The 72,089-nt window shown below is 43.2% G+C and overlaps 1 protein-coding gene across 1 annotated transcript; it reads right to left on the bottom strand.

Moving 5' to 3' along the window:
* Positions 1 to 35,668: 35,668 nt before the first annotated feature.
* prdm5 (PR domain containing 5) lies at positions 35,669 to 71,782 on the bottom strand. Its single transcript, XM_044043241.1, has 16 exons — positions 71,563 to 71,782; positions 69,776 to 69,859; positions 68,922 to 69,044; positions 66,620 to 66,788; positions 66,257 to 66,434; positions 65,653 to 65,745; positions 65,441 to 65,562; positions 64,781 to 64,860; positions 61,822 to 61,906; positions 61,564 to 61,721; positions 60,330 to 60,423; positions 58,031 to 58,191; positions 52,342 to 52,435; positions 42,417 to 42,502; positions 39,651 to 39,755; positions 35,669 to 36,519 (listed from the first exon to the last, which is right to left on the bottom strand). The coding sequence occupies exons 1-16, from the start codon at positions 71,653 to 71,655 to the stop codon at positions 36,355 to 36,357; spliced, it is 1,890 nt and encodes a 629-aa protein (XP_043899176.1). The 5' UTR covers positions 71,656 to 71,782; the 3' UTR covers positions 35,669 to 36,354.
* Positions 71,783 to 72,089: the final 307 nt, after the last annotated feature.

Here is a 72,089-nt window from a genome sequence, read left to right as displayed (position 1 = left end):
TCTGTGTATGTGTTCTTGTATTTACATTTTCTGTCTTAAACGCTGACCTTGTCAGGACCAGTAGTCCTCATGGAGACCAAAACCTGGTCCTAATGAGGCAGAACCCACAAAATAGAAGCTCTTTTCCGCACTGACTGGAGTTTACAGCGGAATCTCTGTGTCTCTGCCTCTGTCTGTGTCTCTCTGTGTCTCTGCCTCTCTGTGTCTCTGTCTCTCTGTCTCTGTGTTCCTGTCTCTGTCTGTGTCTGTCTGTGTCTCTCTCTGTCTCTCTGTGTCTGTATCTCTGTGTCTCTGTCTGTGTCTCTCTGCCTGCTCTGTGTCTGTCTCTCTGTAAGGTCTGTCTCCTCTGTCTCTGTCTCTGCTTCTCTGTCTGTGTCTCTGTGTCTCTGTATCTGTGTCTCTGACTCTGTCTCCCCTCTCTGTCTCTGTCTCTGCCTCTGCTTCTCTGTCTGTGTGTCTCTGTCTGTGTCTCTGTCTCTGTGTCATCTGTCTGTCTCTGACTGTGTGTCTCTATGTCTGTCTCTCTGTCTCTCTGTCTGTCTCTTGTGTCTCTGTCTCTGTGTTGTCTGTGTCCTGTGTCTCTGTCTGTCTCTCTGTCTGTCTGTGTTCCCTGCCCTCTGTCTGTCTCTGCCCTCTGTCTGTGTCTCTTGCCCTGTGTTGTCTGTCTCTACCTGTCTCTGTCTGTGTCTGTGTTGTCTGTCTCAGTCTGTGTCTCTGTCTGTCTGTGTCTCTGTGTTGTCTCTGTGTTGTCACCTCTTGTCTGTCTCTCGTCTGTGTCCTCTGCCTCTGTCTGTGTCTCTGTCTCTCAGTCTCTGTGTTGTCTGTCTCTATGTCTGTCTCTATTTCTGTGTCTCTGTCTGTGTCTCTGTCTCTCAGTCTCTGTGTTGTCTGTCTCTATGTTGTCTGTCTCTGTGTCAGTGTCTGTGTCTGTGTCTCTGTCTGTGTCTCTGTCTGTCTCTGTGTCTCTCTGATTCCAGGATGTTTTATTAGGTCAGCTGAAAGTGGAAAATTAGCACAATCCCCTCAGGCTGGGATTTATCCCACATCTCTTCCAATTATCTTCCTGAGCTCTCAGAGATAATTGTGTACAGAGACGGGAGCTGAATTCCGTCCGCCGTGAACTTCCTTGCAGAGAAATCCCAACGACGTCCCGTCTCGTCCCGTCTCGTCCCGGTTAATCCAGCTCTGAAGTGACTCGGCCCCCGGAGCCCGGGCTCCGTTAAGTACTGACATACAGCACTGAGAGTTAGGAGGAAAGTTTCTGTCACTGCTTTAATAACACGGACGGATTAACGACGTTATAATCCATACTATCTTCACAATCCTGTGTGTGTGTGTGTGTGTGTGTGTGTGTGTCTCAGTGATTCACAGCAGGGACAGTTGTGTTGTCAGATGAGATTAAAAGACTTGATAAATGTGCTGATCCATCTCATCTCCACACCTGAGCCATACATCGCACATTTGTTGCATATGATTCACATCAATCCACTCCTCCTCTTCTTCTTCCTCTTCCTCCTGCTCCTCTTCCTCCTCCTCTTCCTTCTCTTCCTCCTGCAGCTGGATGTTTCTTAGGATTCAGGACACAAATGTGTTTAAAGACAAAGACGTTGAACAATGACACAAAAACCCTGAGAAGACGTTTTTTATTAAATATGAGATCCAAAGTCATTACTCTCGTATCAGTCTTTTTAATGTTACTCTTACTAAAACTTACTAAACAAGGTCCTGTCCATGCTTTGATGTCTTTATTATTTACAGTATATATGTCTTTTAACTCATAAAATACTATATGATTATTTTTGTACGTGGTGTGACTGTTTCACTGATGACTGAACTCACCACAAGTGTTCATGGAAACACGGCGAGTGTCAAGTGCAGGCGGCTGCGTCACAGCTGCTCACGGTTTCCTCTGTAAGAGCTGTGGCTTTGGCAGGAGGAGGACGGGGAGGAGGAGGAGCTAAAACACAGACATCTTTTCTTACAAACTTTTCCTTTTTTGTATTCTGCGCTTAAACGCCCAAGTCGTGGCCTCATTTACACCAAAAGCAAGCTGTCGTCAGTGCTTCCCTCCTCTGGTCTGAGTCTGCAGCTGAAGGTCGCGGCGAGCGCTGAAACCCCGGGAATCCACCGTCATAAATAACCCACTGCTTAAAACTCACTGGACGACCACGACTATGTGACCGAGTGGAGTTTTCCACATTCCTCCTCCTCCTCCTCCTCCTCCTCCTCTGTATAAACTGAGTATATTCACCATGAACCGGTCAAGGTTTTCATTGCCAAACATAAAACATAGTAATGGCGTACCATTTTACTATACACTATATCACCCATGTAAACATTTTTAAGCAGAGAGAGAGAGGGAGAGAGAGGGAGAGAGGGCCTGAGTGTGTTTCTCATTGATTCACTGGTTTAAAGTTACAAAAAAATGTTTCCATGTGAGGATTAAACTCTCAGACTCAGTCCAGACGCACTTCTTCATGAAATGTTTTTTTTAAATATCATAAATCACATATTGTTTCTGATCTTAGTGATGGTACAGAGACGACTTCCTGTGACAATAAACAGACTTTTATTCTGAAATCGCAAGTGAGTTAAGCTGCTGTCATTTCTTTTAAATTAGAATTTTGAGTTTATGGTTCATTGAAACCTGAACGCGTGAAAAACAGATTTGAGAGTTAAGTCATATTTAACAGCTAAAAAAATCTACGTAAACTTAAGTCTACGATGTCTACGTCACATGTTCACGTCTTTATCTCAGTGTGAGACAGACTTCTTTAAACTACTCACTCTCCCACACCAAAGAAAACCTGGGAAAACCAGTGATTTTAACGTCACACACACACACACAGGAGTTGTTGATCCACTGCTGCCTCCATCACTAAGTTCAAATGTTTTTGTCATTTACAATAAAATTCCATTGCATTTATGATGCAAAAGACATCTGTTACAGAAAGAAAACATACAGAAATAACTCATATATTAACACACATGGGCCACATGTTTGAGACCTCTGATCAAAAACGTCACATTCCAGGTTTAAGTTTAGTCAAAGCCGAGAATCCCCAGTCTTTGAATTCAGCTAAAACACAGTGGATATATCGAGTGTCAGAGCTTGGGCTCATTCTGTCGAGAGGAAACAATGACAATGAGCTTTAATCTCCACTCAGTGTCACTGTGAACTCCAGCCTCACAGAGACACGCACCGCGCTCACTCCACCGCACAGACGCTATTCTTGTTTCCAGCAGCATGTAATTAACTTCCTGTCCTTCTCCACTCTCAAACATTGCTTAACATAAACGGAGGAGCGGCTCATTAATTAGTTCCAGTGTGCGACTGCGAGCCGCTGAGATGAACACGCTGGTGCAGAAAGATGCAGCAGAAATGAAAGTGGGAAATCACTGGTGAGGCCGTGTCACGTTATTATCGCTTCTTTTACGGCATCTGTTTAATGTTCCTGTGAAGCTCAAACACACTTTCTCCTCTTTAAACGTCATGATGTGAGAAAATGTGAAGAAGTCAGAGTGAAAACATCCCAGAGTCAATGTGATGTTTGATGTTAAGGTCAAGATTCCATTTGATCTTCAGTGGTATTTCAGTTCAGTGACTGTGGAAGTACTGAACCCAGACGTCCTAGACCTCAGAGCTTAGGATGGAGCGTCAAGAATCAAGAAGAATCAAGAAGAATCAAGAAGAATCAAGAAGATTCAAGACTCCCGGCTTAAAGGCACACAATAAAATAACAAAAAGGTAAGGTGGTGCCAAACTGTTAAGAGCTTTAAAAACTAACAATAAAATGTTAAAATCAATCCTAAAAACAATAGAAGGCCAGTGGAGGGAGGAGGGACACAGGTGAGTGCTTTTTCTCACGCCACGTTTTCACCTGTGACCTTCACGTCTTCACCTTTGACCTTCGCGTCTTCACCTGTGACCTTCATGTCTTCACCTTTGACCTCGCCTTCACCTGTGACCTTCACGCCTTCACCTGTGACCTTCACGCCTTCACCTGTGACCTTTGAGTCTTCCCCTTTGACCTTCACGCCTTCTTTGTGACCTACACTTCATCTGACCTTCACGCCTCACCTGTGACCTTTCACCTGAGACCTTCACGCCTTCACCTTTGACCTTCACGCCCTACCTGTGACCTTCGCTTCACCTGTGACCTTCACGTCTTCATCTGTGACCTTCACGTCTTCACCTTTGACCTTCGCCTTCATCTGACCTTCATTCACCTTTGACCTTCACGTCTTCACCTTTGACGTCTTCACCTTTGACCTTCGTGTCTTCACCTGATTGATGGAACAATATATGATACCCTGTTTTTAAGATGTTTGAAGTGAAGCATGGTACATATATATATATATATATATGTATATATATATATATATATATATATATATATATATATATATGCTGTTCCGCTGCTGCTGTTTCTGCTGCTGCTGCTGCTGCTGTTGTTTCTGCTGTTTCTGCTGCTGTTTCTACTGCTGCTTCTGCTGCTTCTGCTGCTGTTGTTTCTGTGGTTCCTTCATGACATTTCTGTAATTAAAGCCAAATGGTACATCCCTGGATTAGCCGCGCAGCTGCTGGCGTTTAATTCCATAGCATTAAAGTGTCCAGTTCAGCCGCTCGCTGTCACAGCTAACAAAGCGATTTGTCATCACAGAGATAAAAGAAACATTTATGGCTAATAAAGACATTTCACATGTTGTTTTATGGAGTTAAGACTTTTTCTGTAAAGGAAAAAAACAACAATACTCCACATATAAGGTTTCAAAAACAGTTACTTTGTACCGTCAACAAGAAAAAACACCTTACTCTAACATGGCTGCAAGAAAAACTGACTTTAGCCCCTAAACATGGATTAAACAAGGATTACCTCATACAATCTCTGTCAGCCTAAGTCTGTGATAACATAAAAATATGTTCACCACTTTGTTTTGTCAGTAGAGACTGAAGTTTGTAAACTACTCACGCTCCCACACCAAAGTCCACAGAGAAAATCATTGATTTTTTTGCCTCCAGCAGAGGAGGCAGCAGCTCCTCTGCTGCCTCGTGTGGTCACTTTGTGTCACTGAGGTCAATCTGAACAAAGGATTTCAAACACTGAAGTGACAAAATAAGACATTTGAACTTAGTGATGGAGGCAGCAGTGTGTGTGTGTGTGTTAAAATCACTGGTTTTCTCCATGGACTTTGGTGTGGGAGAGTGATTGATTACACAGTGTTAAACATATCTTAAAAGTCCAGTTTGTAAGGATTAGTGACATCTAATGATAAGACTGCAGATTGTATGTCGTGTAAATAAGTTTACTGTGTTGTGATTTTAAAAGTCTCTGTTCCATTTTAAAACAAATTCTGTGAGTTGTTTGGGAGAATTTTCTTATACATGATTTGCAGAATGCAGTAATTTACCACATCATCACATTTTAGCAGTTTCCATTTGACAAATAGGGGATTTGTTGGATCCAAAGATTTAACGCAGCATTAAGCTGCCAGTGTCTCAGTTAAAACCCCACAAACTATCCCTTTAAGTAATGAAACCCTGACACACACACACTGACATGTGTGTTACCTGATATTCTGCCCCGGTGTCACAGCTTCCTCTGCATGGACCTTTTCCTATTTTTTTCTCTGAAAACCTTGTGACCTTTTTGAACTGAGTGGTGATGTGTGATCTCGCCAGAGCGGGAGCATGAGCTTGTTTTTTGGACGGGTTTCCTCGTGTTTTGACTGCGCTCAATGAGCACCAACTGTGCAGCGAGTGAGCTCATACTGGGACTCATCAGTGAGCGTTATTAGGGCACAGAACGAGGAGAATAACTCAGAGAAACGCTTCACTTCTGCGCCGCCATTGTACTTTTATCCTTTTACAACTCTAAAGTCACATGTGCTCGTTTAAAAAGCGCCTGTTCAGCATGGAGGCGGTTGCATAACGCCGAGAGAAATCCCTTCCAAAACACTCACGACCATGTTACGCTGGAGAAACACTAGAATACAGAGGTTAGAGGACAAAAAAGCACATCACAGGAGGCCGCTCCCTCAGAATGACATACATTTGTTGTCATAAAACGAGCCGTAATATAATATAAAACTTTCCAGCCTCTTAAAACTGTCTCGTCTTTTCAAGGCTGTGGGCAATTATGTTCCACTGGGCGAATTTCTTCCACTTTTTTGGACGCAACTCTTGATTTTTTATGCCACAAGTGAAATGAAGCCAATTCCATTTCTGAAGAACTCCCTTTTGCTTTTCTTTTAATCCTTGTGTAACCAAAGGGTCCTTTTCTTTGGGTGATAATTGTGACTGTGTTGTTGTTTATGGCTTGAAATCTGGTAAATCTTTGGTAATTTTTGTGATGTTTTAAACAAAAGTTACATTCTTCACCTTAAGAACAAAAAACGCACCGATTGAATCCACTCTTGTATTCACACCTCTGTGTCATAAGAACATAAAATGACACATTCCATGTTATTATACTTTTATTCTGAGCTTGTTTATTATTCAGCATCACAATGAAGATATTATTTCTTGTAATCCAGTAGGCGGCAATGTTGTAATATACATGGCCAAAGGAAATATGGTAAAATATTTTTTTTTTTTTTATGATTTGGGCTGATGCTAGTTATAAAAATTAATATTATAATAATTATAATTAATTAATTATAATTGATTATATAAATTAGTTCTAATTAACAGTCAATATGAACAGGACATTTTTGGCGCTTAAGGTGCTGAGAGGAAGTAAAAGATGCTACACAAAAAATAATAATGCAAAAAAATGAACTCTGTTGGGAATCAGTGACAAATGCCAGAGGTTGTTATTGCACCAGAGGAAATGTCATCATCTTATAAATGGAATAATAGCATAGTTAGCATTTAAAAAAGTTACATTTAAAAACATTTATTTTTTTGTCATAATAAAGTTTGATGTTGTGTAAACAACTACCAAAATGAATAAATCTAATATCCCAAAGTGTATTAGTAGCAGTTTTAAGAGAGAGTACATTTTTTCCTCTAAGGTAAAGAATGTTACTTAATTAAATAAAATTGTTTCAACAGAATAAACGCCGCACACAGTCAAACTCTCAACTGTTTCTTGGAGACGAGAGAGCTGGAAACACTTCAGTTTGAATTCAGTGCAGTCGTTAAACTACTGTGATGTAATTATGAGACATTAAAGGAAGAGGGAGCTCACGCTGTCGCCGCTGGAGTCAAACAGTCACTACACATGAAGGTGATGTCAGGAGATGCACGAGCCACACACACACACACACACACACACACTGAGCTGCAAGGCCTAATGACATGAATGTTCACTAAGGCTACTTAATGCTGCACACATACACACACACACACACATAGCGTCACATTAACTTGCTCATCCTTCAGTCTGAGCGACGACATTAAAGGAAACAGGACTTTGATTCTGTACAAGTTAAGGGAAAGTTAAGGGTTTATTTAAGAAGTATGGTAGTGAGAGGCACGGACACTAAAGGCAGGTTCTACTTTAACTGTGTTTGTGCGTCTGTGCACAGAACACTAGGGTTCAAGTGACGTGAACCATGTCGTTTGCAAACGTCAGCTTCTATATGCACACGACTTGTCTCGCGTATATGAGGACGTCTTCCTGTGTGAAACCTCAGGTTCAGACTGGACCCAACAACACAAACGCCACCTCAGTTAAAGTCAAACGTTCAAACTCATTCTGTTAATGTTCAGCAGAGTTAAAGGATTTTTACCAGGAAACAAATCACGACAAATCACACTGTGCCCGACTGAGGGGTTTTATAGCAGGTGGTGATGATTAGCAGTCAGTGAGATGAGCAGCAGGTGTGCTGGTGGGAGGGGCAGGAAAGTGGGCCACGCCCACCCTGTAGCAGGTACAGACTATGGCCGTTACTCAATATCCATACTTGTGCGTGTTTGCGCGTACTCCCATACTTGTGAAACCATCATCAGTCTCAGTCCAAGTTCTGTTTCAGTTCTCAAGTCTGTGAACAGCGAGTATGGTTCTCAAACCCGGAAGTGTTCTTGCTCCGCCCATTTTACCAAGTATGCATCGGGTGGTGACTTGAACGTACTTGGGAAAACCATGTATCCCAGAATGCTTTTCGGTGGAACATATAAATCTGAAATAAATATTTTTCTGTGTCCCGGAACACAGTTTTAACATAATTTGAGGCGAGAAATATATATTTTAATATAATATGTACATAAATATATACTGTATATAAACATATATATATTCCACATGGTACTGTATATTTTAATAAAAATAAATGAATAAATGAAGTTAAATATTGAAAATGTGAAAATAATAACTATATGTATGCCTTTATTAAAAGTATTTCATGTGTTCATTTATCAACACTGTAGGTGGCGCTAATGAGGCTTAAGCACTTGGCGTCAGCCGGCATTCAAACAGTAGAACAAGGAAGTAGCTGCTGTTCCAACTGAAGAATCATACTTGTGTACTCTGTACTTGGCAAGTATGTACTCCAGAGTACTTCTCAAGTACACAAGTACATCCTTGCGTACTTGAGTATTGAGAAAGGACCCACCTGTCCGTCTGTCCATCCATCATGAGATAAAGAAAGCGTTTTCATTCAGTGGGTGAACTGTCCCTTTAATAAGGCGTGCAGCAATAATCCCTCTCACTCTCACAGATTATAAATCACAGAGATTATAATTAGTGATAACTTTCAGCCTCAGAGTCAGAAAAATGTACCAAGAAAAAACCTCAAGCACACGGACGACGGAGTTAAAAATAACAACTTCATGTCGTCTCATGTGATTCATGTGAGTCACATGGTTAAAATTACCGAGAAAAAAAAAAGATGCAAACACAGAGTAAAGATGGAGATAATGACAATAATCACAAGCTTTAGTGAAGCCTGGGAAAGAGAAAGCACTGGAAAACCAACACCATCAACCTTCCCATGATCCTCCTCTTCAACACACACACACACTGGGAACATGTGTGTGTGTGTGTGTGTGGTCACCTGTCGCTCGGCTCTGATCTTCAGCTCATGTTCACGTTCATGTGATCATCGTGTTTCACAAACGGCCTCAAAAATCCAACTACTCTCACTGACAGACAGGCAGGCAGGCAGAGAGAGAGACAGCCAGACTGACGGACAGACAGGCAGAGAGAGAGAGAGAGAGAGAGAGACAGACAGCAGCACAAACACCATGTTGCAGACATATTAGTTCTTGATGCTGCACCAGGAGTTCACGCTGCATGTGTGTGACAGCACACACACACACACACACACACACAGCATTCTTTTATTCTTGTCATTTCATCTCAGCAGCTGTGACAAACACATAGTTCTGTAGTCAGCTGTGAAGCCTGGAACCTTCAGTATAAAAGCCTGGCATGCATCATTCATGCTGCAAATGTTTCACAATAAAAGCCACAAATATTTACCTGTTGTTTTTTTTTTAGAGCTTCAACGATTCATCGAAAACAAAGAAATCATTCAAACTGAATCAGTTTGTGTTTGTGGACAAAACCTCCAACACGTTCTAACATTTTATTACTATTATTATTATTATTGATAGTAATTTATTATATTAGTTCCTGCTCTGACGAGGTTCAGCTGATACTAAAATGTGATGTCATCAGACGTGCAGCCTCTGATTGGTCAGAGAGTGTCGTCACTGAAGAGTCATGAGTGCGACGTCAAAGCCAACAATGTCCAACAGTAGAGCAAAGTGAAAAAGACTTCAGACTCCTGAAAACATGCAAAGCAAAAGTGTTGATCAGAGGAGTGTGGTGGATTTAGTGTTTCCGTTCATCATCAGCAGAAAGTCTCTCACGTAAACAGTCAGTGTTATCTCGTGTATCAGAGGACAGCGGGCGTCTGTGAGTCCAGACGAGAGGACACATGTGTTTGATTTGGCTTTTATCTGTCGACAAATCCCGTGTGTGTTTGCATGCGAGGGCGACATTAGACGCTAACAGCAGAGGCAGCGGGAAACATTTTTACACTCATGTTAGCGAACATCGCTCCGATCACAAGAAGAAGAAGAAGACACATGACAGGTGTTTCTGTTTAGAGCACGGACGTCATCGCCGCGCCGCAAATACACGACACTGTGTGGCAACGTCTGTTTGTCCGCTTTTCCTTTTGATTAAATGTTTATTTTACATTTGTGGAGACGACACGGTGCGGTCACTAACAATCACAGCGTCAACTGCCCGTCTGCAGTCAACATGGACATGTGGAAAAGACTATTGTTCACGTTTGAGATGGAAATGGTGTCATAATGTGAACAGTTATTCAACAATGACAACAATGTTTTTATTGTTTGTCCATATATTCAATACTTTTGTAGACGAGCGTCAAACTTAACGTGGACAACAGAAACGCTAACGTTGGTGACGATGATGTCACATATTTGTCTTACACGTGGACATCTTTAACTCGTAACATAGTGACTATGTTAGTTAATAACAGCTTCACTAAATCTTCACCAAACAACAAGACAGCGTGTGGTTAATCCACACGACGACACAGACATGCTGCTGATTTGTGGAAGAAATTAAAGTTCAATTTGGTCAAATTAAATCTCTCAATTAAAAGTGGCGTGAATGAGACACAGATGAACACATGAATGACAATGAACGTCCTCTGTTGTTCTCTGCAGAGAAAGTCAACACACACATATGTACGGAGGCTCTTCTGTGACCCTTTGTGCTCTCGTGTGACCCCGGCCCCCCACAGCTCCCCTGCTGGTCACTCATGAAAGCGTCTCTAATTGAATTCACTGGAGACAAACGAGTGTTAATTGGGAGGAAAATGACGAGTGAAAACTATTCAGATGTTTGGGATGTGGGCCTGTTCTTCTCGGCGGGGCAGCTAAAGGTCTTTGTGCTCCTTTTCTTTGGGAGGAAGCAATAAAGCAATAAAAGCCTGGCTGTGGTTTGTGTGCTCTGGTTCATTTGCATAACCTTATGTCACACATTATAAACAAAGACACAAAAACACACACAGCACTGACAGAAAATGTCTCAAATAAAATAAATAAACTTCATTAGAACTCCGAAGGATTTTCACTGCAGTTTTACTTTGTTTTAGTTCAGTCTAATAATTCAGTGAGTTTTTATTTTTATTACTTTAGTTTTTATGAATTATAAAAACCTGCAGCTGCAGAGGTCGCGAGGTCTCAGTGTTTGACTGACGTCTGCGATTCTTTAGCCTCGAGCGACTTTAATATGAAGTTTTGTCATGATGCAAATACAAAGCAGATACAGCATACACATATGCATTATTTAACACACACACGCACGCACACACACACACACACACACACCTCCAGGACCTTTTTCCTGTCGCTGTTGCAGTTTCCTTTATTACAGTCCAGTGTCAATATTTAAAAAAAGGTCTTTTTCCCTTTCTCATATTCCCTTGTGATAAATTCTTCATGAGGTAATAATATATACACATATGTATACTTATATATATATACGTATATACATATATGTATATAAATATGATGTATTATTATTATTATTATATATATACATGTATACTGTATATATATATGTTTATGGCTGTTTCATATCTCAATAAACAAGCACTGGAAGCTGATGACTTTGAAAAAGTAAATTCTCTCAGTCACAAACATTTAAACCGTTTATTTCCGCTTGTTTCAATGTGCAGAGTAGAGTCAACGATCTGTGATTTCTTCTGTGCACAATAAAGGTTTTTATCATGACTTTTTGTTATTAGTGATTATTTACCATTGAAACAACAGAAACACACACTGACCAATGGGAGAGGATGTTGTGTCCGTTAGCTTTAGCAGTAGCTAGCTCTATAGGTCCACACTGAGATGAAGAATAAACCTATATTTGTATCACTTTATTCTAACGCGACAAAGTTCACTCATTTCTAAACCACGTTGATTCTCTTTCAGGCTCAAATCTTCTAATCTACAGCTTTAGAGGACAATGAGTCAGCTACAAGATGTTAGCCCGATGCTAACATCAGCCCCACTGAACATTTCAGATAAATCAGCAGATTAGCCAGCTAGACGGACAGACAGACAGACAGACAGACAGATCTGTCTTTGTTTAATTTACATCTGCTAATTTGTCTTTCATGAGTTTTTAGTGTGTTGCTCAGTAGCTAGCATTAGCCTGTTAGCTTCCCTCCCTGCAGATAAACCCAGTAAAAACATTTTCTCCTTCAAACTGTTAATGTGTTTTTCCTGTTTTTATCGTGTGACTCTTGACAGGAACGTTTTTTTGTGTGTGTGTTTTTGGGCGTCGCTGACATCTAAGTGCACTTATTGGCGTCTGCTTCCAGTCGCCTCACTGAAAATAAGTTCTCATCCTTTGGCCCGTCCTGTGGGAGCCGAGCATCACTCAATCAGCCGCCACACCCTCGCCATGACCCTGCACTGTGTTCACGAGTTCAAAGCTTCACTCAAAATCCATCCAATCACCTCCGTGTCGCGCTGCCTCCCTCACGGGCATCTGTCTTCCTCCCATATATCACAGGTGAGCGTTGGCCATAAAGAGGATTACTGTGCCTCCATTTAAGCATTAAAGTGGATTCAGGTGCTGCCTCCTCTGCTCTCCACAGACGCTCAAGTCCATAATGTTATTATTGTGTTTGTTCAACTGAAAGCTGCACTTTTAAGTCACATAACTACTGTATGTTATCAGACATGTTTTAATGCTTTTGTCAGTTTAAAGAATGAATATATTTGAAGTTAAAGGACGGTAGAAAGACACGGAATGAGCTCGTCGTGCTTTGGTGTTTGTGCTAACAAGCTAAAACCGTAAAGCTAATCTGACCACTCTGTGTCGGCGATGCTGACTTTCCGCTAACGGACAGTAGGGGGCAGTAGAGACACCGACTCTGAAGATGTTGGCAGTGGTTGCGAGTGCAGGATGAAGAGTTTGGACTCTGTTGCTGTTAAAGTTCAGGTCTGGAGTCAAACACTGATCCAGTCTTGGTTTTCCTCTGGAGGAATCTGGGATCTTGTCCCAGATTCTCGTCCTCACAGAGACATAACGTTACCTTATTTTATTATTTATGTCGTTTCAGCTCAAACAGGATCTGTGGTCAGACTCTGCTGCTGTGAGAGAGCGACGTGGACGCTAACGCTTCACTGACCTCACGGTGCTAAAAGCCTTAGCGCCGCACAACTGAAACACGGGAATGATTCTTCACGACTGAGAGGACGATTTCCACTTCAGTGAGAGACGAGAGACGAGCTGAGAGAAGAAAAGAAAAGGATCAAAACTGATGACCATAATAATCTGGATTTCATCATAATAATCTCATCAAATAAAAATAACACAGGGAAATGAAACATAAAGTTTAACTGACGATGCAGATCCTCGACGCCAGGGAGCGTCACACTTATCAAAGGCATGTTCTCTAAGTCATTATTCATTTATCAAATACCTTTATTTATTTATTAATTCACTTCTTCCTCTCAATCTTTCAGGCTCTTGTTTTGTCTTTGCACTGACTTTCACATCATTCTGCCAAAATCTGCAGAAATAAAAGTGTATGATGTTGAAGAAGAGGACGTTAAATGTTTCAAAAGTCCCATTAGATCTTAAATGTGTACTTTTCTCCCTCTTTACTCGGATGTTTAGTGTCAAACTCGTCCACTTCTGTGTCAGAGTTTGGCCTCAAATCCTCATGAACGACGTCACCGTTGATCTGGTGTCAAAACCGAACATAATCCGGGAGAATATGGACATTTTTGAGCAGTGTAAGAAGCAGCTGTCATGGCGTCACTGTGGAACACACGTGGAACATAATCCTCCACAGTCCGGCTCCTGTGTTCAGCTCAGAGCTGCCAGGATTTCTCCAAAACCTCAGCTAACGATTCTACTGCTCATGAAAACTCATGATGTCATGTGTGAGAGTTTGGACGTGGCCAAGGAAAAACCTGCCATTTCTACCTTTATATATATTTATCTATATATATGTACATATATGTATATATATAAATGTGTAACACTCAGAACAAAGAGTGCACAGAGCACAGCGACACTTTGTCCAGACTAAAAAAAGTAATAAAACCTGAAACTGTGAGAGTGGATGTTGGTGCATGTGAGGAAACAGTGATGTCACAGTCTGAGCTGCACCACAGATATTTGAACTGTTTAAGTTCACACCTAATAATCTGATTCTGTTCATATTTAATATTTAGAATATTTAATGAATATTAAATCAAAATAACAACTCACTTCACATCTGTTTCCTTCCATGTACGATCATGTTATTGAAGGTCAGGAAATGTCCTCATCTCTTCTGTCCTCATCTCCTCACCTATTCTCTCCTCTTCTCCTCTTCTCTTCTGTCCCCACATCTTCATCTCTTCTGTTCTCATCTCCTATTCTCTTCTGTCCTCACCTCTTCCTCTCTTCTGTCCTCTTGTCTTCTGTCGTCATCTCCCCTTCTCTTCTGTCCTCACCTCTTCATCTCTCTGTCCTCACCTCCTCTTCTGTCCTCATCTCCTCTGTCCTCATCCTTCTCTCTTCTGTCCTCATCTCTTCTGTACTCATCTCCTCTTCTCTTCTGTCCTCACCTCTTCATCTCTTCTGTCCTCATCTCCTCTTCCCTTCTGTCCTCACCTCTTCATCTCTTCTGTCCTCATCTCTCTTCTCTTCTGTCCTCATCTCCTCTGTCCTCACCTCTCTCTCATCTCTGTCCTCACCTCCTCTTCTGTCCTCATCTCCTCTGTCCTCATCTCCTCTTCTGTCTTCATTCTTCATCTCTTTTGTCCTCATCTCGCTCTCTTCTGTCCTCTCTCTCTTCCTTCCTCATCTCCTCTTCTCTCTTCTGTCCTCATTTCCTCTATCCTCATCTCTTCTGTCCTCATCTCCTTCTCCCTCATCTCTCTGTCATCTCTTCTTCTGTCCTCATCTCTCCATCTCTTCTGTCTTCATCTCCTCTGTCCTCATCTTTTCATCTCCTCACCTCTTCTCTCTTCAGTCCTCATCTCTTCATCTCTTCTGTCCTCATCTCTTCATCTCTTCTGTCCTCATCTCTCCATCTCTTCTGTCTTCATCTCCTCTGTCCTCATCTCTTCTGTCCTCACCTCTTCATCTCTTCTGTCCTCATCTCTTCATCTCTTCTGTCCTCATCTCTTCATCTCCTCTGTCCTCATCTCTTCTGTCCTCATCTCTTCTCTCTCCTCTGTCCTCACCACTTCATCTCTTCTGTCTCTCATCTCTTCTGTCCTCATCTCTTCATCTCTTCTGTCCTCATCTCTCATCTCTCCATCTCTTCTGTCTTAATCTCCTCTTTCCTCATCTCTTCTGTCCTCACCTCATCATCTCTTCTGTCCTCATCTCCTCCTCTAAATCAACAGAAGCAAGGATTTTGAGAATGGTGACGGGACGTTTACAGTACAACAGCCTATAGGAGGCGCTCTGACTCTCTTTGAAGTGCGTTGTGATTGGTCAAAATCTCCTGGGAAAGAGCATAAATGTGTCTCCCCCTCAGGTCACTTAGTTTCCATTGGGACGAGAGGTTATTGTGACATCATTAATCACTAACAACAGAAAATATCCTGCCTCGGCCGCGCTCTAACGCTGACGTGTTATGACACGTGTCTCTCTGATTTCAGAGACACAAAACACATTTCAGAGTCAAACTGAGTTTCACTTCACTCGGGTTTTGCATAAAACCTGGAGAACGGGCTCCTCTGTCGTCACTGTGGTTTGATCCGACCACCGCCGCCTCGTCCTCTTTGAAAACACATTTCTGTATCACAAGCAAACAGCCAACATAGTTTTCCGTCTCGCGGCTGCGCAGCAGCGCGGCCTCTTTGATCGCGTGCAGTCAAAAGAACGCTGATTGTTCATCAAAGACCTCCAACATAACCAGAACCGTGCTTGAACAATGCACAGGCATCTCTGAGGCAGATGCTCCTGTGGGATGTTCCACATTAATCTTCAATCTTGACTTGAACACTTGACGTAGCGAGCGCAGAGTGGGAGCGGGAAATTCCCATCGCCTCAGTGAAGGAGCAGCGACGTGTCCTGAGGCCGCAGGCAGCACTCGCTGCTGCTGCTGCTGCTGCTGCTGCTGATGTGTAATTACTGGATGAAATATGTGGTTTGATATGAAGTTCAGACCCCACACACTGTGTCAGTGTCACCACACACACACACAGTGGGGGGGGGTCAGGCTTTTATTGTGAAAAACAAATGAAGGAAGTGTTTGCTCCCAGTGAAAGAGTCGTGTGTGTGAGTTTGATTCATGAGTGTGTGTCGCTCACACTTACTCAGCGTGTGTGAATAATACAAACCACATGTGCACTAATTAGCTTTGATTTAGTTTGTCTTTGAAACACTAACATGTCAGTGAATCAGGCTTCAAGCTGTTGTGTAAATAATAATTTACCAAATAATGAAGTTCAACTCAAAGCTAATTTCAAAATATGGAATTAGTATAAACCAGGGTTAGTCACTTAAGATCCTAAAAATGAGGTATAACCATAAATATCAGGGTTTTAAAGAAAATCAGCAAACAAAAGGTGAGCTGGAACAGCGCTGAAAAAAGGCTAAACGCTAAGCTAAACCTGACCTTAAACTGAGAAACAAACAAAAACCTTAGCGAGACTATCACAACGAAAGATCTCTTTCTTTGTACGGAACCTACTCTGGCGTAAGACACTCTGGCAACAGGAAATGGGAGCAGGGAGTATACAGTATGTCGGGAGTGAGGGTAAGGAGCTCAACAAAACTCAACAAAACTATCACGTGGAGGATAAAGTGTTAAAAAAGCAACCTTATCTGTCCCTTAACTAACAAAGTATAACCATAAATATCACAGTTTGTGTCACCAAGTCCAAAAACCTCCTAAACCCGAGGTTTTACCGTTGTTTTATAAACAAAATGGAGCCGAGGACGAATCCTTGGGGAACTCCTGTGTTAACGAGCAGCGTTTGGTTCAGTCTGAGATTCTCAGTCCAGCGTCCGTGTTGTTGTCTTTGACTTTGAGAACATGTGGGGGTCGAGTGTGTGATGACAGACGTCGACTCGGGGCCAAACAGAACGGACACGCGGCCCCCGGCTCGTGACATGGATGAGAGGATGACAGACGCTGACGGCGGGACCTCGTGTAGACACACTCGTCGAAGACAGTGTCAATCATCGCGGCAGATTAGAGCCGGGGCTATTAGTGGACTCAGAGATCCTTCATCTCTCCTTCAGCTGCAACTTCAGCTCTAATTGAAGAGCCGCAGGACTGAAGCGACCCGCGCACAACACGCCGATAAATCACCACAGATTACGAGAGACACTGGTGATGTAGAGCCGCAGTAACTCAGAGATAAAAGTTTTAATGAGACAGCGCTCGGCAGAGAGCAGACCAAGGCCAAACAGTTAGCCTTTAGCTTCACTTCCATTATTGCTCTGAGTGGATGACAGAATATTTTACGGGAGGGAAGGCAGAGTTTGTTCTGACACCACAGGAAACATGGAGTCATCAACGCGACATGAGCAGACATAAGTTTTCTGTGTTTGTGCTCAGAGTCAAACATCATGACATTCCAACTGATTTATAAATGACACGCTGAAATCCTGTGATTACAGCCAAAAACAGACACTTAACAAAAGACCAAATCTACCATATCTTAAGAATAATTTCACGTCTTTATCTCACTTTCAGACACACTTTTCCAACAGGAAACTGAAGTTTGTAAACCACTCACGCTCCCACACCAAAGTCCAGAGAGAAAACCAGCAATTTTAACATCACACACACACACACACACACACAAAATCCTTTGTTCAGATTGACCTCAGTGACACAAAGTGACCACACGAGGCAGCAGAGGAGCAGCAGCTGCTGTATCCCCGCAGCTAAAATCACTGATTTTCTGGTGTGGGAAAGTGAGTGGTTTACATAGGGCAGCCTTTTTCAAACTGGGGGCGTGGAGACTCTCCAGGGGGTTGTGAGTTCTGTTTTTTGGTTTTTTTTAAGTCCTAACTAAAGTTTAGCAGGCGGAACTTTTGGTCTCGCTGTAAGATGGACTCATTTAAGTGACGTACCACAACAAAACCTACACTGGTGACAAGGTTTGGATAATAGAGAAGATTCTGAGGGGGAAAAAGAAAACTGTGCAACTAACAACAAGCCAACATCAGCCGAACGGAACAGTGATGACCAAAACCCTAGAGCAGAAAATGCCACCAAAGACCTGTCTGTGTGTCTCAAAACATTGGCAGGGGACAGCATTTGTATTTTCAAATGATTGATATTTGTAAAGTATTCTATTGCTATTATAGTTATAATTGCACATTTCATATTTTTATTTGAAAATTGCTTTCTCACAAAGCAATATTGAGGTTATTTGTTTCGCTAAAGCAAAAATGTCGCAGGGCCCCCGGGAAATTTCTTCCTCCAAAGGGGGGCCCAACAGAAAACGTTTGGGAACCACTGACATAGGGACATACATTTTAATTAAATGTTGGGAAATTATGCAAGAAAAGTGTTTTAAAAACAAAACAACGGTTTAAAAATGTTGATGTCTGGACAATTGTTACCATGGTGACTGCTTCTTTCCCTGTGTACAGACATTTGCAGTGAAAAATATTCACACACACGCAGATAAACATGTAATAAAAATATACATGGTCATCCTGACAGTGACAGAACACGACCCAAACTTAACTAATGTTTCCATCACGTACAGGACTGGACCCAGATGCAGAACGGCGGTAAGAAAAAGTCTTTATTCACACACAGAACAACAAAGCAGGTGCAGGATCAACATGGGACAGGACACAGAATGGACACAGACTGGACACAGGTAAGCAGAGTCAGGGAGGCACACACGTGCAGATAAATCCACTGCTCAAATAACAGTACGAGACAACGGGGAGCGCTCATCAAACCAGTTAACTCAGCGACGGCCGAAGATGAACTCACGACCAGACAAAGGAAGAGGGAGTGGTTATATACACTGAGGGATTAGGGAGACGACAAACAGCTGTGATGAACAAGACACAGGTGTAACGGGTTGAGTAATCACAGAGGGGAAAGTAAAGTGCACACAGACAAGGGACGAAAAGGACTTCAAAATAAGAGGGAATTTCACAATAAGATGACACGGACCACAGAACATATTAGTTTGAACACGACTGCAGGTTTGTGGCAGGTCTGGACGAGCGTCGACTGTTCACGTGGAACATTCTGTGTATTATGATGTAATGGTTGAAAAGTCACGGCCACAGTGTGTGTGTGTGTTTGTGTGTGTGTGTGTGATCTTATTTCATGTTGTCACACATCACATCCACCAAAGTTTAAATAAAACCACCATGTTTCTGCGTTTCAGGGAAATTCCACCCCCGCAGGTTTTTGTGAGTGTTTCGCTGAATTAAATCCCTTATTTTTGTTTCACTCATTTAATCTGAGCGACAGATTAGATGCTGTGAATGTTGGGCCATGAAATCATGCAGGCGGGTTGTGTTGTTTTTGTGACGTTAACTGCAGCTCGTGAGTGTCCGCTTTGTTTTAATGTCTGGTAGAATAAACTGTTCGTGTTGGAACGAGGCCGCCGTGTGTGTGTTTGTGATGATGTCATCACAGCAACCGCCACCACAAAACCAAATGTGAGCCCACATGACAGTAAATAAAGTTAAATGATGTCAAAAGGTTGTTGTAATCACATTTGGTTTGATTATCTAGATTTTTATTGCTGCCATACGCACACACACACACACACACACACACACACAGTTATTCTTCTTGACTTCCATTCATTTGAACAGAATAAAGAAAGTCTTAACGCTAACGTAACCACAATTCAAGTCTTTGCTCCAAACTTAACCATCTCCACGAGGACTGCTAGTCCTGGTCCTGACAAGGCCAGTGTTTCTGTAAGGTCCTGAAGAGATGACAAATACAAGCAGATGGATAACAGTGCAGTGGATGTGGACGTGGACGTGGACGCGGTAAACAGTGGATGTTTCTGTACTCTCAGACTGTAGGGGGAGCTCCAGAGAGAAAAAGACAAAGAAGCGACCAGACTTAAGCCCGTGCTATACTTCTGCACAGTCCTGGAGTGTCTCACTTCACCATCAGGTGGCCGTTAAGGGAATAGGACACATTCCTACCAAAGAAGAAGAGAACAATGCTGCAGCTCCCTCAGACACGGGTGTCCGGGTGTCAGCCAGGTCGAGGCTCGGATGATTGTCTTTGACGACTTCTTCTTCTCCTGCTTGGTGAGCGGAGCTTAATACTCCACCTGCAGGAGGGGTGGAGGTTTACCAGGGCCTTCACAAACACAGTGATCAGAACAACAGAAATAATGCGTATCGTGGGTCGTCATCATCGTTTTTAGGGTTAATGAAAAAAACATCTGCATCAATTAGTCTTTATTCTCTTGACTCTTTGCTGCCAAGTTTCCACAGAGTGGAGAGAGAGTGGAGTCAGTGCGGCAGCGGCGCGTTTACGTTCAAAAACAAACACTGACATTCCTGAGCCTCTGGAGGTTCCTCTCTCCTCCTCTGTAGATATACGATCCAGTGCTTATTAAACAGAGCTTACTTGTAATTAAGCGTCCCAGATGGTTCTGCTTGAGGTTCAGGCGAAGCTCTCTCTGCTCGCTTCTCTGCTCGTCCATGTTAGATCATGAGGAGAAGAACAAATGACAGACTGTTGAAAAACGAGATGTGTGCTGCTGTCCTGAAATCACCACTGTCCTACAATCACCTCTGACCTGAAATCACCACTGTCCTGAAATCACCTCTGACCTGAAATCACCACTGTCCTGAAATCACCTGAAATCACATCTGACCTGAAATCACCACTGTCTTGAAATCACCTCCGCCCTGAAATCACCACTGACCTGACCTGAAATCACCACTGTCCTGAAATCACCTCAGTCCTGAAATCACCACTGACCTGACCTGAAATCACCACTGTCCTGAAATTACCACTGACCTGAAATCACATCTGATCTAAAATCACCACTGACCTCTGACTTGAAATCACCACTGACCTGACCTGAAATCACATCTGACCTGAAATCACATCTGACCTGAAATCACCTCTGACCTGAAATCACCACTTACCCAATTCCCATCTGACCTGAAATCACCACTCGACCTCTGACCTGAAATCACATCTGACCTCTGACCTGAAATCACATCTAACCTGAAATCACATCTGACCTGAAATCACATCTGACCTCTGACCTGAAATCACATCTGACCTCTGACCTGAAATCACCACTGACCTGAAATCACCACTTACATGAAATCACCTCTGACCTGCAATCACCACGCTCCAGTTGGATTTCCACCTGTGTGTGTGTCTGAGGGTGTGTGCGTGTGTGTGTGTGTGTGTGTGAAAACATGACTCGTCGCTGCCTTTTGTTCGACTCCAACCACAAAAACCACTCGTACGCGCTCACGCCAACAAAAGAGAGAGAGAAACGAACACGCCGCAGCGAGCAGCTGTGACGCAGTGAACACCAGGTGTCCCAGCGGTGGAAGAGCGGGCCAGAAATGTGACGCACCAGGACTCCGACACCTCGCCGTGGACCTGCAAACATGTCTGTGTCTGCACTCTGTGGCCAATTAGTGTTCACAACACACACACACCGACACACACAGACACACACACACACACACACACAAAGCGACACAAAAACATGAAAGAAACCAATTTAGAAAAGTTTTAAACATGGAGTTTATTTTAACAGTCTCCAGCTGGAGAGAGGGAGAGAGAGGAGAGAGACGAAAGAGAGGAGAGAGGGAGAGAGTAGGGAGAGAGGAGAGAAAGTAGAGAGAGGAGAGGAGAGAGGAGAGGAGAGGAGAGAGAGGAGAGGAGAGAGGGAGAGAGGAGAGAGTAGGGAGAGAGGAGATGAGAGAGAGGAGAGAGGGGAGAGAGAGGAGAGAGAGAGGAGAGAGGAGAGGGGAGAGAGGGGAGAGAGGAGGGAGAGAGGAGAGAGAGGAGAGGGGAGGAGAGAGAGGAGAGAGAGGGAGAGAGGGAGAGGGAGGAGAGAGAGGAGAGGAGACAGAAGAGAGAGAGAGAGTAGGGAGAGAGAGGAGAGAGGGGAGAGAGGGAGAGAGGAGAGAGAGGAAGAGAGGAGAGAGAGGAGAGGAGAGAGGGAGAGGGGAGAGAGAGGGAGAGAGGAGAGAGGAGAGAGGAGAGAGGCGAGATGGAGGAGGTGCGGGCATGCTTTGATCAGCGGCAGCGTCTGATTGGCCGACAGAGTGGAGATAAAACAAACCGTCCATGTGACCACAGGAGATAAAACAACGCTCATCTTCACAGGTCATACATCAACATTATACCAGCTGACGCCAGGAAGCAGCAAAGCATGCTGGGTGGACGACACACACACACACATAAATGATCTGTGTGTATATTTAAACACGTGGGAAGTTCAGAGGAGAAACCAAAGATTGTCTTTAATCTTATGTATGGTCACAGTGTGAGAGGCGGGGTCACAGTGTGAGAGGCGGGGTCACAGTGTGAGAGGCGGGGTCACAGTCATCACAGACACACTCAATGTGAAGTCTCCTTAACCTCGGACTGTGTGAAGAACCTGGAGGACCTGGAGAACCTGGAAGATCTGGAGGACCTGGAGAACCTGGAGGACCTGGAAAAAACCCACACACACATGTGGAGAACATGCAAACTCTATATACATATACAGTCAGACAAGGTCATGAACCCAGGTCTTGCTGCAAGGCAGCGGTGCTAGCCACTACTCCCCTGTTGGACCAGGTAGGGTCTATAAGATGAAGGCAGGACACGACGAGCGAGGACAACACGAGTAAACGTCACAGCAGGTTTTTTGAATGTTTTTAAATGACGAGAACTCCAAAACAGAGAAGCATGAAAAATGGATGCCGACCTGCATGGACGTGGACGTGGACGTGGACGTGGACGTGGACACGTTTGAATTAATTTTCTAAAGAAAATGACCAAAGTCTTCACCTTTGTTTGCCAGAACAAATCGACTGAGAGCCAGTTCTGTCAAAGACCTGTGTTGATATGCGTGTTAACCCCTTAACCTAACCTTAACCACCACAACTAAAGACTTAACCCTTAACCTAAACCTACATCTAACCCTAAAACCAAGTCTCCCCACTTTTTGGGGGTTTATCCCTAAAACCCCTAAAAGTGCTGAGGACCAGGCTAAATGTCCTCACTCACACTTTGAGTGACTGAGACAAACACTTGACATCAGAGTGGATCCGTCTCTCCTCAGTCCCTCCTCCAGTTCTCAGCCCTTCAAAGGCGATTAAGCGTGATTGGTGTGTTATCCTCACAACATGCCTGAGCCACCTGTCATCCCTCTCTCCACTTAACTCAATGTGGTTTTCATCTCTAACGTGGCTTAGGTTTCTCCTCTGAGCTGAAGCCGCCTGCCTCCCTCCCTCTCCCTCCCCCTCCCCCTCCCTCCCTCTCTGTGCTGACGGTGGTGTTTGATGCCCTCTTGATCAGGCTGTTTATTTGGAGACTCGGCTCAAACTGTCTCAACAACTTTCCAGTCAAGTGTGCCGCCGCCGCCGCCGCCGCCGCGAGCTTTAATTACTGCAGTCTGAAATGAGGCTCCATTAAAATGAATGACCTTCATTACAGCGGTATTAAGGGACAGATGCCTGGGACGGTGGAGGCGAACGCACTTGACCAGACGCACAAGTGCCTGAATAAACAGCTCAGCAGGTTTTTCTGCGACTGCCAGTGAGATTACAACCACCTGGCTGCTATCCCGCTCGCCCCCCGTCCCAAACATTTTAATCATGGATGAAATTCATTTATATGTTGCGATAATTGTGCCTAATTGTTTCTTTGAAGGCCCGGCAGCATCTGGACGACATGTGTCCTGATTGTTGTGAGAGTGACTTTGTGCACAGCAGGAAACTGCGGCCCCGATCGACTGCCGATCGCCCGACAGCGCTGTGGTCCCAGTGGTGCTTTCTGGGTAATGAGGCTGAGCCGGCGGCTGAGATGGAGGAGTGAGCGAGAGGCCGGAGCCTCCTGCACACATGTTCCATCCCCACTGAAGGTGTCGCAGGAATTCTCCAGCTGGGCTTCCAGGTTCCCTTTGGTTGCTCAGTACAAACAAACATGTGTTCCACAGACGCTGGGATGTTCAAACCCACAGAGATGCTCACTTTTACCTTCATTAAATAAAACACTGAAGTCAATTTGACTGAAATTGTCCAGAGGGATTTATGTGAGAAAGCTGCTCTGCACATTTTCTTCTACACTTGTGCCAGAACTCAGAACATGAGTTCATTTAAGAAGAAAAACCTCAGTTCTCCTCACACATGAACATGTCGGGTCCAGAAAACAGATGAACACTGTTGATACGCGATCGTTTGTGTCATTTATGTCGCGACATGATGAGGAAACAAACTCATTTACTCAACATTTTCTTTCTTGGACGTCCACATTACATCAGGAAGAATGAGTTTTTGTTTGCTTCTTTTTCTCCGTTTGGTCCAAGCTGTCACAGTTTGTATTTGTGGACTACACATGTTAGCATCAGGCTAACATCTTGTAGTAGCATCGTGTTGGTATTTTGCTGATTCATTGTCTCTAAAATGTCTGTAGATTGGTCAGGTTGTTCATAAGACTTTGTTTCTATGCTTATAACTGTGCTACATTAGCATGCTGCGCTACTAAAGTGCTACGGTGGAGCCTGTAGAGTCCCGCCCACTTTAAGTCCGTCACATAAAAAAATGAAACCAAGCTGAAATAAAAAATTTAACAGGTTTTCAAATAAAAATGACCCGACTTTTTATTGACGCGTTTCAAAGGCCATTTTTAAGCGGTTTTATTGTGAAAATCCTGGCTCTTTTGTAGCGGATTTGCATCGCATGAAGCAGCAGTTCTCTGAGGACGGCCATCGACCGCCTGATCGTCGACCGTCTCTCCAGAACGTCGGAGAGATGAGTGAAAATGTCTTGTTTTGCTAACAACCATATTTCCATGAATATTTCAAGTACTTTTTGAAGCTTAACCGAAACCAAACACGCTTCATATCTGACTCTGGCACAGAACACGGGCTGAGGTTTCTGTGGAGCCCATGCTGGTTTCATTCCCAGCGTGCACAGACGAGCTAAGAAATATTCTGCTCTCCGGTGATTAAAGGATGCACATACATGAGCGAGTGTGTGTCTCTCTCACACACACACACACACACACGTCGACCACAAAGCACATGTTGTCACTGAATCATGAACCCGAGTGAAGTCAATTCACACGTAAACACAAGCTGCTCTCAAAGTGTCTGGAGACACAAACACAGGTCCCATTGAAAAGATGATTATTTTTTCCCATCGCGCTCTTGAGTGATGTTCTCGTTCACGCTGAGAGCCTGTCAGTCAGTCAAACCGCTGACCCCGCCCCCGCCCAAACATCCCCACGTCTTCACTGAGTGTCGTTGATGCTGACATGACACATCTGGAACCTCTTCCCTTGCAAATGCCACATAGACATTTGTGTGCTCACTCTCCTGCGTTCCCAGGAGACCCGATGCTGAAGCTCCTGTAACCATGTGAAAAAGGAGACTGAGATTTCAACACAGCAGTTCTGGACTAATGAATGCATTCTGGACACTTTCCACCCCCGGTGTTACGGGATCAGTTTCTGCCAAACGTGGAGAATAAAGCGCAGATTTAAATGGGAGCAATTTTCTGCAAAGTCCCCGAGTCTTTAACACCTCGTTTGTTCTGAGAGCTTCTTTGTGTGCAGCGTCAGAAAAGGGAAGTCTGGTTTGAGCTGACAGGGATGAGACGCTCTGTGGTGGAGTTCCACACGAGTGCAGAACTTTGTACCCGAAACCGCAAAGACCATGAAGGTTTCTAACCAAACTGGACCCACCTGGACGGTGGAACCTGACCTGAGCAGAACTGAGAAATGCTCGGTCCAGGCCTCGTTTTATATCAGGACAGAGTAAATATGAAAGAGAGAGAGATTTAGTAAAAGGCAACACAACATTAGCTGCCAATCATCGCTGGTTACGTCATGGACAATCATGTGACCATGCTAACTCTGCTGTCAGTCTATTGTAGAAACCAAATTTGTTCTGCTCATGTGCAAAATTGCGACTACTTCCTGTTAACGTTTCACCATTTTGTACCACTTTTACATTTTTCCCCTATTTGCCAAATTTTGCCCATTTTCACAAACGTTTTGGCCTCAGAAACTTGATCCATTGGGGGGAAAAGTACTAATAATAAATCCAAGATGAACAAAAGATGTTCAGGCTACAAAACCTGGACTATAAACGATAACATGTTCAGACTTGGAGAAATTACTATAAACATGGTTTCAAACCAGTTTAGGTCTTAGATCGGGTTTTGGGTCTCACGATTACAGGATGGACCCGGCATCAGGTGTCCAGCAAACATTTTCGAGCTCTAACGATGTCCTCAAAGATGTTTGTTGGACACTTGGCGCTCGTTGGCGTCGCCTCCTGCGTTTCCTGTGGAAAATCTATGCTAGGTTTGCTGCTGCTGCTGCTCATTTTACAGGCCAGGGTGTTTCCTTGGCAGGAAGTGAGAATGAAATAATCATTAATATGTCTGAAGGGTATATGATGTCATGCACGGTGGATGTTCTGTAAGACTGTGTGCAGAGAAAGTGACACTTTGGGCTATTGTGTTTCACACACACACACACACACGCACACACACACGCACACACACACACTGTAACACACTATAATACACACACATTGTAATACGTAACACACACACACACACACACACACATACTGTAACACACTGTAACACACACACACTGTAGATACACACTAACATACAGTAATACACTGTACATACACACACACACACACACACACATACACACACACACACACAGTACACACTGTCACACACACACACACTGTAACACACACACACACTGTACACACACAGTAACACACACACACACACACAGTAACACACACACACTGTAATACACACACACACTGTAACACACTGTCACACACACACACACACATACACACACACACAGTACACACACACACACACACACACACACACACACACTGTAACACACACACACACACAACACACACAGTACACACACACACACTGTACACACACACACTGCAGTACACACACACACACTGTAACACACACACACACACTGTAACACACAGTAACACACTGTAATACACACACACACACAGTAACTCACACTGTAACACACTGTAACACACACACACACACACACATACACACACACACTATAACACACTGTAATACACGCAGTAACACACACACTGTAACGCACTGTAACACACACACAGTTACACACACACACGCAGTAACACACACACACACACTGTAACACACTGTCACACATGCAGTAACACACACACACAGTAACACACACACACACACACGTGGCCGTTGATAAAGCTTTGGGCGATCTGCTTCCAGTTAGCTTGCGCGCTGTTCCTGTTAGCCGCGTGTACAAAGACATGGCTCTGATTTCAGAACATGTTTTTAATGAAAGTCAAAGTGAAACACGTTGTGATTGAGAACAAAGAATGAAAAGCCGCTGCAGAGGTGACCTGAGTGAAACAACAGCACCTGACAAACACACACACACGCTCTCGGTTTGTTTTGAAAACTGTGACATATGGATAAACTACAATTTAGTCTCACTTATGACTTCCAGAGGAGTAAAGAGCAAACACTGAGGCTACTGAAGCCATGGAGAGCTTTGAAGATGAAAAACATCTCAATTTCAAACATCTGCTGTCTTACGTAGGAAAAACCATGAGAGTCAAAAACAACCAACATATATACTTCACTGTTAAGAAATAGTTTAATCGACCAGTATTTATCCTGCATATGAGGTTAGCTTTACTGTTGTAGATTACTACTTTAATGGTTACACTGACAATAAAGGAATCTAATCTACAATTTCACTATTTATACGTGCAGCTACTTCCTTGTTGTGGAATGATTTTATATCTGATATCAAATGTGTATTATACTATTTACAGGGTGAAAGGAAGTGGTTATGTGAGAGAGAAAAGATAAACATTATAACTACGAAAAGTGTAATACTATTTTATTTAATAATACCAAAAGCTGTCATAAAGGAAGTAGCCTGGTAGCCACACAGCAGTTAGCTTAGCCGTTAGCCCCACTAAAACTAGCAGTTAAGATAAAATGATCATCAAAAACAATAATAGATAATAATAGAATAAACCAGACTTTAATTTTGGGCTAATGCTAGTATTTAGTGGAGAGCAGGATACAATATTACTAGTTTTAGTTTGTTGCCGATTTCCTAATATATCTGTACTCTTTTCAAAATAAAAGCACTGAAATGTATCAGTTCCTTGCTTTTTAATGCTTTTATTATGAAACCTTTGCAGGGGCAACAGATGTGCAGCTTCACACTGAAGAGTACAAAGGAGTACTTGAGATACTTAAGAGTTTGTTTTTAAGATCATTTTCAAAGGCAAATCCCAGTGGGAACAAATAAACCCACGCTGTGGGGGGCGTGGCTACAATCAGCTCCAGTCAAACAACGGTAAAATTGCTTCCTCCTTTTTTACATTAACTCAGCACACAGGGCCACAGTGAGAGCACAAATCGCCTTCAAATGGTCCGCGTCCAGGACGACCAGGTGGAAGGTCCATTAGTCTCCCCACAGGACGCCAGTGTTCGGTGGTCAGTCACCCGGAGGTCTCTGAGCCCCGGCCTGCACCTGTGGACGCGCGCGTCCGCGGCTACAGCAAAGAAAACAAACACAGTAAATAACTGGCCCTCTGCTTAATGGAGCCTGAGAGCGGCCGCGCTCATTCGCCATGAACAGCAGCAAGCCTTCAGAGCACAATGGCTCCAGAGCAGCGAGCCTTCAGAGCAGGGAGCCTCCAGAGCAGCGAGCCTTCAGAGCACAATGGCTCCAGAGCAGCGAGCCTTCAGAGCAGCAAGCCTTCAGAGAAGCGAGCCTCCAGAGCACAATGGCTCCAGAGCAGCGAGCCTTCAGAGCACAATGGCTCCAGAGCAGTGAGCCTCCAGAGCAGTGAGCCTTCAGAGCACAATGGCTCCAGAGCAGCCAGCCTTCAGCAGCAGCCTTCAGGAGAAGCGAGCCTCCAGAGCACAATGGCTCCAGAGCAGCGAGCAGAGCACAATGGCCTCCAGAGCAGCGAGCCTAGCCTTCAGAGCACAATGGCTCCAGAGCAGCAAGCCTTCAGAGAAGCGAGCCTCCAGAGCACAATGGCTCCAGAGCAGCGAGCCTTCAGAGCACAATGGCTCCAGCCTTCAGAGCAGCAGCCTCCAGAGAGCGAGCCTTCAGAGCACAATGGCTCCAGAGCAGCGAGCCTCCAGAGCAAGCCTTCAAGCCTCCAGAGCACAATGGCTCCAGAGCAGCCCAGAGCACTCTCCAGAGCAGCGAGCCAGAGCAGCGAGCCTTCAGAGCACAATGGCTCCAGAGCAGCAAGCCTTCCAATGGCTCCAGAGCAGCGAGCCTCAGAGCACAATGGCCCAGAGCAGCGAGCCTTCAGAGCAGCAGCCTCCAGAGAAGCGAGCCTTCAGAGCACAATGGCTCCAGAGCAAGCCTCCAGAGCAGCAAGCCTCCAGAGCAGCGAGCCTTCAGAGCACAATGACTCCAGAGCAGCGAGCCTTCAGAGCAGCGAGCCTCCAGAGAAGCGAGCCTCCAGAGCACAATGGCTCCCAGATAGAGCTTCAGAGCCGTGAGCCACCTCGAGCTCTGTGTGCATGAGTACCCGCGTGATGGTATCAGATGTGAGAGCAGCCACTGTAGAAGTTTGGTGCTGAGCTCAAATATACGGGTCGCCCACATTTACCAGGAGAAACGAGCGGAAAGTCCAACACAAACATCACTGTTTGCTGGTGAAGCACAACGACACATGGAGGCGGACTGTCTCACAGCCAACACCAGCAAACCTGCTTTATCTGATTCAACATGTAAACCTTCAATATAAGAAACGGTCCTAACACTGAGCCCTGTGGGACACCAACAAAATAATAAAGGGTGGAATCTTAGTTGTAACTTGGTTACATTGTCTCCTTAACATGAAACAATGAACGGTTCTGAATAAATGTCCAAGAGTTCAGGAAGTCACACTTTTCTACAATATTATACATACAGTACATGTCAGTCAGTCAGTCATCATCTACCGCTTTATCCTCAACCAGAGGGTCGCAGGGGGTGCCGTGCCAATCTCAGCTACATCGGGCGATAGGCGGGGTACACCCTGGACAGTACAGTACATGTGCTTTAGGTAAATATAAGTCATTATTCCTGCATTACGTAATAACAACTCCCTAAGAGCCTGAAACAGTAAACTATAATAATAATAATATATATATATATAATGTATAATATACCGCCTTTCTTAGATATGTCAGGTCTGCACAGTCATTGATAATTGTATTACTTTCATTCTAAATGAATCCAGAAAATCAGAAAATGATTTATGACGTCATGAGTCTGTGATAACTCAAACTCTAACCTGAGTTAATACACCGATTATCGGCCTTAAAGTCTGGGCTCACTTTGCTAAATTTAGCACATTTTCTTCACCTCTTTCTTTTCATTCTTCACCTCCTTCTAGTCGTTCTTCACCTCGTTCTCTTTCCTCTTCACCTCCTTCTCTTCGTTCTTCACCTTGTTCTCTTCCTTCTCCACCTGCTTCTCTTTCTTCTTCACCTCCTTCTCTTTGTTCTTCACCTCCTTCTCTTCATTCTTCACCTCCTTCTCTTTCATTCTTCACCTCCTTCTCTTTCATTCTTCACCTCCTTCTCTTCCCTTCTTCTCCACCTCCTTCTTTCTCTTCTTCACCTCCTCTCTCTTCATTCTCCACCTCCTTCTCTTTCTTCTTCTCTCTTCTCTTCATTCTTCACCTCCTTCTCTTTCATTCTTCACCTCCTTCTCTTCTTCTTCACCTTCTTTCTCTTCATTCTTCTTCTCTTTCTTCTTCACCTCCTTTTCATTCTTCATTCTTCACTCTCTCTTCTTCTTCTCTTCTCCACCTCCTTCCATTTCTTCACTTCTCCTTCTTCACCTCCTTCTCTTCATTCCTCACCTTTCTCTTCATTCTTCACCCCTTCTCTTCCTTCTCCACCTCCTTCTCTTTCTTTCTTCACTCCTTCTCTTTCCTTTTCCTTCTCCACCTCCTTCCCTTTCATTCTTCACCTCCTCTCTTCTTCTCCACCTCCTTTCTTCTCTTCTACTCCTTCTCTTCATTCTTCACCTCCTTCTCTTCCTTCTTCACCCTTCTTTTCTTCTTCACCTCCTTATCTTTCATTCTCCACCTCCTTCTCTTCTCCACCTCCTCTCTTCATTCTTCACCTCCTCTCTTCCTCTCCACCTCCTTCTCTTCTTCTTCTCTTCATTCTCCACCTCCTTCTCATTCTTCACCTCCATCTCTTTCCCTTCTCCATCTCCCTCTTTCATTCTCCACCTCCTTCCCTTTCATTCTTCACCTCCTTCTCTCTTCCTCTCCACCTCTTCTTCACCTCCTTCTCTTTCCTTCTCCACCTCCTTCTCTTTCTTCTTCACCTCCCTCTCTTTCATTCTCCACCTCCTTATCTTTCTTCTTCACCTCCTTCTCTTTCCTTTCCTTCTCCACCTCCCTCTCTTTCATTCTTCACCTCCTCCCCGTGCTCTCTGTGGACGAGACGTTATTAATAAGGAGGTCAGTGTTTGAGGAGAGCGGTCGTGGGCTCATTCTTCAGCGTGACAGCGCTGCTCCTCGTGGAGTTATGGGATCAAGGCTCCTGCACTTCTTTATTTAATCAGCTATAAATCACCAGCTGCTGATGACAGCGCAGAGTCACATGTGCGCTCTTTTTTTTACTCATCTTTATAGAAACGTAGCGTGACGTTAGCTCGCCGCTGCACCTGCACGCTCGCCACTAATTGGCTGTTCTCGCTCTCGTTGCTCTGGGGCTTTTTCCTTTTCCTGCACCTTCCACAAGCTCAGCTGATACGTGTGGATCGTGAAGACGCAGCCAGAAACATCTGGAGCTCAGTGAAAACATGAGAAACAATCCAGAAAAATCAGAGTTCATCAAATCTCGTAGGTTTTTAAGCTGCTTACTTTCCCACACCAGAGTCAGTGATTTGATGGTCACAGCACACAGGAGTTGTTGATCCACAAAGTGACCACACGAGGCAGCAGAGGAGCTGCAGCTTGTTCAGAGTGTTTTTGGTGGTTTTCTGGTTCAGGTTTTTGCAGCTTGTTTGAAACACAGCGGTGAGTTTAGTTTAGTTTAGTTCAGAGAAAGCAAACACCACAGTGAGGGTCTGTTTCCTGTCAGAGCACCAGCACCACAGAAGCACCGCGCAGACACACACCTTTCATGTGCTGATGATTTAGGCCTCGCTCCAATGAGCAGACACACACACACACACACACACACACACACACACACACACACACACACACACAAGGACACTAAGGCCCCCAGTGTCTGAAGTGTGAGGTGGGACCAGGATTTGTGTCTGGTCCTGTGAATGAACCACGCTGAACTTTTTAACCTGGACCACACACACACACACACAGACACACACACACACACACACACACAGAGACACACACATGCTCTGAATGATAATTTCTCTCCACACACAGGAGCATCATGGGAGGAGCCACAGTTGTCAGAGCGAAGAACAGCTGCTGGAGACAAACACGCCTCCAACACAGGAAGTTAGTGTTCAAACAAACTGTTGTTTTGTTGACTGTCACGCACACACACACATGCACAAACACACACACACACATGTTTGAAATCCAACGTTCAGATTGATGACAGTGACACAAAGTGACCACACGAGGCAGCAGAGGAGCAGCAGCTGCAGTGTTTTCTCAGTGGACTTTGGTGTGTGAGAGTGAGTGCTTTACCGACGATAAAGTCTACTTATTTTTATCGTATAAAAAATATTGGTGTGTTCCAACAAAACAAAGTAAGTAACTGAGTCATTCACCTATCATGAAACACAGTTCTGCAAACATGAGAGAGAAGAGACAATAAGAGGAGGAGGAGGAGCATGACGAGGAGGAAGAGGAGGAAGGGGAGGACGACAATGACATCACGAGCAAAGACACAAGCGAGGAGCTCTGTCTCGTCTCTCGTCACATTTGTACAAATGTTTTGGCAACAACAGTTTAGTCTCCTCTGTCATCACTAATCACAACACAGTAAATCAGACGCTGCTGCTGCTGCTGCTGCTGCTGCTGCTGCTGAGGTTTCACTAGTTTATGTGAGAGATGAGTTTGGATTCCGGCCTTTACGGCCCCTCATACTCAAGCGTTTGACCTCTTGTTGGTTTTTCTGTGTCAGAGTTTTTTTTTTTTATTTAGGGGGTTGCACAGACTCCACCTTCTGTTTCCATGGAAACGTCGTTTTAAAGGCAGCGTCCGTCACCGCTCTCAGCGTAAAAAAAACCCCCAGAATACCCAAACACATGGACACACCCAGCCGCTCCGGTCAGTCGTCCTCCGGGCACACACTCCCCTCGTTACTCCTGTCAGGGGGAAAGTGAATGGAGAGGCTGGATTTGTTGCCACGGCAACGCCGCTGCCAAACACGGAGGTTCGGACAAGCGTGTCCGTGGCGTTCCTAACGTGACAGTGGTTTGCCACAGACCCGGGGGCCGGGGTGGTAATGATACTCCTGCGTCGTGGGCGTGGCCGACGTTTTCGGCTCAGTTTGGTCACACTCACACAACTGAGGAGGAAACAGGAAACTGAGGCTGCCAGTAAAAACATGTCATTAGCAACGCACACACACACACACACACACACACGCACACACACATGCACACAACACACACGCACACACACACACACGCACACACTCACAATTTGGAATTTTGTAAAGGAATGGTTTACTCTGTGAAAACTCGAGCGTCCTCCGTGAAGACACGAGCGTCCACTGTGAAGACACGAGCGTCCTCTGTGAAGACACAAGTGCCCTCGGCCGAGGTCGTACGACAATGAGGACGTTTGATCGACGTCAACAGCGCTTGACAAACAATGAGAGCGAGCAGAGGAAGTGGATGTTTGCTCGCTGATGAAGGTTCATGTGTTCATAATTCAGACGTGTGAAGTGATGACTCACAGTCGACAAAGCAGCGGAAACAACGGCTTTAAAGCTGCACTCAGTAAAACTGCTGCTCTCACACCTGCACTGGAACCAGAGCTCGAGTTTAAGTTACGTCTTTGAGCTTGAGTTTAAGTTATGTCTTTAAGCTTGAGTTTGAAGTTACGTCCTTGAGCTTGAGTTTAAGTTACGTCTTTAAGCTTGAGTTTAAGTTACGTCTTTGAGCTTGAGTTTAAGTTACATCTTTAAGCTTGAGTTTAAGTTACATCTTTGAGTTTGAGTTTAAATTAAGTCTCAGGTCTTTGAGCTTGAGTTTAAGTTATGTCTTTAAACTTGAGTTTAAATTAAGTCTTTGAGCTTGAGTTTAAGTTACATCTTTCAGCTTGAGTTTAAGTTATGTCTTTGAGCTTGAGTTTAAGTTAAGTCTCAGGTCTTTGAGCTTGAGTTGAAATCTTTCAACTTCATTAAGTTTTTTTAAGCTTAAAGACTTAAAACTTAACTTAGCTCAAGCTTGTTTGACGTTAAGTAACATTGATACATTGTTGGTTTTATTTTTTTACATTAGTAAAATAGTGTCAGAATGAACAGTTAAATAACAGTTAGTAGCACATTTTTAAACATTACAAACATTAGTTTTCTGGTCACACTAGTTACATTTTTATTGTATTACATTATTCTCCAACATTGTGTTGGTAAATTGACTTACTTACTCAACACGCCATAAAGCTGCCGGGCGTGTCAGTCAGTGACAGACAGGTCATTATCACATTTTTGTTTATTTTACTTTTATTGACTGAAGAAATGACAAAAATCAGAAAAGCAGTAAACAAAGACAAACTGGGATGAATGATGATGAATAAAGAACGATGTAAACGTGCACAGCAGCCATGTTGACAGCTTTAAATAATGACATGAAGAACGACTGCGTTTCATTTCACCCTGGAACGTTAGCGTGATCACAAACACCGCGCGTCTCCTGCTGAAACCAGTTAAAATGGCTGCTGTGGAAAAGGAATTTTACATCAAATAATAAACAAAAGTCATTTTCTAAAACCGTTAAATGAAAAAAGAAAAATATGAAATGATTCCATGTGCTGAGGATTTTCTGGAACAAGGACGAACATTAGGTTAATAAATAAACTTGGGGTTTATGAGTTTTCAGATTCTTTAAAAACGGTAAAACACATTTTTAACGTACGCTTTCAAAAAAACACACAAAGAAGAAGGAGGAGAAAGAAACGTGTAAACGTGTTTTTGAAGGAGAAAAAGTGCAGAAAGTTTTTCTCTTTGTTTTTTCTTTACAGTAAAATGACGGCAACTAAAGTCCGGACAGTAACAGACAATCGTAGCCTCGTGTAGCTTTGTGTCAAACCTTCAAATATTCAAATTAAAGGAATAATTCATTTTTCTTCAGTGTTCACTTCCATCTCAGTGAAAACTAGAAAAAAACATTACTTTCATTACTAAACCAAAGACTCGCAAAATCTACGTCATTTTAACTTTACAACGTCTTTAGAACATGTTCACACACACACACACTCAAATGTCTTATTTTGTCACTTCAGTGTTTGAAATCCAATGTTCAGATTGACGTCAGTGACACAAAGTGACCACACGAGGCAGCAGAGGACCAGCAGCTGCTGTGTTTTCTCTCTGGACTTCCCTCGCCCTGGCCACGTCGTCCAGCTCTTCCAGGACAAAACCAAGAGACACTCACTCTCCAGTGAGTCCTGGTTCCCTATCTACAGAGGGCACTCCACCCTTTTCCAGTTGAGGACCATGGTCTCAGATTCTCATCCCAGCCGTGTTCAGTGAACCACTGCAGTGAAAGTTAAAGATCTCGGCCTGATGAAGCAAACGGGACCACATCATGTCACCAAACCGGACTCCCTGCGTCTACAAATTGTGTCCATGCAGGTTATGAACAGAATCAGTGACAAAGGGCAGAGTCCAGTTCCCCATTCTCCTGGAGAACTCCCCACAGGATGGAACGCCTGCTCCAGGTCCTCGAAGCACCGTCCAGAACTCTGCTGAGAGTGTGGAGCGCGTGACGCAGACATAAACTTAAACTGACGAAGGTTTTATTGTTTTTTTTAAGCAGTTTTACAAACTTCATTTTCAAGCAACGTGACACACTGTGGAGGCGGAGCTCCAAACAAATGTTTTCAAAAAGTTTTAAAAACAGTGACGGGAATTACAAATGTACAGTGTGTGTGTGTGAGTGTGTGTGAGTGTGTGTGAGTGTGTGAGTGCGGACGCGCACGTGTGTGTGTGTCTAACTCTCCGTCTCCCCGTGAACGTTCTCCATGTGAACTTTGAGGTAGTCGTTCCTGGTGAACTTCTTATGGCAGAGCTGACACTCAGCCATCGGTCGGTTTGGATTGTGAGTGAGTTTGTGTCGACTGAGCATCTTCTTCAGACTGAACGACAGGTCACACACCTGTAACACACACACACACACACAAAGGTCACACACCTGAAACAATCTTGAACCTCATGAGAAACATGAACCTCAATACCATCTGGTCTTGGTATTGTCTTGGTCTTGGTTTAGGCGGTCTCTAAGTCAAGTTAATTGGGGAGTTCCACAGGGCTCAGTGCTGGGGCCTATACCTTTTACATTGTTTATACGTCCTTTAGGGAACTTTATTAGAAAGTATAACATACACTTTCATTTTTATGCAGATGACACACAACTCACTCACTCACATCATTCACTCAGTCACTTACATCATTCATTCACTCACTCACATCATGCATTCAGTCACTCACTCCATTCACTCACATCACGCATTCACTCACTCACTCACGTCATGCATTCACTCAATCACTCACATCATTCACTCACATCATTCATTCACTCACTCACATCATGCATTCACTCACTCACACTCACATCATACATTCACTCACTCTCTCACTCACATCATGCATTCACTCACTCACTCCCTCACACATTCACTCACCATTCACTCACTCACTCACATCATGCATTCACTCATCATTCTCACTCTCACCACATCACTCACTCACTCACACCATGCATTCACTCACATCATGCACCACCACTCACATCATACATTCACTTGCTCACTCTCACTCACATCATGCATTCACTCATTCACATCTTTCATTCACTCACTCACATCATGCATTCACTCACTCACATCATTCACTCACATCACTCACTCACCACCATTCACTCACTCACATCATGCATTCACTCACCACTCACATCATACATTCACTTGCTCACTCTCACTCACATCATGCATTCACTCATTCACATCTTCATTCACTCACTCACATCATCACTCACTCACATCATTCACTCACTCACATCATGCATTCACTCACTCACTCACGCACATCATGCATTCACTCACTCATTCACTCTCTCACTCACTCACATCACTCACACATCTTGTCATTCGTCATCAGGAGAAAGGTGGGGTTAAGTGTTGGGAATCAAACCCACGACCTTCCAGTTGAAATCCATTGCGTTGTTTCTGGAATGTTATTAACGTAAATATTTACAGATTTATCGTATTTTCTGCTGTTTTCAGTCAAATTAAACGCAGCTCTGATGATTCACAGAAATGGGCAGTGAGAGCGCGGGGCCCCCTGGTGAATGTGGGCCCCCCGTGTGTCTTTGTGAAACCCAGATGTTTGTTGATGCTCGACAACATTTTTAATCCAGTCATGACTGAGAATCCTTGTCTGACTCACACAAACTCACTGCACATGTTCCTTCTTTGCTCTTTGACACATTTCAGCGCTGGAACGTTTCCTCGGAGTTAAAAAGAATCCAGATGAGCGTCGCTCAACCAGCGCTGACAGCGAGCGCGACTCGTAAACAACAACAACTGTGGGTGATTCTCAGAGGACAGCGACGCCGTTTCCCGCAGACCGGAGCTCGTTCAAAATAAAAATCACAGAATGATGATTTCTAATTCAGAAGTATTTGTTCTTCTTATTCTTCCGACATGAATCACCTTCCCATTCCCCAAAACTTGTGGATTTTTGCAACACCATCAGACCTGGTGAAAATTTACGACGTTCAGCGAATGCGTGTCAAAAATGGGATGTGGGAGGGGCAAATAAATGTGCCGCCCACTGTCTAAATTTGCCCTGAACAGCAGGTTTATTGTACATGCACGAAAATCGGTACATGTGTGTAGAACGTGGAGATGAAGAAAAAATGATACTATGACCATGATCCAAACCCAACAGGAAGTCAGCCATCTTGGATTGAATGTTCACTTTTTTTAGCGATTTTGCACCAATGATTATTTGAACAAACTTCTCGATGTGTTTATTTTGTGACTTCATCCACACAGAAGCAGAATAACTGTCTTCATACACCTTAATGCCCCCACACTGACTCTAAACACTGTAGTACATATGTCAGGCCTGTACGTGGCGCTGTAACACTGCCACAAAAAGACTTTTTATATCTATTTAAATAAATCTTTGGTTCAAACAGAGACCAAGAAGGAAGGAAGTGTTGGGCGAATAAGGAAAAAAGAAAGTTTTACGTAAGAAACACACACAATGAAGAGCGAGAGAGAGGCGGAGCTATGACATTATCGTTTTCCCAAAAGAAGAAAAGAAGAGAAATAAAACTGTTCTCTGTAACGATATTATATAATAATGTAATTATTGTTCTAACAATAACAAACAATAACAATAACAAGAAAAAACAATTTCTTCAGAGGTGAAATGACTTCAACATGAAACACACACACACACACACACACACACACACACACACACACACACACACACACACACACACCAGGATATTTGTTTTATCTTTAATAAATGTCAAAATACGTTTTACGTATTGTTTGTATTTACGTTGTCTTTTTCCCAAATATAAATGACAGCATAAGCAGCAGTAACAGCAGCAGCAGTAACAGCAGCAGATTCATGAAATCCACTTGCACACGTCAGTAGCGTACTCCCATCATGCCTTTCATTGTTCATGGACGCGCCAAGTAAGTCGAAAACGTGGACGGCTCGTTCACATAGATGAAATGCATTATGGGTAACATGACTGCACATGCTCTCTATGGACCGCACAACCTGGAAATAAACCAGGAAGTCAGAAACTTTTTTGGCATATGAGCCGAGCCAAAGCTCTATCCAGTTCTTATAATACATCCGTGGTATTATGGGATGTGACTCACAAGACACATGGTCCACGATACGAGACAGTCATAGAACGATAAATCTGTCTCACTGAAGAGAAGAAACATTTCTCTGTTTATTCACAACATCCAAAAAGGTCAAAGGTCATAAAGTTTGTATATTGAACGTGGGCGGAGCATCTCTTACCCCCTCATTCATTTGCGCAGCGCCACCATGAGGAGACATGAAGTAGTGAAACTGACAGAGACTTCATTTGTTCGTCTTTGGTGAATCGATTATCACGTGGAAGGAGGACCATATATTTTGACCCGCCCCGTCACTCACTCGAGCAGATGTCACATGACACGGGGTGACGAGGAGGAGGAAGAGGAGGAGGAGAAGCAGGAAGGGGAGGAAGAGGAGGCGGCAAATACTTACGTCACACTGGAACGGCTTCTCTCCTGTGTGTGTCCTCATGTGCTCGTCCAACCCTCGTTTCTGACTGAAGGCTTTGTTACACTCACTGCAGTTATACGGCTTCTCCTACACACACACACACACACACGCACGCACACACACACACACACTGACAGTTTAAAGAAGGAACTCTGAATCCGACGATACATAAAACAAGACTTCCTGCTTCTATCACATGTGGACAAAACCTGAAGGAAAAGTGTGTAATCGTCGACATACAGTGTGACCACAAACAAACACACACACGCGCGCGCGAGTGTCGGGAGGAAGTGAGCGGTGCACGGACCATCAGAACACACCATGTGCGGCTGTCCGTCACATGACTGATACGTTTAACACTGAAGTGACAGAATAAGACATTAGAACTTAGTGATGGAGGCAGCAGTGTGTGTGTGTGTGTGTGTGTGTGTCTTAGAGTCGGAGGGCAAACAGCGGTGACACCGAAAACACAGAAACCAGCAGAGTGAAGATAGTGTGGAGCTGTTTCCCTGTGTGTGTGTGTGTGTGTGTGTGTCACTCTTTGTGTGGCTGTTTTTGACAAATCTGGCTGATAGCAAGCGCTCTACCCATTTAAAGCTTAGTTGTCATGGGAACGGGGTGAATGCAGGAAGTAAGGGTCCTGGGAAAGGCGCTATCATGTGGGCGGGGCAAGGAGCGCCCAGTGACACGCGATACAAAAGGAAGTAGAGATCAGGTTCACTGTGTGTGTGTGGTTTCTGTATGAAACAGAAAACTATGAGGGGTCAAAGTTCACAGGTCAGAAAACACATGGATGGACTTAGGTGATGCCAGAATCTCAGAATGCATCACTGTGACCCCTGGTAACATTGAACATCTGTACCTGGAGACCCTCGATCCTCAGCAGCTGTTCACCCCCACTGACCTCTGACCCCAGCGCTCGCCTCAATCTGACCACAATCTGTAAACTCACGAGAGCGCGTTTGTTTGTTTTTCTGTAAAACAGCTCAAACGCTCACGTCGCCACGGTAACATCACACAAAACCAACATTGGATTCTGAAGATACAATGATGTGTTTTAATTCACTGGCGTGTGTTTGAAAAGGAAACTTATTTTGTGATTTATTGAGTTTTTCCAGACTTTGTCTAATTGTGCTGCTTTAACGCGGCTGAAAACAGGGACATCAGAGGAAACGCAAGATTAATCTGCTGAAATCTGTCAGCTTGTATGCTGGACAACCTTAAATGACTGTAAACTGAAGTGATTTTGTTGTTATTTTGTCGACCGCTCACTCTCCCACACCAAATCCCATTGACAAAAAAGACGATTTTAGCTCCCGTGGACACAGGATCTCCTGGTCCACTGCTGCGACCTTTGGTAAGTTTGTGTCACTGATTTAAATCCAAATGAAGAAATTCACACAACTACACTTTAGAAGTTACTGGTGGAGGCAGCAGAAGAGCAGCAGCTAAAACCACTGATTTTCTCTCTGAGGTTTGGTGTGGGAGCGTGAGTGCTTCACAAACGTCTGTCTCACACTGAGATAAAGACGTGAACATGACAGTGTTGACTTAAGTGGATTGTTTTGAATTTTATTTTAAAGATAATGATAAAATAATAACATCAGGTGTCAGTATTTGTCCAATAATGTGGTTTAAAAACACTGTGAGAGTGAGTACATTCACGGTGACTTCATCTGCGTCTGCTGTGTGTTAATGTTCAGCTCCCGGGAACATGAGACTAAAACATCACTCAGTTAAATGTGCAGGTCTCTTTGATACCTGTCTGCTTCCACTGAGAGACGTGGAACAGCGGCGGCCATTAGCAGCGGCGTGTAGCGGTGCAGCGCTGTGCTCTGGACAACATTAGCGTCACCGTCCATGATGGAAATCTGTGATGAACCTATATTAGGTCTCATTTATCAACAGTGACGCTAACGTTGGCGTCCAGATGCTCTGGAAGGAGCTCAGGGGAAGTTTTCTCCAGCAGTGACGTCAGGAAAACTGGCCAAGAAATGACCTCATGACGTCCTGGAGGAATACTACCTGTCTCTCTTCACCCTGAACTCATGTTTTCCTGTGTTAGCATCTGAGCGTCTGCAGCAGCAGGTCATAGAGTCTGGGAATGTGTGAATGTGTGAATGTGACGCAGAGCCAGTTCAATTAAGCTCATTTTGCAGGTACCTGCACGCTGTGTGTCTTTAAACTTTTACAAGATTCCACAAATTACCTCACAATTAAACAGACAGGGAGGGTCACACACACACACACAAACACACACACACACAGCTTCTGCGTTTTCTCTGTGGACTTTGGTGTGGGAGAGTGAGTGCTGTACAAACTTCAGTTTCCTGTTGTAACAGTGAGATAAAGACGTGAACATGTTCCTGATCCGACCACAAATAAAACAACCTTGTTTACTCATTTAACTACATATGACATATGAACGACACACGAACGACACATGAACGACATACGAACGACACATGAACGATACACATACGACACGCGAACAACACATGAATGACGCGAACGACATGAACGACGGCGCGTCATATGACATGAAGGCGATGCGACATGAATGACACATGACATACACATGAGTGACACATGAACAACCAACACACGAACGACACATGAATGACACACAACAACACATGAACGACACATGAATGACACACGAAAGACACATGAACAACACATGAATGACACATGAACATCACGCGAATGACACATGAACGACACATGAACGACACATTAAAAACTTACTCGAGTGTGTGTGCGGATGTGCATCTTCAGACCGTCGTTCTTGCTGAATGCTTTGTCACAGTAATGACACTGGTACGGACGCTCACCTGCAGGACACACACAATAACACAACAACACAACACATCACTGACAGAGACAAAGTATCCTTCATTTAGCCTCACAGATTCCCCACACACACTCAGTGACACAATGTGACCACACGAGGCAGCAGAGGACACGCAGCAAAAATCCCAGTGAGATGAATGGTAAACAAATAAAGACATTAGACTAAAGCAGGATTAGATTTTATAAGGTTATTAAGTGTTGAAATCTAAGTGAATAAAATCTCTACTCACAAAATGAAATAAGATTTATTATAATAAAAAGTGACTTTGGTCTCTCATGTGTCCTGAGGACAGACGGCATTGATGCTGAGGAAATTTGGACACATTTGTCCTCAAACCTGGACTGAATTCACAGATCTGATCACAAGAAGCTTGTTTTCAGACCTGAACCTGAGTCACTGAAGACAGATCTGTCTATAAGAAAGAACAACAGTCAACAGTTGTATTGACGGAGACGCGTGACCAGGCGACTGTTCCGTGTCACATCTTTCACTCAGACGCCGACGCTCGCTGACTGAACACCGCGCTACGACTGGACAACGGTTCAGGAAGCACATCAGACGCAGCGCGGCACGGCGGCGTATCCTCGGCTGGATCAACAGTGCAGCCAAAAACCTGATCCAAAAACCTGCTCCAGATCTTATCTGAACCCGCTGCGCTGATGACGGAGAGGAAGTGACAGGCTGTCAATCAAGCGGCTCAGCCGACACATGGATCTGTTTACGCCGTGCGATCCACGGGCCAGATAACAGAACCACAGCAGATTACTAATCTACAGAAGAGACGTGAGCTCACGTTTATCACAGAGCTGAGGATTACACATTCAGACGGAGACTCAGGAAACAGAAACCTGACCGTGAGTTTACGTCATATCTGAGGACGAGGGCGACAAATGACGTCATTCTGGATCCAGACCTGGACCTGGATCCAGACCTGGACCGCTTAGCATTATCAACACATAATTAATGCCATGTTTACGCACACATTATTCTTTCAAAATAAAATATAAGTTAACATGTTATCCTTTCAAAAGAAAATACAAGTTTACATGTTATCCTTTCAAAATAAAATACATGTTTACATGTTATCATTTCAAAAGAAAATACAAGTTTACATGTTATTCTTTCAAAAGAACATACGTTTGCTCACACACACACACGCGCGCACACTCACTCTCACTCACACGCACACACACGCACATGTGCGGTGTTATTGATGGGGGAGATGTTTCTGCTCCTTTAAGTCAGAAGGTTAATTAGCTGCGTTTCCCTGGGATTGAAAAGGCAAAGACGCTGATTATGAAATCATAAAATGCGTCGGGGGAAACATGAGAGCAGGAATATTATTATCACCACGCTGTGCTGGAGGAAGCTTTGATTGAGCTGTAAAGTCTTATCTGCGATGTGTTGTAAAACGTTGTAAAAGCAAGTGTTCAGACGTTTACGTTGGCAGGATTGTGCGCTCTCGTATGAATCTGTGGATTTTTCACATATGATAAGACTTTTTTCTCGATTAACATTTATCAGCTCACACATACTTTTCCACTTGTTACAGTCTGCTCTGTGTCTCATGTAAACTCCTGTGCTTTTCCACTCCACTCCACTCAGTTTGCTATCGTTTTCCATGACTTCAGAGCTCCTCCTCTACGTGGGCGGAGTTGTGGCTGCGTGATCGTGGTGTGACGTGGTTTTTCTACACGACACAAACACAAACTAGTGACTTGTGAAGCAGTTGTTGTCGAGGAGGCAGGACACTGGCCAACTCTCCTCTCACCTCCAGGGGGCGCACCGCAGAGCTAAGGCCAGACTGAACAACCACCATTGTCATGATTCCCTTCCACTTATTTGGGATTGGATCACGAGTTAATGTGGCCCCAAAAAGCCACCGTACAAGGAGATTGAGAGGAAACAGAACGTTGTGCGGAGTTTGAAATGATCCTGGGTGGAGATCGTGGCTAATGTTAACGTTCCTCGCTCCTTCATCCTCCTGGAATCTGAAGCACAGTTCCTTCAGTTTAAAGCTCACTTCCTCTCAAGGTCGATCGCTGAGAGTCATCCTGAGAGACACGCGTGGACACATTCCATACGGCCGGTAAATCTGTCCTAAAATCCCCTTCTGAGCAGTTCCTGCCCCTTCACGAGGCCTTTTGTTGACAAACAGAAAAATCTGAATCCCAGATGTGTTTGTGTTTGTTTTCTTTGAAACTGAGAAGAGAAAGTCCCGTGTCTGGTGTAGCATGTGTGGTGTCAGGTTCAAGCCTCCTGCACAAGGCACGAGGTCATCGCACCGCCAACGTCTCATCCTTTTACGGGAGCTGGCGATCGTCAGCGACGACGCACATCGCGCAAGAACTTCGTAATAGCTGCAATTTGACCTGTAGACTGTGCTGCTGCTGCACATGTGTGCGTCATCTGGAGGAGAAAACGATTGTTGATGACTTACAGTTCACAGCGAGCCATCACGAGACAAACAACTGCTACTGAGAAACCCCAACAACCAACAGTGTGTTGTTTGTGCACGAGGACTGGAACTAGAAACCTCCACTTATTCTCCAGATTGAGGCAGATTGTTTGGGGATTACGAGCTCGGAGCCAGGGCTGCACACGTGTGTGTGTGTGTGTGTGTGTGTGTGTGTGATGGTAACTGATTTAGCATGTGCTGAAACCGTACACCGTCTCTTTGACCCCGGGTGTCTCCCCCTGCGTCCCCCTGCTGTGGCCCTCACACTTCTCGTCTGCTAATCGATCCGTTTGGCACCCCCCCGTGTGTGTGTGTGTGTGTGTGTCTGGTTAGCAGATGGTCGGTGTTGTGGTTTTTTTGCAGCGCCACAGTTTGTGTTGCAGAAAACGCTTTGTAGCTCCGGGGCTGCGCGGGCTGAGAGGCATTAGTGCGGCCCTGCACAGATTAATCCCCGGCTTCCTCCGGTTCGGCACGACAGTGGACGTCCACTGTTCCCCCGCGTGCCACCACATGCCGACAGAGGCCGCAGCGGTAACGTGATATGACTGCGTGAGACGATAAGAGACGGCCTTTGATGAGGAACTTTACTTTACACTTGACCTCGCCTTCGCGGTGGAGGTCTCGCTCCGTTTACTCGTTTACTCAAACACTTTCTTTTTAAGTGATCGCTCAGCAGACTGCAGACACGCGCTCAGTCAACACCAGCAACAAGGGTTTTAGACACTCAAGGCTCACCTGATAAAATCTACATCTCCATCACACGATCACGTCTTTATCTCACTGACGTCTGTAAACCACTCACTCTCCCACACCAAAGTCCAGAGAGGAAACACAGCAGCTGCTGCTCCTCTGCTGCCTCGTGTGGTCACTTTGTGTCACTGAGGTCAATCTGAACAAAATAAGACATTTGAACTTAGTGATGGAGGCAGCAGTGTGCGTGTGTGTGTGTGTGTGTGTGGGAGAGTGAGTGGTTTATAAAAGTCTGTCTCACACTGAGATAAAGACGTGAAGCATATGTCGATATCGTAGAATTAATCTGATTTTTTTAAATGCTGAATCCAGAACTACAGCTTCTACAAAAAAGAAAAGAAAAAACTGCAAAACTAAATCGTTGTTCTATCATATTTTTATCACATTCATCCTATATTTTGCCTTTATTTAGTTTCTATTCTTGTTTATCTGATCTTTCACGGTTTGCCAGTTTGGTTCTCGCAGGTTCTTGACACACAAAAGTCAGCGGTGTGTGTGTGTGTGTGTGTGTGTGTGTGTGTACATTACATGACCACATTTTGAAACAAAACAAAAGCTGAACTATCCCTTTAAACTCTGTGATGTATGAGACAAGCCCGAGCTGGAGTGTCACCGCACACGCAGCAGATCTGCACGCGTGTCTCACCAACACAATCCTCACTGTAAGTCAAGCGTCGTCGTCGCCGCCCACAAACATCCATCACAGCGGCAGACCATAATTCAGCGCACCGTCACCATTCCCTTTCTTTTCCATCTTTACAAGATTGTAACCATGACAACAGTCACGACAAACAACATCATGTGCACAGCAATAGGCTCCGAGTTCCAGCAGATGTCCAAACGTGCGGTGACATCACTCAAACTCTAACAAATGACAACATGAAGGAATTTCCTGTGAAAGTGTGAGCCACACGGAGCGACCGCGTTACAACACGTCAGCGTACAAACACACGCACGGACTTAACGTCTCCCAGCGTGATCATTAAAGGGAGTGATTATGTGATTAAGTCAGATTATACTGTGTGCTTTGCTTGCATGATTTATACTGATGTTAAAAGGCTTTGGATCTATTTGAGTTGTCATGTGAAGTGAAAGCCGAACAGAGATCGTCCTCATTCTGCTTCCTCGAGGCCTCGTTCTCAGGGAAACCTCGCTGCTGTTTCGTTACCTCGGGGCGGTGCAGTGTTTGTGTAGATGATATAATGCTCAGTTACTTGTGTCACATTCTTATTTTGTTTCTAAGATCCTTTTTTCCCCAAATGGAAAGAGGTTTGTAAACCACTCACTCTCCCACACACACACACACACCTTCGCACACACACCAAACCACGGAGAGAAAATCTGTGATTTTAACATCACACGCACAGGAGTTGTTGATCCACTGCTGCCTCCATCACTAAGTTCTAATGTCTGATTTTGTCTCTTCAGTGTTCAGATTGACGTCAGTGACACAAAGTGACCACACGAGGCAGCAGAGGACCAGCAGCTCCTGTGTCCCTGCAGCTAAAATTGATGATTTTCTCTATGGGGTTTGGTGTGGGAGAGTTGGAAAAGTCTGTCTAACAGTGAGATAAAGACCTGAACATGTTCTTAAGCTCTTGGAGACTTGGAATAACAGAGATTTTATTAGTTGAGTCAATTGGTTAAAATCTGTGTAAAATCCACTAACAACAGAACGACTGTCAATAATCCAGCCGCTGAGGTTCAGACACTGAGAATCGACAGTTTCTCAGGATTTAGCAGACAGGAAAGCTTGATCCTGTTTGTCTTCCTGCTTCACAGGAACAAGTCAGCATTGATTATTTACCTGCACACACACACACACACACACACACACACACACTCACACAGAGGAAGTCATGAGAGAAACAGGCCGAGCGTGAAACTGATTAAAGAGGAAACGTGGACCTAAATGAGTGGAGCTGTTTGGCAGGACATGTTCTCTGTATATTTGACTTGGATTTAATTAAAGTTACAACATCATGTTGAGCTCAAACAAATTACCCTGAGCTGCATGAAAAACCAACGTCAGCTGTCAGAGAGCTGGCACAGCCATCGTCTCTGAGACACGTCTCTGAGAAGCAGCAGCAGCAGCAGCAGCAACAGCAGCAGTAGTAACAACAGCAACAACAGCAGCAGTAGCAGCAGCAACAACAGCAGCAGTAGTAACAACAGCAGCAGTAGCAGCACCAACAACAGCAGCAACAACAACAGTAGCAACAACAGCAGCAGTAACAACAGCAGCAGCAACAGCAGCAGCAGCAACAGCAGCAGCAACAACAACAGTAGCAACAACAGCAGTAGCAACAACAGCAGTAGCAACAACAGCAGCAGCAACAACAGCAGCAGCAACAACAACAATAGCAACAGTAGCAGCAGCAGTAGCAGCAGCAGTAATAACAGTAGCAGCAAACAGCAGCAGTAGCAGCAACAGCAGCAGCAACAACAGCTGTAGCAACAACAGCAGCAAAACAGCAGTAGCAACAACAGCAGCAGCAACAACAGCAGCAGTAGCAGCAACAACAGCAGTAGCCACAACAACAGCAGCAGCAGCAACAACAGTAGCCACAACAACAGCAGCAGCAACAACAACAGCAGGAACATCAACAACAGCAGCAGTCAAGCAACAACAGTAGCCACAGCAACAACCACAGTACAGCAGCAGCAGCAACATCAACAATAGCAGCAGCAGCAACAACAGCAGCAGCAGCAACAACAACAGCAGCAGCAACAACAGTAGCAACAACGGCAACAACAACAGCAGCAACAACAAGAGCAGCAGCAACAACAGCGGCAGCAACAGCAACAACAGCAGCAGCAGCAACAACAACAACAGTAGCAACAACAGCAGCAGCAGCGAGAGCGGATTTTTCCACTAAATGTGTGTGTGTGTGTGTGTATGTGTGTGAGTGTGTGTGTGTGTCATAATGTGGGAGTAAATTAAAAATAAAAAAGTCATTGTTGTGATGACATCACTGCTTGAACGTTAGTTCATTGTTGGCGTTACGCCGTTGTGAACGACGACAGCAGAGCTGCGCGCGCTCAGACACGAGCAAAACAAAAACAACAAAGTAGCAACAGCTGTTTGACATGATATGAATCAGAAGCATTAAGCGTCGAATCAGATCAGGGCAAAGTGAAAGTGAACACATGAACATGAACAGAATTGGATTAGATTCCTTTGAATAAATCAAATGAACACTTTCAAGATGTACGTAGTGACTTTAAGGCCGTTTCAGCAATTTAGTGGCGCAGTTCCATGAAGCTGGTCGGGAAAGATTCAAAGAAGACGCTCCAGAGTCTGTCCTCACAATTCATTCTTTTAGTCTTTGAGCAGAAGTAAAATACAAATCCCTAGCTACTGTCTATGTACACTCATAGATAAGCAACATTTTAAATCATTTGGTCAACTTAAAAATGAGTTTTACAATTTTCTTCAATTAAGACACTTTTATGAGACAGAAATTAAGAAAGACCTCTCATTGGAAGGGAACGATGTGATTGACAGGTGCGCATAAGCAAACGCCTTAAAAAATAGTCTCTAAACTGTACAGAGGTTTAATGAAGCAACAAGGAAGGAATACAATGTATATAAAAGTGAAATGGGAAAAAGAATTTTACATTGAGTTGTCTGTGAGTGATTGACAGTCCATTAACAAGACCCACAACACACATCCACAAGTTCTAAGAGATGGACGGAGTTTGGTTGGAAAAACTCAACACGTTTTTTTATTACACCACAAATTAAACATAAACAATTGGGTCAACAACAATTTTGTTGGAGACAATTTTGGGGACGGGGATTCTGAGGATCATGGGGGAAATGTTTGGATAGAATATTCCTGATGAACCTCGGACTGATACCAGATGGGGTAATAGCTAAAGACGATGTGTATCTGTTCAAGATCCTAATCCCTTGCGGCTAAGAAAGCCATTACAAAACTGAACCTCCTGGACTGAGCACTGGCGAGATATTGTTGAAGAAATTCGATCAATGGAACAAATGACCTATAGCCTACGGATTAAATCAGAGTTATGTACTGCGAGATGGACAGAATGGCATCTTTATGCATGATAGTAGTGTCTTCCCTTGTATTTGTGTTTTGTTCTTGTTTTATTGAATGAAAAAAAGCAAAATCCCTGAGATATGGACGCTCACAAACTACAAACTACAAACATGACTGCCACAAGGAAACCACTCACTCTCCCACACCAAAGTCCAGAGAGAAAATGAGTGATTTTAGCTGCAGGGACACAGCAGCTGCTGTGTCCCTGCAGCTAAAATCACTCATTTTCTCTCTGGTGTGGGAGAGTGAGTGCTTTATAAACGTCAACAAGAAACCTCGTATATTTCATCTCCTGCACACACACACACGTGAAGTCCATGGACTAAATGTTTGCTGCTGCCACCTAGTGGAAATAGATGTGCCACGACTTAGATGAGTCATCGTGGTAGAAATAATAGAAAAATGTTAATGCGATCATTGATAAAACATTGGTTTTATATCATTATCTTACATAATGTATCTTAAAATAAAAAAGTTAGTCGTGCGGTCGTAGCTTTCAACTCCAGGTGTGTGTGTGTGTGTGTGTGTGTGTGTGTGTGTGTGTGTTCAGTACAATGGCCCATTGACAAACCCGACCACACTTTGTCAACAGCGTCCTGTGTGTCTGTGTGTACACATGTGTGTGTGTGTGTGTGTGAAGGACAAACTAACAGAAACACAGAGTGAACATATACCAGTGAGGGCCGCGTTCCACTCTGATTGTATTTATATAGAAGAAACAAAAGGGTGGAATGCTGGGGGAGGGGTGGGAGCCGAGGAGACACCTCAGAGGAAGAAAAGAGAAAGAGAAAAGAGCTACTCCAAGAAAGCATCCAGCCACGTGACCTTTGACCCTGACCGGCTGTAAATCTGTCCTCTCTGTGTGTTTGTCGTGTTTTTGTCTCGTCTCCTTTTCCCGAACACTGGAGATTCAACGTCCGATAAACGCGAGAGTTCAGGGTTGATCTTCTTCTCTATTATCTGTAGATCACACACTGTTAGGACCAGGTTTACATTATTATCTGAAGCTAGGGCTGGGCGATGTGGACCAAAACTGATATCGCGATATTATAACGAGTAACGAAGATGGTTCAGATCTGAAGATGGTTCTGATGAGTAGCGCGGGCGGGAGAATACTACGTCGTACGTACATGTAAGGGGCGTGGCTGAGCGGCTGAACTAGGCTTGAAGCAGTCGGCTTTATTAAATAGCGTTCGCAAAGGCGACATAAAAATAATATATAATATACCGGTATGGCGATATTATCTCAACTACATACCGGTATAACTCTTACTACCGGTATATCGCCCAGACCTATCTGAGGCCCAAGACCACTCGTCTCGTCATGTGACTCAGTTTCCCGCCATGTTGGCAGGAAAAGCTCCAGAAAAATAAATGGCAGCAGTTCACAGAGTTCACAGTCACTTTGAATCCGCGGAGATCGAGCAAATCTGTCGCAGAGCCTCACAGACTGATGTCTGATGCTTCTACTGCCCCCTGGTGCTTCACATGACTCCACACAACTTCAACTGTCACAATAACAACATACAGGTCACAATTACAGCACGAGATTTAAGTTAGTTACGTTCTAGAAAAAATGAAAGAGAGCAGATATTTGGTCGTGTGAGAGGCTGAACATGTGATTCAAGTCACAAGAGTTCAGATTAACTGTGATTTTAAACATGATTTCTTCTCTTATTCCAAGCTTCCACCTGGATTAAATTCACAGATGATAAAACATGCGTATTTTCTTCTGACATCACGAGGCACATGTGTGTGTGAGTGTGTGCGTGCGTGTATCTTTGTGAGGACCAAAGAAAACTGTGAGAAAAGTGAGGACATTTTGTCTGTCAAACTTTTAATGGTCTGTTTATTGGTTAAGACTTAGGTTTAGGTATTTAGTTGGTGATGGTTAAGGTTAGGGTCAGAGGTCACGAGTGTCCTCACTAAGGATGCTGTACAAGAGTGTGTGTGTGTGTGAGCGAGAGAGAGAGAGAGAGAGGACAGAGAGAGGGAGACATAAAGTTTAAGTGAAACTGAGGGGAAAGAGAATGAGAGACAGCCAGGAGTGTGTGTGTGTGTGTGTGTGTGTGTGTGTGTGTGTGTGTGTGTCACAGCTCTGCTCCAGTCTGTTGGTAAGGAAACACACAGGAATGTGTGGTTTTCTATAGTTTAAGGCGTTTAAAGAACATTCAGAGCTTTAACTGCATAGAGAGACGCGACATGTCGGAATTTTAAATATTCCTCACACGACCAAACGCAGCTTAACTGTATTTGTATCTTAAAAAAAACAATGATTTTTCAGAGTAAAGATTCAGCTACAGTCACAAACATGACGTTAACATGTTTGAGAATCATGAGTTCAGATTTGAACGTGGTGACGATGGTGCCGTCTCTAAATCCACCACACCACACTCATGTGAGTTCATGTGAACGCATGTTTTCAGCATTTTCAAGTCTATTTCACTTTGATCTACAGTTGGACTTTGTTGTCTTTGTCTTTGTTGACATCGCGCTCATGACTCGTTCTATCACTGATGGAGAAGAAGAAATGAGACGTCTTACCTGTGTGACTACGGATGTGGACTCTCAGCGTCCCATTACTGGCAAACTTCTGTCCACAGTACGGACAGATCTTCTCCTTCTCCCCCGTGTGTGTCTGTGTTTCAGAAATGACATCATGGACACGTGGTTGACGTTAAGAAGAACACATGTAACCTTCATCCTCACATCCTTCCTACATTACAAAGTAAAATGTGATTATAGCTGCACATGAGATACTGTCAGGACATTTATGTGAAAGTCATAAAAATACTTATCTTACTAAAGATATTGAGTAAGATAAGTGTTTTTGTGTCTTAATCTCTATGCACAGATTGATGTGAATGCACAGAACACGCTACAGTTTAAAGCTGCAGTACGTAACCTTTTGTTTGTTCTTTGTTTACAGAATACGTTGTTTCATTATTTGTTTGCTACATTCTTTATATGAAATCAGGCTCCGTGAGGCAAAACTATCAGACCTGACTGAGGGAGTGTTTGAGTGTATACAGCAGCAGAGCAGGGGCCAATCTAATCGAAACAGATCTGATCTACTCCACTCTAAACCAATATAATCTAATTTTCTCTGATCTAATTAAACCTAATCTAATCTACTCTATTCTAATTAAATTAAATTAAATTAAATTAAATTAAATCTAATTGAACCTAATCTAATCTAATCCAATATGATTTTATTTCCTCTGATCTAATTAAATCTAATCTAATAAAATAAAATCTAATCTAATCTAATTAAATCTAATCCACTTCACTTTAAAATTGGTTGATGATAAGTTTAATAATTGATTAATAATCAATGAATCAACAGATAAAAAATAAATGAAATTACTGTGTTAAAAAAACATTTCTGTCCAAATCACAACAGCTGTGATCCAGAAACTCAGTGTGTGTGTGCGTGTGTGTGCGTGTGAGTGTGTGTGTAGCCTTTTGTAAGGAAACACCTGAGGAGTCAGCGGGACACACGGGGGATCAGTGAATGGTTGTCGCTCTGAGTTTGTGCCTCATTCATTCTCACTGTCATTTTCAGAGATTATTAAAAAACAGGACAGGAAGTGGAATTCAGACAAGCGTGTGTGTGTGTGTGTGGGGTGGACGAGGAGGAGGAGGAGGAGGTGTCCACTCTTCTCTCCACACGCTCCTCCTCGACCACACAGCTGGACCCATGAGAACCTGTGATGTTTTTCTGCATCATCTGTGTTTGTTTGATCGTGCCTTCAGGGCAGATCAGTCGATCCGCCGCTGTCATGTGAACACGTGCGTCTCCTGTTACTGAGTCTGACATCGCCTCACGTGTGCTGCATTAGAACGTCCACCATCACACGCTAACTCACCGTATGACACGATGATGAAACGAGAACATTCACTTACATCAGAAGACAAAGAAGTTTGGAACTGGGAGTGAAGTCGGACAAAAACCATGGACCCACGCGTAAATGCTCTAAGAATTGTTCTTAATGCCAATCGACAACAACACAACAACTACGGAATATTACGTACACAAACATCGTGTGTACAAATGATTTACTGTGAAAAACTAAAGACAGCATTTGAAAAATTCTGATTCACAACTAAGCTCACAAGTAGCTTTGTTGGTAGCTAACTAACTAAGCTAACTAAGCAAGTAGCTTTGTAAGTAGCTGACTAACTAAGTAGCTTTGTAAGTAGATGACTAACTAAGCTAATGAAACAAGTAGCTTTGTAAATACCTAACTAACTAAGCTAACTGACCAAGTAGCTAACTAACTAAGCTAACTGACCAATTAGCTTCATAAGTAGCTATCTAACTAAGCTAACTAACCAAGTAGCGTTGCAAGTAGCTAACTAACTAAGCTAACTAACAGGTAGCAACAAAGAAACGTCTGGATCTACAGAAAAAAAAAAAGTGCCTCAGCTGTAACCTTAGCTCAGCTCTGAGCTACTATAATACAGCCTGGCCAACTCTGCTAGCTTTTGTGTTAGCTCCCGAGCTAACAGTCCGTCAACCCTGCTAGCTTATTTGTTAGCTCACAAACTAACAGTCCGACAACCCTGCTAGCTTAGCTGTTAAAACTGTGTGCCCGTTTTTTTGTTTTCATGTCTGTGGTGACACGCTCGTGTTTTACGTCACGACTGATGAGTGAAGGCAGAAGAATAAAAGCTATGCTAATAAAACAAGACAGCAGTCAATACAGGGTTAAGGAAATAACCCTAGGTCTCTGAAATATGACAGAGTTAGTAAGATTAAAAAAATGTGAATTATTGATTGATTACTAAATTATTTTGATAATTTAAGCTACACCAATTTTTCTTTAATGTGAATATTTTCTGGTTTCTTTGCTCCATAAAACAAAGAAATCATTATTTTTTTGGACCGAAAATCGATTTATTGAGTACGATAAATACTAAAAAAACAGAAGTTACACACTGCAGCTTTAAAATCCCACATGAACTTATTTGTATAATTAATATTGTCAGTTTTGTTGCAGTGACTTGAACCGAGAGAGAAAACATGGTTTGTTTCTCTCTGTTATAAACAGGAAACTCTATTGATTTCCCATCGTGACAGGAGTGGAATTCACTTGCAGATGTGTGTAATTATCAACATGTTTTATGTATAAATACACGTGTGTGTGTGGATTCTCCTGCACTGACTGAGGTGAGACGACTTTGTACAAAACATACGTGTAAATACATGCTGTAACACACACACACACACACACTCTTATGTAACACTAGAGTCAAGGATCCTTGTTTAGTGGTGAGGATCCTAGATAAAGGAGGAAAGATTCCTTCTGGGCTTGATTTTACTTTACATGACTCAGCTAAAATATTTTTGCCTCCTCTTGCTTTGTGCTACAGAAAAATAAAACGTGTCTTTTAGTAACGTGACAACGTTTTTATGAAAAAAGGAACCTGAATTCTGAATTTGTTACAATTATTTCTGGGCTTAGAAAACAATTTATGGTAAAAGATTGTGTATTTTAAACATGAACAGCCTGACACTGAACTTCTGGGTCACGAAGGTGATTTGCAGCTCTAGTCGATTATTTTCTCGATTAATCATTTGGTCTTTAAAATATCAGAAAACCTTAAAAATTCAATTCCATTGTAAGTCGCTTTGGATAAAAGCGTCTGCTAAATGACATGTAATGTAATGTAATGTAATGTAAAAAGATGTTGATCGTGTTTGTCAAACCTGGAAACAAGGATGTTATCAAATGTCTTGTTTTGTCCACAAACCAAAAGGATTCACTTTTAAAGAAATGAAGAAAATACTCACATTTAAGAAGCTTAAGCAATCAGAAATCTCGTTTTATTCATGAAAAAAGCTTTGAACCGATTATTCGATTATCAAAATAGATGTCGATTAATTTAGTAATTGATTAATAATCGATTAATCGATCAGCTCTAGTTACAACAGGACCTTCTTTTGATGGACATTTATTCAGTTTTTGTTGTTGTGTTTGTTAAACCCTGTCGGCTTTTACTTCCTGGGTTTTGTCCGAGTTTCCCTGCACTGTGATTGTCGGCTCCGCCCTCTCCGTCTCTCACCTGTGTCCAGGTGTCTCTGGTATTTCTAATGTCTTTGTTTTGTTCTGTTTCCTGTGTTTAACCTTATTTTTATGTTCCGCTCTATTCTCTCCATTTTTCTCCTCCTGCTTCAGACTCATTTAGATTTTGGTTTTTTTGAAGACTTTTCATTTGTAAGGAAACACCCGAGGAGTCAGCGGGACACGCGGGGGATCAGTGAATGGTTGTCGCTCTGAGTTTGTGCTTCATTCATTCTCACTGTCATTTTCAGGGATTATTAATTTAATTAATGTGAAAATCCTGACACGACTGAAGCAAAAGCACCGTGACATAAACTCATTTCAGTTCAACTCAAAACACTGTGTGAAAACTCACCTCATCCATACACAGAAGGTTGTTTCATGTTTGTGTTGATTTATAACAACTTTCTCTACACTCGTATGAGCCCTGTTTATATGACAGCACTAATATAGAGAGAGTGTGAATGTGTAAATGTCATGAAGTCTCTTCTGGAGTCAGATTAGCATAATATTTAACAGATCAAACCGTTTTTCTAGCAGTTACACACGCGTGTGTTTTTCTGAACCTACCTTCACACATTCTATTTATTATCTACAGCTAATCTTAATCCATATATCACAGGATTAAATGCTATAATCCTTCATCTTTGCCACGTCATGATAATAGTTCACCTTTTGCTGATCTGTTTGAAGTTCTGATTCTGAAAACAAAAGTGGGATTTATTTAAATATTCTTTTTCAGTGACAGGTCTACAGCATATGTACTGTATATATATACATGTATGTATATATACATTAAATCTATGTTTCATGAAAACAGAGATGTTTATAAAGTGTTTCAAACAGATGATGTCTGTCTGTGATGCTTCACAGACAGACAAACATCAGTGAAAACATAACCTCAATAATCATCTGGATCGCTCCAGTTTCCACAATTCTGGAAAGAAAGCGTTCTGACGTTTGATTTTTAACAAAGTCAGACATTCTGCAATTTCTACCCTTAACAGAAAAAAGGCCTGTGAGATCCACTCCTGATGATCTGAGGGTCAAAGTTCGCCCGCACAAACATCTCCAGAGTATCAAATGAAACATTAAATAAGTGTTCAGCGACGGTCCGAGCCAAGAGCGTGGCTCACTCCGCACATGTAAACACAGCCGCAGAGTTGTCGTCTCCGTGGTAACGTGACTTTGATCAAGGCCAGATCTGCAGAGCGCGTCAGCAGCGGGACGCTCCTCCAGTCCTACTGTTTCTGAGACTCTTTTCTTTTGCCTCGTGCCAAGAAGCTGTTTGGTTTCAATCTGCGTCCGTAACCACGCCGGACGTTGTCAGTTTAAGGCTCATAATCTGCAGCCCGATCTGTCCGGGGCTTTGAAATCCCGCCGAGCTAATGGACTAACTGCCATTTCTAATCAACGCAGGAATTGATTTCCCGACCTCGCAGCCCCCGCGCGCCGCAGCGGTCGGGACGGACGAGTGCAGCACGTCTGACGAACTGAGATAGAAGCGACATCACTTTCATGAGACGGGAACGAGGCTGGACGTGAAAACGCTGGGAATGTTTTACAAATCGCACGCCGTCTGAGAGAACGACGGGAGTCGCTCACGATTCACGCTTCGTCATTTTAGTCTGAAGAAACAGGCGGATTTGAACATCTGGACAATTGTATAATCCTGTCAAGCAAGTAACATAAACATTTATTTCATTTAAGAAAAGCTATGTAGCGTTGTCTTAATACAGCTCACTTACGAAGCTTTAATTACCAGTAACAAGCTCATGCAAAGGCTAATGTAGCATTGACGCTAGTAATAATAATAATACATGCCAGCACTGCTGCCACGCGGTGGTGCAGTGGTTAGCCTTGTTTATAATCGTACCAATGATGTTCTTTCTCTGTTGTTCTTTCTAGATGTTCATTTTAAGGTTTGCTCACCAGCCCTTGGCCTGGCAAGGATTTGAACGGCAACCCTGTGGTCACAAGCCCAATTCCCTTCTGCATTACCTCGACTGAACTCTAAATACAGGTCAAGTCATTTCAAAGTTGCAGAACTTCATCATTTCCTCAATCAAAACATCATTTTTTTTTTTTATAACTTATTTTGTGGCCACTATTTTGTCTGAAATCATTTCCCGGCGTTAGAATGATGGAGGTCGTCCGTCACTCACCTTCTTGTGGCTCTTGAGGACGGACGGCGTGACAAAGGCCTTCTCACACAGATCACACTTGTACTTCTTATGGCCGTCGTGCACCACCTGGATGTGGACGTTGAGCGTGTCCTTCCTCTTGAACGTGGCGTCGCACTGGTCACACTTGAATGTGCGCTCACCTGTAAGAACAGAGGTCGTTGCCGTTTACCCGCTGTTGTGCCTCTAAACACAGTCATCATGCACAGCAGGAGGGGACCCAGTTTCCAACAAAAGAACTCGTGTTTTATCACACGGACAAATCTTTACAGAGAACTCTGTGAGGCCACGTGTTCCTGCTCAACAATACACAACAATACACACTTTTCATCATCATTGAAACAAAGTGACAGACAGACAGACAGACAGACACGCTCAGCTGTTCATGCCTCCACCGTTGCACAGTAGTTGCTCCCATTACAGGATCACAGGACAGACTGTGTGTGTGTGTGTGTGTGTGTGTGTGTGTATACTGGTATTTGTTGCCTCTTTAGGACCTCTGCTGTCATAAACACTGTCGTCCTCATGGAGACCAAAACCTGGTCCTGATGAGGCTGAACCTCATTTCAAATCGCTTTTTTCTTTATTAAACTCGATTTTTCTTTATTATTAAACTTTTTTTTTTAACTTGTTTTGTCTTTATTAAACTTGTTTTGTCTTTATCTTTATTAAACTTGTTTTGTCTTTATTATTAAACTATTTTTAACTTGTTTTGTCTTTATTAAACTTGTTTTGTCTTTTGTCTTTATTAAACTTGTTTTGTCTTTATTAAACTTGTTATTTCTTTATTAAACTTGTTTTGTCTTTATTATTAAACTTTTTTTTAACTTGTTTTGTCTTTATTAAACTTGTTTTTGACTTGATCACATTTCTTTATAGATTGTAAAGTGTTTTATTAGCAAAGGTTTTTACTCCAAAAAGAACATAGTGATGTCCTGGACCTTTAAACCACAGATGTTTGAGTGGTCATCAACTCATGACACGTTTGTTGAATTTGATTCAGAATCCTGACAAACAATCGTGTAAATAAAGAAGTAACAAACTTTCCTGAGCTCCTTTGAGTTCTGAATTGATTTCACCTGATAATCCCACGACAGCTGTGCTTGATTTTCTGTGTGTGGCCTCTCACACACACACGCACACACACGCACACACACACACACACACACAACTGTCTCCAACTTGACACAGACGACAAGTGGTGGTGTTATGTAGTGATGTCTCCTGAGACGCCTTCAGCTCCACAATGTCTTTGTTATCAGACTCAGTTTAAAGCTCAACTGTCCGCGGAGAAACAACGAGACCATCGGAAGACTTTCTGACATGAGACTCATTTACCATGACTTTCAAAATAAAGGAATACCATGGACGTCAGTGCTATATCGTGACCCAAATCTCAAATTTGTGCATAATGTGGCCAAAACTTTATCACCTCAAAATAGTACTGTCATTTTGAATTGGTCAACAAATAATCTGCAAGACATGTTAAATAAATTAAAACATACACATGAATCTTAACTGGTCCCCAAGCCAGTGATTGAGAACCCCTGATCTACATTAAGTCTCATCTTAAAGGTGTAAAGATGTTAACAATGTCAATCATCTCAGTTTAAGGGAGAAAATAATTAGTTTCTATTATAGAAAAGTGATGTTCTTCTTTGAGATAAGTAAATATACAACTTCACAACTATGTAAAATGAACTTTCACAAATGTATGTCCTAAATCATCTTTAGCACGTTTATGAGATAAAGTTAAAGAGGATATTTGAGTTGTTACTTCTATGGAATGAAATCGTCTGCGTGTTAGCTGGTGTTGTCGTTGTCTAGCAACAGTTTTCTCACGTCATAAATATCATAAACATTTAAAGCCTTCATGTTAGAGCTAACGTTGATAGCAACTGTAAGCTTGTGTTATTATTGTTATATTAGCACATTTTATTCAATGTTAGCTAACACTGGTTACTGTTAGTGAACATTAATGTTGTTTATATCAACAAACATTAGCTAATGTAACTTAATGGTAGCTAATGTTAGCTAATGTAACTTAATGGTAGTTCATGATGTTGATTTTAGCTAATGTTAATAATTATGTTGACAAATGTTAGTTAACGATAATTACATGTAAGAAATCACTCAAACTCACAGAATTTCACATTTAAAAAAACATAAGGTTTTCATCATTTATCCTCACTGTAAAAAGTTTTGAGCGAAATATTCACTCAATTCACATTTTTCATCTCCAACAAATTTAAATCGAGCAAGAGAAACAGGCTGAACTTACTGTTGTGTATCAGTAGGTGGCGCTGGAGAGAGAAGGGAGTGCGGAACAGAGCTTTACATTCTTCACACTGGAACGGTCTTTCCTCAGAGTGAGTCTGCACACACACACACACACACACAGGGACACAGTGAGACACAGACACACAGACAGACACAGTGAAACAGAGAGACACACACAGTGAGACAGAGACACAGACAGACACAGAGACAGTGAGACACACAGACAGACACCGTGAGACAGAGACACAGTGAAACAGAGAGACACACACACAGTGAGACAGAGACACAGACAGACACAGAGACAGTGAGACACACAGACAGACACCGTGGGAGACAGAGACACAGTGAAACAGAGAGACACACACACAGTGAGACAGGAGACACAGAGACACAGTGAGACAGAGAGACACACACAATGAGACAGAGACACAGAGAGACACACACAGTGAGACAGAGAGACAGACAGACACAGTGAGACAGAGACACACAGACAGACACAGTGAGACAGAGACACACAGAGAGAGACAGAGACACAGAGAGACAGAGACACACACAGTGAGACAGAGCGAGACAGAGAGACAGAGACAGAGAGACAGATCAGCAGTGGACGCTGTGATGAGGCTTCATGAGTTGATGTGAGGGATCATGACTGAGGCTCCGCAGCTAATTTAGTTTGTTGAGTTGATGAAGACAAAGCAGCTCAAGGGGCTTTAAGTTCAAAGTGCTTCTGTTTTTCTGCCCGCCCCCGCCCCCCTCCGTCTGTCCGTCTCTCCATCCGTCCGTCCCCGACATATCTGTCTGAGTGACATCTCAATCCCAAAAGTAAACATGGGAGGAACCTCCGGGGAGGAGGAGGCCACAGACCCCACAGATAACGGCCACCAACCAGAGCCTGATTGATCACAGCTTAACTAATAACTCCACCTTTGAAGCGTCAGTGTGTCTTTCAGTGTGCGTTTCAGTGTGTGTGTCAGTGTGTGTGTCAGTGTGTGGTTCAGTGTGTGTTTCAGTGTGTGTTTCTATTCCAGCAAATACCTAAATAACAAACATAATTTCAGCAGCTAAAATAACCAGTTAAGTCAGAATAGTTTAGACTGAAGAACTTTCTTCAGTCTAAACTATGGGGGCTGTCTATCTATCTATTTATCTGTCTGTCTATCTATGGGGGCCAACATATCTATACATGTGTATATTCTACTTCCTGTGTGAGAGTCTTGAGTCGATCATGTGATCACCTTCTTGTGGTTCTTGTAGACGTTGCGGTGAGCGAACTCCTTCCCACAGAGCTTACACTTGTACGGTTTGTCCTCGCTGTGGATGATCTTGTGAGCCGTCACCTGATCCAAGCGCTTGAACGAGCGACTGCAGATCTCACAGGTGTACGGTCGCTTCTCTGACCAAACAAACGCACAAACACACAAACAGACACACAAACAAAGATGAGTTCAGGTGAGCGGGGCTGATCCTAAAGAGCAGCAGGTGTTTTTTGGTACCTGAGTGTGTGATCATGTGACGTTTCAGCTGATTCGTAGAGATGAACTTCTTGTCGCACGCGTGGCAGTCGAATATTTCATGTACCTGCAACAAAAGAGTCAAAACACTCATTTTATGGGACAAAAAAGTGATGAAAAAGCTTCAAAATCGTTTCTCTGCTCCATAGTTTTCAGAGTTTTCACTCCAATCTCTTCAAATTCACTCAGTCCCCGATGCACAAATCTACAATAGCATTATGCTAATGCTAATGCTAAGCATCTCCCTCCTGTCACAGCTGCTTCTGCAGACGTTAGCTCTGCTAAATGATAACAAAGGCAGCTTTAAGCTGCTTTGGATCTTATGTGTCATGATGGAAAGTGTTGAGTGCTGTTTGGAGAGAAAAAGACTTAATGACCCAGTTTTGATTCAAGCTACGAAGCTACAGAAACACATGACATTGACTTGACATGGACTGATAGTGGATTATTAAAGGCTGATTGGAAAATGTCAGTCAAACATTTTAAACATTTATTCCAAGAACAATATTTATGACAATATTGAAAAAAAGCACAATAAATCTGACTCGGGCAAAGAACAAGACTTTGTCTGAAACCGTGTTAGCTACACAGTGCAGTTCTCAAAAAGTAATGATGGTAAGTTGATGGAATCAATCAGGTGTGTTGGAGCAGGCAGGACAGGGGTCCACGAGGAATAAAATATGTGTTTTTACCACAGACGGACAAGGAACCATATCTGTGCACCTTCATGAAAACATGGGTTTCAGTGAGTGCCATTTAAAGCTGAGTTTCTCAATCCTGGTCCACAGAGAAATTGTGCTTGTAACCAGAGGGTCGCAAGTACAAAAAAAACTCACTCTAATTCTACTGACGACTTAATCCAAAGTGTACTTGGTTATTTGGTTGGTTGAATTGAAAAGGGTCCTTGAATGCATCTTGTCGCTGCTCGTCTGAGCACAAACACCGTGGACCTGCATCGTCACATCAGCTTGGCATGTTTACATTACTCTTTTTTTTAGCTATTTAGACCACAGTGAAGTCGGCTGCTGTATCTGAGAGGGTCAGTGTGTGGACTTGAAATTAACTTCACAGTCAGGTATTGTTTGAGTTTGAGTGACGGGAGAGAAGTCGAACGACCTGGTTACGACCTTGAAAGGCTCCCAGGCTAATATTTGAGTAGTGTTTGGTGTGATGGCTCTTTAGTGTCGTGATTTTAACACAGTGATAGAATGCGATACAATTGAATCTTCAGTTCCAAACATCCACCTGTGAATCCACTGGATTCATGTGGAGGTCGATGTGAAACAGGAAAGTGTCGGTGGTTTGTGTGAGTGGGTGGACTGAACTTTCCACAGCAGTAAAACCTGTGTGTGTGTGTGTGTGTGAGATCAGCATTTAAACACATTTTGTGACTCCAGCAGGAACTCCTCTGATTGTATTTCATTTGTCTCAGTGGGACTTTAAAAAGTCCGCCTCCACCAACACAGCCTGCAGTTTTCCACCACCCTTCACACCAGAGCATAAAAGCCAGGTCAATCATAGCTTGATTTGATTTTAGTACAATGGCACACAGTCGCAATGAAACTCCATCTTTAAATGGAATACTCATTAGCCAAGAGCTCACCTCCGACAAAGTCAAACTTTTTTATGAATAGTCCGACGCTGAGCGAACACAGAAGTGAAACATAGTCGGCCGTGGTTTATGTGGCCAGCGTGTATCATTCAGGAAAGGTTAACTGGCAGAAACAGAAACTACAGAATGAGCCAGACCTACGGCGGAGAACCTGACGACAAGTTTCTGCTGACAGAACGTCTAGAATTTCACAGGACCCGTGGGACGAGCGAGAGACAAAGAGACCAACCCTGTGTGCTTAGTCGCCCAGAATAAATATGTAACTGTTCTGTCGCTATCGGTCCTCATTCTGAAGATACTGGTGACTCTCGGGCTGCAGGATCCAGAACCAGACCTGATGCAATGGTTTTTATTGTTAATACTGTTTCCGTCATGGTCTGGTTCAGTGTGGAATGGTAAAGTCCTGGGTCCGGTTTGAATTTGCACTGAGAACAGTACTTTTATTGGCAAGTAGGTATGGACTGAGCCTGCTGACCATTTTACTGTGGTGCCCCAAGGGAAGGGTGCCAAAGAATGGAACAGTCAGGGCTGGTTATTTTGGTTCTATTCCTCATGGAACTGACTTGATCTGCAGGTGCTTGTGATTACTCTGTTATGCTATCATTGTTAGAAGTAGTAGGGTAGCTCAGGCCAAGAGGAAAGGAGTTCAGCTAGTAACCAAAGGGTTAAAATCCCAGGACGGTCAAAGGCTCAGGTGCCCAAGAGCAAGGCACACAATCCCACATTGCTCCCTGGGCACTTGTGTTCACGACTGGTGTGTAATAAACACGCAGAGGTCAAATCACCATCACGACTTGAGTGTGTGTGCAAAAATAAATACTTAGTAGTAATAGTCATAGTAGCAGTAATATTAACCTCCCTGTATTCACTCTGCAGGTACCTGTGAGTCCTGGACTGCAGGATCCAGATCCTCTTGTGAATGTATTATTACTAGTTGATCACAATCATCATGATAAAGATTGTTACATGTTACTGCTTGTGTATAAAATGATAAAATTATAATACTACAAAAATATTACGACCTGTTAAAAAACTATTCTGACAGAACTTAATACAACTGTTACTGGACTCTTTCACCGCAACCGGGCGAGGTAGATGCTGCACGCCTGTGAGTCTAGTCTGTCACAGATTACTCGTCAGGTATTGCAACTAATTATTCAAGTACCTTGAGATAATATATGTTGTGATTTGTTGTTGCACAAATAAACCTTTGATTTGACGGCGTGATTGTGAGGTACCTCAAGGTTACAGAGACACACTTTCACAGCCTGTGAAGACGCGTCAGTGTAACACTGTACATCATCATGAGTAATTCATCATAGCTCTCACCTTCCTGTGTTCTTGTAGATTCAGAGACGAGGAGCATTTCCTGTTGCATATGGTGCACGTGAGTTTCCGTCGTGCGCTCCCTGTAAAAGACAAAGGACAAAAATGTCCAAACGTCAACTACAGTGAGAACAACAAAAGACGACATTTTCATCACAGCCACAGAAGCGACAGCGCTCTGCTCTGAAAAACTGACCTTTTTATTTTATATTATAAATATATGGAATATTTTTATTCCTGCAGGAACAGAAAGAATAAAAAGCAGATTGTGACCACACGAGGCACATGTTCTTAAGCTACAGAAAAAATCCGTGTTTCCATTGGTTTTCCACTCTGTGCTCAATGAAAGGTCTGGATCTGGACTCCATGAGGCTCGCAGGTGAGCGTCTTAATCTCGGGTTGGTGCTTCAGCTGTGCAGATCCCTGCTGCCCTACATCCCATCATAAATAGCTAATGGAAGTCCAATTATCTGACAGAACACACAGGTCAGCAGTTACGGAGCACGAGTAATTAGAGCCGTGTCTCAATATTGCAGAAATCCTAACTGATCGAGGTCGAGCATCATTACAGCCGCTCCTCCGGTGCTGAGCCTGCGAATAGAACAATGTTCTCCTGCATATGAATAAGAGTTAGACGCAGAGAAGCTGGTGTGTCCGTCTTACCTGTGTGGACGTTTCCTTTGTGCTTCTTCAGCGCGTCCTTGCTCTTGAACCTTTTACCGCAGCTTTCTGCTTTACAGATGAACCTGGCGTCACCCTTACAGGCTTCTTTATGCTGCTCATAGCTGTGCTCGCACCAAACAACAGCAAGAGGTCATTCAGTGACAGAATAACATGAATAATGGTCCATAAAAGCAGCTTCTAACGCTGGTTACCTCGACTCTGAGCTGAACGTGTTGTGACACAACGAGCACTGGTGAGCTTTGGAGTCTCCTGAAGGATCCGGCGACTCAGAACAATGTAAAACACTGAGGGAGGTTTAAACAACAACTGTCAGGTTATTTATCACAACAGCACTGTGCACTGACCTGATGAAAGATCAACACTCACACAAACTTCAGATTATAGATGAAAAACAATCTAAATAACTGCAATAATAATGGCAGCGGCTCCTCTGTGGTAATGACTCAACTATCAATATGTAACTATTTAACTATTATTTTTATATTATATCATATATATGACTTTTTTTGTCCATAAAATGTCTTGTTTTTGTTTAAATAGAAAAATATTATTAAACATTGACATAATTTACATTTAAGAAGCTGAAAAATCAGATCACTTGTTTAGAAGTAATAAAAAAAAGCACTGAAATGAATGAATTGTCATCCATTTAGTGATTAATATTCAATTCAATGGCAAATCGCCGCAGTTCAAGAGTATCCTTCATTTGTCATTGACATGTACGGTGTCACAGCAGCAGTGGATGAAACAGTGGTTGTTTGGTAAATTATGGGATGGAGAGCAGAGTGAACTCACTGTCGCTGCAGAGCCTGTTTGACAGGAAACTTCTTGCCACAGTTCCTGCACTTGAACTCCTTCTCCTCTGTGCTGGCTCTCTGGTGCAGACTCTGCAGGTGAGCGGCCAGAATCTCCTCACTGGGGAAGCTGCTCTCACACAGCAGGCAGGGGTGATCCTCCTTCTTTATCACCAGTTCTAACACACACACACACAGATTTGAAAGATAAATCATTCCTTGTGTTGTCGCTGTATTTTTTCTTCTTATCGCACAGACTCTGTAAAGCTTTGACTTCACTGCATCGACCACCATAAACTATGATGAGAGAGAGATAATGTGTGTGTGGGAGAGTGAAATGAATAAAGGAATATTTTCCCGTTACCCATCTCTACGAGATGTTTGGCCTCTTTGCTGTTCTCGTCCTCGTCTTTGATGATCTCCTCCTCTTCCTCCTCCTCCTCTTCCTCCATGTCACTGTCCAGGTAGCCAATCAGGAGCTCCGTGTCTGTCTCAATGTCATCCACCGCCAGGTAGAAGATGTTTTCTCCATCCTGACAGATGAGGACATAACAACACGCCTATGACTGAGGAATCGCACGATAATAATAATCATCATGATGATAGTGAATCATCGATGAAAACCATGATAGAAAGTAAACATTGTTCAGCTACATTAGCAGATGCTCCGTCCATGTTCAATACACAGACTTTATGACCTTTGACCTTTCTCTATGTTTTGAATAAACAAATAATAAATCCTGCACTTTTAACGTTTTCTTTTCTTCAGTTCAGACAGATCGCGATGTCTCGATATATGACGTGTATCCCATAATAGGCTCTCAATGAAAACAGATTTTAACCAAAAACACTCACCAAATAAAATCTACACGATATTAACCCTATAATATTTTATGTTCAAGTCTTTGTCTCAGTGTGAGACACACTCTTCCAACAGGAAACTGAAGTTTGTAAAGCACTCACTCTCCCACACCAAAGTCCAGAGAGAAAACACAGCAGCTGCTGCTCCTCTGCCGCCTCGTGTGGTCACTTTGTGTCACTAAGGTCAATCTGAACAGAATAAGACATTAGAACTTAGTGATGGAGGCAGCAGTGTGTGTGTGTGTGTGTGTGATGTTAAAATCACTGATTTTCTCTCTGGACTTTGGTGTGGGAGAGTGAGTGTGTGTGGGAGAGTGAGTGGTTTATAAAAGTGTGTCTCACACTGAGATAAAGACGTGTTTGAAATCCAACATTCAGATTGACCTCAGTGACACAAAGTGACCACACGAGGCAGCAGAGGAGCAGCAGCAGCTGCTGTGAGGTTTGGTGTGGGAGAGTGAGTGGTTCACAGACGTCAGTTTCCTGTCAGTGGAGCTCTCATTATACTTATTATTATTATTATTGTTATTGTAAATACAGCTCCAGCCATTCATGGTAATGACACCGAGGCTGAACTCATTACACTGTGACGTGACCTCACACTGAGGTCAGAGGTCAAGACTCCAGACCCCCTCAGAGGATGCTCATGAACTCCCCCGTCCTCAGAGGTCAGGCTAATAAAATCAAAGCGCCATTTTGTTTTAACGATGGGATTCTAAATGTACATAAATAACGATTAAGAGAGAGGAAAGCTGCACAATAAATGTCAGCGCTGATGGAACGCAGAGCTTAAACACACATGCACGACCTTTGAACGACCAATCACTCCGGGCGTTCACGTATTCATGGAGGGAACTCGGCCCCTGAACGCCTCATCTTCTCCTCATTTCACTTCTATTTTTCTTCCACAGTGAAGGAGCAGTTTTTTTTATCTGAGGTAACTCCATCACCCAGATGTGTTTCTCTAATGTTCACACGCAAACTAAACTTTAATGCACTTCCTTTGACGGTTTAAAATCGACGGTTATTTACTAAAAAGTACTGACTTTTTCTATACGAGTAAACACTAGGGTGCATTATTTACTGCAGATGAATCCAAATCGCAACACTGCAGTTATTTGATAAAATGGTATTAACATGACGTTTTTAAGGGCAGCTCAAAATTCTTGCACTTAAAATGAGGACATGTTTATTTTGTTGAAAAACTCCAAAAAAAAATAAAAATATCACCAAAAAAATCATAATAACTTTGTTTCTTAAACTGAAAATATAAATAAGATGCAGATCGTTTTTCTTGAGAGGCCACAGTTTAAATGTTTCAATTTTCATTATAGTGTTGAATTTTTATAGGTTTAATAGGTTATTTAATCTCAGTGACATCCTGACTAAAATAAATAAAATAACTTTTCTCCTTGTGAAAATATCATAAATATTCATTTTTATCCGACACACACATGAAAATAAGGCATTTTCCTCACGTAAGCTCATTTACAGCACTGTCCATCATCGGTCCACAGAACCTTTGCTGTGATGACTTTCACGTCTTTATCGCCTGTTTTCTTCATAACAATCAAACATTAGTCTCATCTCATTGTGACATCTTTCATATTCCTGTCATCTGTGAAACTCATTGTGGACGTTTGAGTCATTGACCCTTTATTTTCTTTCTTTTTTCTTTTAAACTTGTGCTACTGTAACAAAGTCACTTTTCAGATGTGGCTTTGAAGAGTTTTTTCCTCCATGATTAAGAAAGCTGCCAAGAAGAGGCAGATGAAAGAGTCTTCATTAACCCTTGGTTGTCTCACCTGTATCGCTGCCAGGTTCTTCTGCTCCTGTGACGGCGCCTGATGCACAAAGCGCAGCCAGTTGGCGTGACGCGGGTTACTGGCATCCAGGATGTACAGAACGTCTCCTTTACTGCCTCGAACCTGGAAACAAAAGAACAAAAAGACAGCGTGAGTTCCCGTTTGTAGTTGGAACATGGATTTCTAACACAGAGCAACCTGCTTTAAATGATTTATTCTCATATTTCCTTAAAATCAGCTTAAATCTATGATGTCTTAAAGAGGCCATAGCATGGTATCTCACTTATATGTGAGATATGGAGGTGTACTTACAAACACGAAGTCGTTTTTATGGTCAAAAACGTCCTAGTCGCTACAAACGAGCCGATGTAAATGTCTCATCACTGACGCTCTCGCCAGCCGTGCTGTTTCAGACCAAAACCACACCCGCAAATCACAGACTGTCTTGTGATTGGCCAGCCAACGAGAGCTTTCCTACTGTCTTGTGATTGGCCAGTTACCTGGAAGTGACGTAATTGGCACGTCAGCTCTCAGACCCGCAGCTCCCCCTCTGGAAAGGTGGATGCACCGCAAGCACTTATCAAAACATTGAGTAATGCCGTAATACATTACGGTGTGGGAGAGTGAGTGGTTTACGTGATCATGTTCTTAAGATATCGTAGACTTAACCTGACGTAGGTTTTATGACATGAGACATGAAGATTGTAGATTTTTGTGTTACGTGTCTCTTGTTTTTGTTTTGTTTTCATTTAAAAGGAAGAAGTGTTGTGTCATACAGCAAAGTGTTCTGTCACTATAGTGTGATAGTGGGTGTGTGTGTGTGTGTGTGTGTGTGTGTGTGTGTGTGTGTTCACCTCCCACATCAGCCTGGTGTCTGAACTCTCGTCCAGCTCGCTCGGCAGTTTTTTCTCGCCTGTGAATGGGCCAAACTTTTCTCCCTTTAGGCCAAAAATAAAAACAAGGAAAATAAAACTTAAGATATTAAGACATGATTCTATGTCCCAGTGAACAGCCCATAATATGTGTATGTTTCTATGGTGACAGCTTTCCCGGGGGCATGGTCAGAAATAGATTTATGATTCTTTTTCTGTGTTTCTCACTCATTTTCAGACGCTACATTAAAAACACTTGTGACTCAGTCATAGATTACTGTGAGATTATCAACTTTGTGATGAGTTGTATCAGGGATTATGATTATTTATAAAATGTTCACGTCAATCACTTCAGCTCTTCTTCATAAGAACATTGTAAATAATGTTAAAGCTGATGTGAGTGGACACTGGTGTGATTGACAGTTGGAATCGTCCAATAGAACACTGGAAGACGACGTCGCTGCAGTCAGACAAGTCGTGTCATTGCCGGCTGATTTCAAACATTATTAAGATGATCTGTAAAGAAGTCGCAGACAGGCTAACGACACAGTGTTTTACAGAATCACTAAAGATTCCGAGAATGTCAGAGTTTGGTCACTAAACACGTTAAAAGTGAGCGTAGACGACGAAAAGAGCGGAATAAGAAAGAAAACAGATTCCACTGGTGTAATGGTCATAGAATAACAACACTAGCTAACATTAATAACTTTTATTACACTTTCTAAACAGAGTACGGTGGAGGAAAGCTAATTTCCAGACGTGTATAAAACCACCAGGGTCCAGTATGTCAGGTTCTGTGATATTTGCTCGATTTATGGCATATTTCCACCGGCTCGCCTCGGCACGGCATGATTAGGTTGCATCTCTACTACAATAACAATTACCTACTTAACGTGGGCAGAGTCATCGCTGCGCGGCTGCATGAAACTGCGGTGACTTTGTTTTATACAGACACACACACAAAACTACACAAACTAGTTACTTTACACCAGACTCCTGTAGTTGTTGGAGATTAACCCCCGTTTTTAGGATTGTTAAGTAGTTTTAACTGATCTACTGTTCGGCTTGATGTGTGTGTGTGTGACGTCTCTTCCTGTGACGTCAGTGGCCGGCAGTCTGACCAATCATCACATAGTTACTTACTCAGCACGCTTTTAGAACCTCGCCTGGTACCAGGTACTAAAAATAGTACCTGGTACCAGGTGACTATGCTAGTGGAAACTAGCTACGTAAACCGTGGCGACGGATTGAAACCAGCACGACTGAGAGCGGTTTTCCTGCCATAATGGCACAGTAAACAAACCAAGTCACATGACTCAGGGTTTCTATGGGAGGAGCCTGGGGGCAGGTTTCATAGCAGGAAGAAGACAAAGTTCATTCTTAACACCCCTCCCCGGCCCTGGAACTGTCCTGACACGCCTCTGCATGTTGAATTCATTCATCTGTTTGTGTGTGTGTAAAAATGTCTTCACGTTACTAAAATGTCGCAAAAAGAAGCGAAAGTTATAACGTGAACGTTAAAAACAGTAGGGCGCGCGACCCTCCTCCTCTCTGCTACACTGTAGCGCACTGTGTGTGTGTGTGTGTGTGTAGCTACGTGGCACTTCACGTCACAGCAGCTGAGGCTCTGAGATTTGACAACACTCAAGTTTCCACAGCGCTGTTTGTTACAAACTTTCAAACGCGGAGTTTTTTTTTTAAAAAAAGAACGAAAAAGAAGTCCTGTCGCGTGAACTCGGTGAGAAAGTGTCGCGTGAGAAAGTACGAACCTTTTTAACTCGCCGCGCTGTGAACAGACCCACTCCATCCTGGACCTTTGACGCTTTCAGAGAGAATCTGTCCGGCACATACATACCCAACATGGTCACGAGAGGGACAAGAAATCACTTCACTGACACATGACGTGAGCTCTCATGGTCAGCGTGAACGTGGAGATTCTCCTTCTTCTTCTTCTTCGTGAAGAGGGAAAAGTCCAGGTTGAAGTTCTGCTGCTGCTGCTGCTGCTGCTGCAGGAAGAAAAGAAAAGCAGCCTCCTGATTGGTCCAAAGTTTGTAACCAGAAGCTACTGTACCTTTACTTTACCTTTACTTTACATCACTGATGAACTTTAAAATAAGTGACACTTGTAAATCTTTAAAATAAATTCACTAAATAAAAGATGGGGATGTTCACGTCTGTTTATTTAAATGTGTAATCGTATTAAAAGAACTAAACATTGGACTTATGTTACTATGACAGAATATTAGACAAACTGAAGTGAAATAAAAGTCCTAATATTAAACAAAACACCACAATA

The sequence above is a fragment of the Solea senegalensis genome, linkage group LG14 (assembly GCF_019176455.1).
Source record: "Solea senegalensis isolate Sse05_10M linkage group LG14, IFAPA_SoseM_1, whole genome shotgun sequence".
In the NCBI taxonomy this organism is placed as follows: Eukaryota; Metazoa; Chordata; class Actinopteri; order Pleuronectiformes; family Soleidae; genus Solea; species Solea senegalensis.
The sequence above is the reverse complement of the archived record's forward strand: the minus strand, read 5'-3'. Positions and strand labels throughout refer to the sequence as shown.

What these genes read in the sequence shown, in the direction of transcription:
- prdm5 (XM_044043241.1), bottom strand. Translation starts at nt 71,655, where the DNA reads ATGTTGGGTATGTATGTGCCGGACAGATTCTCTCTGAAAGCGTCAAAG. An exon ending in AGAACCTGGCAGCGATACAG is followed by an intron (nt 66,789 to 68,921) that starts GTGAGACAACCA and finishes CTCATCTGTCAG; the next exon opens with GATGGAGAAAACATCTTCTA. An exon ending in TCTACAAGAACCACAAGAAG is followed by an intron (nt 60,424 to 61,563) that starts GTGATCACATGA and finishes GTGTGTGTGCAG; the next exon opens with ACTCACTCTGAGGAAAGACC.